This window comes from Meriones unguiculatus (genome assembly GCF_030254825.1).
Source record: "Meriones unguiculatus strain TT.TT164.6M chromosome Y unlocalized genomic scaffold, Bangor_MerUng_6.1 ChrY_unordered_Scaffold_25, whole genome shotgun sequence".
Lineage (NCBI taxonomy): Eukaryota > Metazoa > Chordata > Mammalia > Rodentia > Muridae > Meriones > Meriones unguiculatus.
The window spans coordinates 1,566,611-1,638,699 of NW_026843710.1; the positions used below are offsets into that span (position 1 = coordinate 1,566,611).

The following is a 72,089-nucleotide window of genomic DNA, read 5'->3' on the forward strand; positions in this document are numbered from 1 at the left end:
ATACAACAAATATTGGCAAAGAGCTTGTGAATTTTGGGGGATGTCAACAATAGATGCCCCAAAAGCATCTATTGTTGATATATATATATATATATATATATATATATATATATATATATATATATATATATATATATTGTTGATATATAACTAATTGGATTCTCCCTCATATACTAAAAGGAACTCCAATTTCTGGAGCTCCCACATTTCATATGGATGCCACTAAATGAAAAAGGGCAGGTTATAAGTCAGAAAATCTGAGTAAAGTGGTGGACAGTCCTTATGATTAAGTTCAAAAATCAAAGTTATATGCAATTCTCTTGCTGTTATCAGATTTTCAGGAATCTCTTAATATAGTCACTGACTCTCATTATGCACAAAGAGTTGTTCTGCATATAGAAACTGCTGATATAATTCGGGATAATTCAGACAACTTCACTGCTCCTTCAATTACCACAAGTAATGAAAAATAGAAATAATTTGTTGTATATAACACATGTCAGATCTCATACAGGTTTACCTGGTCCTCTAGCAGAAGGCAATGAGAAAATTGATCAACTATTGAGAGGAAGAATGTTAGAGGCCTCAGAATTTCATAAAATCCACCATGTTGACAGCAAAGGTTTAAAAAGAGAGTTTTCTATCACTTTGCAACAAGCCAAAGAAATTGTGAGAAAATGCCCCACTTGTTTTTCACATAGCCAAACTTTACTACCTGCAGGAAGTAACCCTAAAAGTAACCAAAGAAATGAAATTTGGCAAATGGACGTGCTTTATTTTACAGTTTGGTAAGTTGAATATAGTATGGTGCACATATTTAGGGTTTCATATTCAGTGATTCAATGAGCAACAGCCTTAATCTCTGAAAAGGCTGATTCAGTTATTATGCATTTATTAGAAGTGATGGCGATTATGGGCATACGTGAACAAATTAAGACTGATAATGCTACAGCATATGTCTCTAAAAAAATGGAAGGATTTTTTACATATTATAAGATAAAACATGTAACAGGAATACCTAACAATCCTACGGGTCAAGCAGTCACTGAAAGTTCCAACCGTACTTTAAGGGACATGCTTAACAAACAGAGATGGTTATTAAAAGCCTGCAGAGATAGATTATATAATGCTTTATTGACCTTAAATTTCTTAAATGTTAATGAACAGCAAACAACAGCTATGGAGAGAAACTGGGTTATAAAAATAACTGCTGAGTTTTTTCAGCCTATATATTTTAAAGGTACCCTAACGTCACAAGGGAGAGTGGAGAATGTGTTATGCTGGGGAAGAGGTTTTGCTTATGTTCATTCAGGAGAAGAGTAATTATGGGATCCTTCAAAACTAATAAAATCAAAAATGACAGAAAGGACCACCAGAAGAACTTAGCCACTCAAAAGAAGAGAGAAATTAAGCTCAAACAGGACAGGTAACATAAGTTGATAATCCCTTTACCAGGAAATACCTCTAAAACTGATTGAGACATAAAAAAAAGAAAGTCTCCAGCCAGAACTCCATCAATACTGGCCAAGAAATTCTTGGCTATAATATCCTCAAAATGGATTATGCTAATCTTTAAATTGCATAGATAAAATTGGCTTACAGTTTAGTTTCATCATGCACATCTCTTACATTCATAGTTTTAGAACTGTATAATGCTTGTGTGAAGTTATATGCTTGCAGAACAAAAGAACTAGACAACAGAGATGCTGGATCAAACCTGACAGAATCATTCTTCAGCATGCTGAGACATTGACACGTTTGTTCCATCATCTTGCATGTTCTAGCATTCTGCTTGTTCCAACTTAAACTTTTTGAATTGCTGTTTTCTCTTCAAAGCCTGCTCCCAAAGAACTTTGAAGAAAGCTACTAATCTTTATTAGTTCAGGATTTTACACTGTTCCAAAGAGGACTTTTATTAAGCCTGATATTTCTCAACACTCAAAGACTGGACCAGAAACGTTATTGTTTGCTTAACCATTTTTATTTGGGCCCCATACAGGATTTCTACATGTCCAAAATGTCAGCAAGAAGAAATCCAAGAGAATGGTGTCCAATATTCCTTAAAGGGGGTTGGGTATGTTTTTGGTTGTTTGCTATGGCTATGAAATTTTATTGTCATTGGCAGATGTTTATTATTAATGGTCTTATTCAAAGAAAGCAAGGAATATAGAGGGGTATCTTATAAGAATAGAAAAAAAAGGTAGATTATTGAATCTACTCAACTTAGGGTTTTATTTGGTATTCCCAGATAAGGTTAATTTTAACTCTGGTATAGGATTTTGCATATTGATGTAAAAATAAGTCTATTTTTAATACATTGGTATAAGCTTTACTAAATTGATAGAAAATAAAGGTTAATTCCAATAATTTTAAACAGCTATTAAAAACAGGTTAAGGTATTAGGCAATGTAATTTATTTGCTAGTTATTGAACTCATAGTGATGTCAGACAATAGTCTAATTTATCACAGGAGTATACAACCTACATTTAACAGATAGATATGATTTGTAGCCAGATGGATTACATAAAATTAGGTAGTCTTCAAAAACTTCAGAAACCTACAGATTAAGGCATTTAAAATGTTATTATTTTAAAGGTTCTTTGACAATGAGACAAGTCATTTCCTGGCAGCACCCCACCTACCTGAAACAAGATAATGAGCATCAAAGAACCTCCAGATGAAGATGGCTTCAAATGTGGCAAACAAGCCACTCAGCTAAAGAAAATACCCTTGCTTCCCAACAGACAACTTCTGACAAAAATGGGCAAACTTAAATGTAGGATAAGTCAACTGCCGAACTCTGCCAAGAAAGGGCAAGCAAGTCTAAATAGTCGCTGCTTCACATATGTATCTGTCAAATATTCTGAGCCAAAAGGCTGAAGATGATGCTCCAATGTTACAGAGAATTATGGGTGACTGTACAGGCAGCAAACTCTATCTTTCAATTTTTTATCTTTTGGAAGCTGCTAACATGAACTTTCTATTTACACTAATAACTAATTATATTCCTTCTCAAGTCTCTGATGGGATTGAAGACCAAATAGGTACAGTGCCACAATTAAGGTTGACTTGTTTAGAAGTTAAGAAATCTTTTTATATAGGTAATATTAATGAGTATAAAAGTTGATTTGGGTATAGAAATTTCAATTTATAAAGATATATAGGATAATCAAATACTTTTTCCTAAGTTGCTAAATATACATGGACAGGACATTGCACATGTAAATTTTACCTAACAATTTTCATAATTTCATAATTATTATTGTATTGAAAGCAAAGAATCCTTTTATTGGATTTAAAGGTGGAAATGTTGGTATAATGCTCTTTTGAAATGTATATACCTTACCTGTGCTGATATAAATGCTGATTTCTCTTCCCCCTCCCCACTCTCTGGTTTCAATATGGGTATTGCATTGTGATACCCATTCTAAGCATCCTATCTCAATTTGGTGTAAACTTCCAAATAAAGCAACTAGACACAATGTTGAGTTGGGAGTAGCCAAAGGACAGGAAAGAGGGAAGGGGCTAGAGGACAGGAAATGAGTGGTAGAAGAAGTGGCCAGAGTATAGCTGGGAGACAGAGCTGGAGGAGAGATATTGGAGAACATGGAGCATGAACCAGACATATGATTTCACAAAAACCAAGTATAATGTGGGAAATGTAAATGTTAGGAAACTATGAGGGCATGAAGGTTTTTGATGGAGTAACTACTGCCCAGCATTGTGTTCTAGAATAACTAAATAAATGCATTTTCTGTGTGGTGATTTGGGTATACAGATGTTTAGGAATAACAGCAGCATTACCAGAAGATAAATCAATAATAAATATTAATCTCTGATTACAACAAAAGATAATTGCTCAACATGATGGTAGCAGCTTCATTTGTAAAAGTCAGAAACTGGAAACAACCCAGATGCCCCTCAAATAAAGAATGGATACAGAAGTTGTAATGCATCTACACAATAAAATATTACTCAACAATAAAAAATGGGATATCATGATATTTACAGGGAAATTGTGGAAACTGGAAATTATCATCCTGAGTGAGCTATCCCAGAAGCAGAAAGACACACACAGTATACACTCACTCTTATATATATGTAATATTAAATATAATACTATAATATAATATATAATAAATAAATATAATAAACCTACTAAAATATCTAGAACTAAAGAATCTAATCAAGATGGATGACTCTGGCTAAAAGGCTCAATCGCCATCCTGAAAGACAAAGAGGATGTACATCAGAAGAATGAGAAAACAGGGAACAAGTTAGGAGCCTTCTATAGAGGGCCTCTGAATGTCTCTGCCCTGCAGACTATCAAAACAGATGCTGAGACTTGTTGCCAACTGTTAGGCAGAGTGCATGGAATCTAATGAAAGAAGTGGGGAAAAGGATGATATGGAGAAGACAGAATCTCCACAAGAAGACAAACAGAACCAAAAACTTTGAGATCCATACTCCAATCAAGTACAATACATGGAGATAAACTAGAACCCCTTCGTAGATGTAGCACATGGCAGTTCAGTGGCCAAGTGGGTTCCATAGTAATGGAAACAGGGACTGCCTCTGACATAATGTGATTAGGGAGATCTTTGGTCAGCTACTCCTGAGAGGGGAGCAATCATACAAGGCCACAAAAGATAACAATGCAGCCACGCCAGTTGACATCTGATAGAAGGAATTAGAGGAAGACCTTTATCTGTGGACTTGAGGGACATGCATGGAGATGGGAGAGGGAAGATGGAATTGGGAGGTATTTAGGGGAGGAGACAAAGTGAATAAAGTGTATTTAATAAAATTTAAAATAAAAAAGTAATATGTGTCACTCGTCCTGAGCTAAGTGTCTTGGACACAGAAACTGTCATCTATGGGTTTGTGTTTTGAGCTGACCAGATTGAGGGATGTAGAGTTGCTCAGCCTTTCTTTCAAGCATGCTGTCTTCTTGGGCCTTGAATAACTGGCTTCTGAAACTCTTACAGTCTTCACCTATTTCATGACATCATTCTGCCTTTCAACCAATTAGCACCTGAGAGAATCTTAAGATTTCCATGGAGATGACTTAACAAACTTTCCTCATTTTCCAATATTTTTGATCCTGTGCACGTGACTTTTTCTTGTGAAACACAACAAGAATTTTTCTCATCTCTCTATCCAGATGCTACATCTTTACTCTAGTTTATCAGTGACAATTTCAGGTAGGAAATGAAACTTTTATGTTTCATTAATATTTTCATGTTTAATTAATGATTTAATATTTAGTTGGAAAGCCTCTATGAGGATTCAGGACTGAGAATTTTGCTGGGAATAGTAGCCTGGGATGACATCTGTGTTCTCGTATGGAAGCCTTTCTGGCTTTCAAAGTCTCTGTTGAGAAGTCAGGTGTGATTCTGATGGGTTTGACATTATCTGTTAATTGGGCTTTTTCCCTTGCAGCTTTTAGTATTTTTTTTTTGTTCTATATACTTACATTTTTTTTATTATTATGTGGCAGGAAGATTTTCTTTTCTGGACTAATTTATTGGGCGTTCTGTAGGTCTCCTGTATTCTTATTGGCCTCTCCTTAACTTCTGTGTAATTTTCTTCAATTATTTTGTTGAAAAAACTCTCCGGGTCTTGGAGGAGGGAATCTTCTTTTTCCTCTATTCCTATTATTCTTAGGTTCTGCCTTTTTATGTTGTCTTGAATTTCTTGGATGGTCTGTGTCAGGAAATTTTTAGACTTAACATTTTCTTTGAGATATACATTGATTTATTCCATTGTATCTTCAACATCTGAGATTCTTTCTTTCATCTCTTGAGTTCTATTGTCTATGCTTCACTCTGTAGTTCTTTTTTTCTTCCCTAAGTTCTTTCTCTCCACAATTTCCTGTATTTGTGTTTTCTTTAATTTCTCAAAAAATAAAAATAAAAAAGATGAATTTGTCCCTAATGTGTGTGTCATCCTAATGAGGGGGCCATGCTAATACTCTTTGTATCATTCCAATTTTAGTATATGTGATACCAAAGCAAGCACCATATATTTCTCTCTAGTTGTCATTAATAAAGTCATGTGTCATTGACTTGTGACTTTCACATTATCACAGATTCCATTATTATTTGTTAGAGCATAGATATTCCACAGTCAGTGAATTATTTTTTTGTGAAAATGCTCCCTATCCAAGGCAAATCTTTGAACAAAAAGCATTTCATTGGGACATTGTTAATATTTTTACAGAGACCATCCAGGATACAATGTCAGCAAGCAGTCATCTTAATGTAGTCCACCAAAACTGAGAGCTTTTCACACTGAACCACAAATGGCAAGCAGAGAGAGGGAGACTGAAAGAGTCAGAGAGAGAGAGAGAGAGCTAGAGAGAGTTTCAGATATAGAGAGACCAATACCGACAGAAATAAAGATATAAAGTGACAGAGACCTAGAGACAGAGACACCATTCTCTGTGGTCACTTTAATGGGCTTATTTACCTCAAGGGACAAACTCTTATAATATAAATCAAAATGTAATCATATATTTTTTAATATTTTATTTTAATTTTTATGAATTACACTTTATTCATTTTTTATTCCTCCATAACACCTGTCCACTCCCAATACCACCATCCCTCCCCATTTTCCATGCATGCCCATATCCAAATCCACTGATTTGGACTTCCTCTCCTTGCTTCTGATCCTAGTTTGTCAGATCACATCATGAGTGGTTGCATTGTGTTTCTCTGTGGCCTGGTAAGGCTGCACCCATATCAGGGTGAGAGGTTCTAAGAGCAGGTCAATCAGTTCATGTCAGGGCTAATCCTTGTTCCCATTACTACGGAACCCCCTTGGACACTGAACTGCCAAGGGGTACATCTGTGCAGGGGTTCTAAGTTATCTCAATGCATGATACTTGGTTCTAGTAAGAGTCTCAGGAAAGAAACTTGTACTCATTTTTTTTTTTTTTTGTTCTGTTGCTGCCCTTGTGGAGCTCCTGTTCTCTCCAGATCTTTCTATTTCCCAATTCTTTCATTAGATTCCATGCATTCTGCCCAACAGTTGGCCATAAGTCTCAGCATCTGCTTTGATAATCTGCAGGGCAGTCTTTCAGAGGCCCTCTGTGCAGGCTCCTAACTTGTTCCTGTTTTCTCCTTCTTCTGATGACCATTCTCTATGCCTTTTGGGATTGAGCATTTTAGCCAGAGTCCTTCATCTTGATTACTTTCTTTAGGTATACAGCTTTCAGTATGTTTATCCTATATTAAATGTCTATATGAATGAGTATATACTGGGTCTGTCTTTCTCCTTTTGCGATAGCTCACTCAGGATGACCCTTTCCAGTTCCCACCATTTACCTGCAAATTCCATGATTTCCTTTTTTTTTTTAATAATTATTATTGTTGAGTAATGTTTCATTGTGTAGATTTACCACAATTTCCGTATCCATTTTTCAGTTGTGGGGCATCTAGGTTATTTTTAGGCTATTACAAATAAAGCTGCTACAACATGGTTGAGCAAATATCTTTATGGTGTACTAGAATCTCTTTTGGATACATGTCTAGGAGTAGTATAGCTGGATCTTGAAGAAGCACTCTTACTAGTAGTCTGAGAAGGTGTCAGATTGATTTCCACAGTGGTTGTCCCAGTTTATATTACCACCAGCAGATGAGAAGGGTTCCCCTTTGTCTATAACTTCACCAGAACATGTTGTCACTTGAGGTTTTGATCTCTGCCATGAAATATTGAATAGCAAAGAGACACTTAAAGAAATGTGGAATGTCATTAGCCATCAGGGAAATGCAAATTAAAAGGACCTTGAGATTTCACCTTCACTCATCAAAATGGCTAAAATCAAGAACTCAAATGACAACACATGCTGAAAAAGAACTCATTATGTAGCAGAGAATCCTAGCCATGAACTAGTGGTTACCCAACTACCTCAGATCCTATGAGATAAGGTGGCACCTCTGAGCAAGCAGTATTGGCACTAACACTACACTTAGAGGGATGGTCTGGAGTACCACAGCAAGAAACACAGCTGCTCTTTTGTCCTAGGTGTATAACATGAAAACATCCTGTTTTATAGGATGAACTTTAGAGGTGATGATAAATGTATAGAAAGAGTAACTCAAAATTGCTGGCCCTCAGGTTTGTCAGAGATCTGATAAATATGGCATTTCAACATATGTAAGCTTCTTATGATAGAGTCCAAACTTTTGAGGCACAGAAAAACAAATAATTCAGTTTTTATAGGTGCAAGCTCTAATTTTTCCATTTAAAACAAAAGTTAGCCTAATTGTTGATACTTTAGCAGTATTTACTCATGGTTTATTATCTGGTGTTGATTTCCATGCTTATAAAAGAAAAACAATATTTTTCTCAGTGTCTAACACATCTTCACAAATAGCAGAGTTATATGCAGTATTGGCTGTGTTTCAAATTTTAATAAGCAGTCTTTGAACATTTTTACAGATAGTGCATATATATCTCAGTCTTTGCCTAGGTTAGAGACTTCAGGTCAATTGAGACATCTGCTGCTGGAACTTAAAGTTTTACAAATTCAAACTTTGATACAAAAAAAAACTTTCACTTTCCCTTTTTTATATAACATTTGGGGGCTCATTCTAATTTGCCAGGACCCCTGTCAAAAGGGAATGCATTAGCAGATAAAGTCACCAAAGTTTAAGGTTCACACTTAAAAAGACCACAGGATGCTCATGATATGCATTATCTTAAAAGTCAAACCTTGAGACTGAAATATGGATTGACTAAGGAACAGACCCCTATTATAGTCAAAGCTTGTAGTACTTTTTATTGTTCCTTGTCTACATGCTTTTAATGTTCTAGGAGTTCCTAACCAATTTAAAACTGATAATCAAACAGGACATACTAGAAAATCTTATGAAAGTTTTTTTTTAACAGTTTCAACTTTCTCATATAACTAAAGTACCTTAAAATCTTCAAGAACAAAGACAAGGCATGGTGAAGCATGTCTAATATACAATTAAGATTTATTTGCAAAAAAAAGTGAGAGCTACTCCTCAGAAAAATAAGAATCATCTTGATCATGTTCTTTTCATTCAGAATTTTTAAAATTTGGATAAGCATGGTAAATCTGCAGCACATAGATTTTGGCATACAGAAACCAAGAAAACTTTTGCTAAAGTAAAATGGAGGGATCCTTTAAGGAATCAATGGCATGGACCAAAACATGTACTCATATGGGGATGATGATTGGTCTGTGTTTTTTGCAGGACACTGATGCAGCTTGATAGTTACTGGAATGTCTGGTGCAATAAGTGGATGAGGAGCTTTCTCTTGACAATGATAATGATGTCAAAGTAGATCCCTCTTGTCAAGATGACTGTTTATTGCACGTACATTACTAACCCACATCTAATACATCCATATTCCTGAGATGATGCAGATGTCCTTGTTTATGTCAACAACATTTGGCTGATGAATATTCCTGCTTTTGAAAGAACACAAGTAAAACTGACTCTTAACTTGTCAGGAATAGGAAGAGGTCATCTTCTTTGCTGTAGCAGAGGGAATATTCATCAGGACTGCTTACCAGTCTACTCTCTCCAGGTCATAGGTCAGAATGCATACTTCTCTAAAGTTGGGGTGGTAGCTCATGCCTCCCTTTGCAACCAGGTAAAGTGGAACATTGGAGGGATATTATTTTCTCTTCCTAGGGAGTTAAGAATGACAGTCTTACATCTCTAATGAGCTACCCACCCTGAGAAAAAGGGGATCAATGCACTTATCCTCAACTGATGGTTCCTTGGAAAAGATGCATAGTAGAAACTTCCAACATTTACTCCCGGGACAATGACCCTGCATTTACAGTCATGGAATAGACTGGTCTATTGTTAAGGGTATTAAGAACTTGGCTTCAGGTAAAGGCAGTCAAAATCTCTTTGTTTTAGAAAAAGCAGTTAGTTCTGGACTTTGGAGGACTTCAAATAAAAATTGGCAAAGCTATGTATGGAAATTGAGTGCTTCATTGGGATATATAGGCATTCTCTCTGGGAATTCAAGTAGCTTTGCTATATTCATCAACTATACTTTAGTTTTGCATGGGTTAATCCTCCTTATTTACTGCTATTTGGAAATACTGTATTAAAATATTTTAACAACTATGATACCTATTCAACTGAATGTTTATATTACAATCTTACTAATTGTATTAGTGTTGATAATAATGCCTTTTCAGTATTAGATATTAAGCAACCTGCTTTTTGTTATTCCTGTTAGAGTATCTGATTCTTGGTATGATGAAACAAAATTTAATTGGCTCAGGTTCAGAATCTCCTTGCTGGTATTTGGCCTAGTAAAAATTTCTCATTGGACATGTTAACGATGAGAAATAAGATCCATGACATAGAATCTTCCAAGAAAACTAGGATAGATTTGTCCAATACAGCCTGGCATATATTAATTACCTCAGGAGGCACATTCCAACCTTTGATTCTGTCCTCATCTGGTAGATCAGTGCCATGTTCTTGCAACCACAGAGAGGCTTTCTTCTTCATCAATACGATTACATATGGAGACCCACATTCTGATATTATGCAGAGAGAGAGAGAGACCTTAAAACACCCATCTCTAAATAGTATTTAACTCTAAAATTTTCCCTCCTCTCAGAGGTCTGTGAAGCCTGCAGGAGAGGAGGTAGGAAGAGGTTCATAACTACAAGAAATTGAGAGAACAAAGAGAACTATGTCCTGAGAAACAGGCCATAGAGGGGGAGGATGCAGCCAGCCTTGATGAGACCTGTAAGGTAGGATAGACTAGAAGGGCGAGGAAGATCTCTCCTCTCAGGGAAATAGAGAAAGAGCATATGGGTAGAAGAACGAGGCTGAGTGGGACTGGTAGGAGAAAAAGTAGGGGCAGAGAGGGGATACAAAGTGAACACTTCTTAAAAATAAATATATAAGACAAAAAAGGGTGATCAAGGTAATGAAGTATATAGAGCTCTTGAGGACTGATGGCTTCTTCTTTCGAATGGTACCAGGTTTCAGCAAGGATGAACTCAGTTTGCTTTAAGGGACTTGGCACTGAGACTCTGATCTTGTTCCAATGATTATATGAACAACACATATTTCAATTGATGAATTTTGAAGAAAAAATTAGTTTGATACATATGTAGGAATTTAAACCTTGGAGCAATGGAAAAGGAGTGTATTGTGTATTATATGAAATTCTAAAATAATCAGTAAAAATAAAATGTTGACAAACTTACAATGACTTTTTACAAGGAAAAAAGAATCTGCTAAAGGAGGGCAGAGTTTAACCAAGTAAGGCATGCTTTCCAGAAACTCATTATGTAGCAGATCAACCTAGCCATGAACTAGTGGTTACCCAGCTACTTCAGACCCCATGAGCTCAGGTGACACATCTGAACAAGTGGTTTGAGCTCTAACATAACATTTACAGGGTTTGTCTGGAGTATCACAGCAGCAAACACAGACACTCTTGTGTCCTAGGCCTATAACATGGACCTATTTCACTGTACTGACTGCCTAGTTTTAACTGTAAACACTAGGATGAGAAGGGTTCCTCACTGAACCAAGAATAGGACACAAGAATAGGATAATAGAACCAAGAATAGGACACAGCTGCAAATGTAGCCAGGTCAGCCAATGTAACCTTACTCATAGAGGGTTGGCAACGGATGTGTGTACAGCAGCAGCTGTCAAATAATATCTTGTCTTCTCCTTTTACATGCACAGATCTTTCTCTGTTTCAGCCAAACCAGTCCTAAGAATTGTCTGATTCCTTCTCTTTTCCCTGCTCTTAATGTCTAAATACCCCAGGAAAACTTAGATCATGCTGACCTATTATATTAGTAAGAAAGTGAAGGTACATTAAGTACTTAGGAAGCTGTGCAATTCAATAAACATTAAAGATTCATTTCATACCAAACTTTGTCACAGTGGTGCATAGGAGTAAAGGTGTGGGATCTGGATAAAGGTTTCACAAGAAAAAGTCACATGTGCACAGGATAAGAGATACTGGACATTGAAGAAAGTTTGTTTATTCATCGCCATGGAAACCTCAAAATTTCCTCAGGTGCTGATTGGCTGAGAGGGAGAATGTTGGCATGCAACAAGTGAAAACCAGTAAGAGTGAATTTCAGGTGCAAGTTATTAAAAGAGCCAGTGGACATCCTGTTTGAGAAAAAGACTGAGCAGCCCCACATGCCTCAATCTGGTCAGCTGAAAGCCCTAACCCAGAGATGACAGTTCTTGTGTCCAAGATTCTTAGTTTAGTAAAAGTGTCATATATTTCTTTTAAGTGGTCATTAATAAATTAATATTTCCTTGACATGTGACTTTTACATTATCACAGATTCCATTATTATTTGTTAAATGCACAGATATGTCCTCAGTCAATGAATTACTTACTGGGAAAATGCTCCCTAAGACAATTTGATCTTACTTACATTTTTACAGAGACCATCCCAGATGTCATGTCATCAAGCAGTCATCTTGATGCAGTCTTTCAGCTGATCTGAGAGCTTTTCATACTTGAACACAAGGGGTAGAAAGAGAGAGGGAGACAGGGAGAGCAAGAGATAAAAAAAACTAGAGAGACAGATTGAGAAATTTGAGACTGAGACTGACAGAAACAGAGATATAAATTGACAGAGATCAAGAGACAGAGACTCCTTTCTGTCTTGTCATATTATTGGTATATCAACCTACAAGCACAACCTCCTACAATATAAATCCAAAAGGAACTGTATTTTTTTGATATTTATTTTAATTTTATTAATTATAAGTTATTCACTTCGTGTCTCCCCATAAACTCCTCCCCATTCCACTTTACCTCTCCCTTCTCCATACACTACATGACTCAAGTCCACTGATATGGGAGGGCTTCCTCTCCTTACTTCTAATCTTAGTGTATAAGATATCATCAGGAGTTACTGCACTATATTCCTCTGTGGCCTGGTAAGTCTGCTCCTCCATCAGGCTGCAGTGATCAAAGTGTTGGCCTGTCAGTTCATGTCAGATGCAGTCCCTGTTCTCATAACCATGGAACCGACTTGGACACTGAACTGCCATGGGCTATATCAGTGCAGGGGTACGAGGTTATCTCCATGTGTGGTACTTCATTGGAGTATGAGTCTCAGGAAAAAACCCTGTACTCAGAATTTTTTGTTCTGTTTCTCTATTTGTGGACCTCTGCAGATCTTACTATTTACCACTTTTTTTTTTCATTAGATTCCATGCACTCTGCCCAACATTTGGCCATAGTCTAAGCATCTGCTTTGATAGCCTTGCAGTGCAGAGCCTTTTAGAGGCCCTCTGTGTCAGGCTCCTAACTTGTTCCCTGTTTTCTCCTTCCTCTGATGTCCATCCTCTTTTCCTATTGAAGTGGGATTGGGCACTTTAACAAGAGTCCTCCCTCTTCATTAGTTTCTTTAGGTATACATATTTCAGTAGGTATATCCTATATTACATGTCTATATGAGTGGGTACATACAGTGTGTGTCTTTCCGCTTCTGGGATAGATCACTCAGGGAGCTCCTTACTAGTTCCCATGATTTACCTGCAAATTTCATGATTTCCTCGATTTTTATTGCTGAGTAATATTGAAGACTGAGCAAGCAGTCATCTTCCTGTTTTTCTTCAGCAGAACTGAGAGCTTTTTCATACTGAAAAACAGGTGGCAGGCAAAAAGAGGGAGACAGGGTGAGCCTGAGAGAGAAAGCTAGAGAGACAGATTCAAAGAGAGACCGAGACCTACAGAAACAAAGATATAAAGTGAACCCATTCTGTATGTTCAATTTCATTGTCATATCAACCTCAAAGCATAATATAATATATAGAAATTATATTATTTAACAAGTCCATAACACCTAACCCTTCCCAGGCATTTCCTCTCTGGGGAATGCACATGTAAATAGATGAGCTTAAAGATAACATTGCAATTCAGATCACCAGAAATGGAAGAAAACGGAGGGACTTTGGCTAAAAGAACATAGTTATTCTGATAGATTGTCATTCAATACAATGATTAAAATCCCAGAAATTTCTAAGGACTAAATAACAGAACTGACAATCTCCTTTGAGGAAAATGTGGAATATTTAAATAACAGAGAATAATTTAACTAAGAAAACAACATCATGATATTTTCAGGCAAATGGAAGGAACCAGGAAAAATTATCCTGTTTTAAGTAACTAAAATGTAGAAAGACAAATATGGTATGTTTTCATATATTAGGAGGATTCCTAACAATGGAAGTTAAAGGTCGACTAGGGTATATATTGTGACCAAACCACTCTTCCACTAGGGGTATATGGTGGCAGTTTATTGAGTTTTTGGGCCTGGGCATTCTATAGAAATTTTCAAACAACCCAAGCTGTTGTTATTAAAATATGTTGCTCTCTGACATCAACTGATAGATTAGTGCAATGTCTTTGTTTCCACAGAGATGCTTCCTTCTCCATCAAATAGGCATGCATACAGAGACCCACATTCCGATATTATGCAGAGAGAGACTGTAAAAAAAACATCAAGCTCTAATCAAAATTTCATAAATGTACCTTTCCCATGATAAAAATAACTGTAAAATTCCATTTTTAAATTACTTGCTCATTTAAAAAGGCCTTTCTGTTTCTGGTCTGGGCCACTTCGTTCTCTTACCAAAGGGGACTATAAGTTTGGCCTGGCCCTAAATAAAGATTTTACCATGAAAAAAAAACCACCAAGCTCTAAATGGGTTTTCCTTATGAAATCCGCCCTCTCCTCAGAGCCCTGGGAAGCCCACACAAGAAGAAGCAGAAAGAATGCCACAAGTAGTGTGAATTGTGGACACAAGGAGAACAGTGTCCTGAGAATTAGGCCGCAGAGGAAGATGATTGATGAAGCCAGCCTTGATGACAACTGATTAGCTAGGGTCAGGGGGAGGAGGACTTACCCTCTCTGGGAAATAGAGAAAGAGCCTAATGGTTGGGTAAGGAGGGTGGATGGACTGGGAGAAGAGGCAGAGTGGACAGCAGAGGGGATACAAACTGAAAAAATCGTAAGTAAATACATAAGAAAATATGTGATCAAGCTGATGAAGTCTAGAGCTCTTCAGGACTGATGGCTTCTTCTTAGAGGTGGTACCAAGATGCAGCAATGATGAACTTATTTTTCTTTAAAGTACTTGGCACTGAGACTCTGATCATGTTCCAATGAGTATATGAACAACACATACTTCAACTGACATATTTTAAAGAAAAAAAATAGTGTGACACATGGGTTGGAATTTGAACCTGGGAGCAATGAAAAGGGAGTATAATATGTATTATATAAAATTTACCACATATTCAGTAAAATATTTTGATAACGACTTATACGATGACTGTGAAAATGGAGAAAAAATTCCACTACACAAGAAATCCTGGCACTAACACTACATTTAGAGGGTTTGTCTGGAGAAACACTGAAGGAAACACAGCTGTTCTGTGTCCTAAGCATATAGCAAGGTCCCATTTTTCTGTCCTGAAGGCCCAGTATAACTGTAAACCAAAGGACCAGGAAGGTTCCTCACTGACCACTGTGTTAGACACAGTTTGCATGAGAGAAATGGTGAGCAGCTCTACATGCCTCAGTCTGGACAACTAATAGCACACAACCCAGAGATGACAGTTCCTGTCCAAGACTCTTAATTCAGGAACAGTGTCACATATTTCTTTCAAGAGTTTATTAATAAAATCAACTGGTAGGATAGCAGAATGGAATTTTGATATCACAATGGTATTATGACTAACAATGCTATAATGACATCACAATGCAATAATGACATCACAATAGAGTAATTATCTCAACATGCTATTATGAAATCGCATTGACATTATGATATCACAATGGAATTATAACATCACAATAATAATATAACATAACAATGCAATTTTGACTTCACAATGCTACTATGACATCACATTATTGTTATCATGTCACAATCATATTGTCATCACAACTCTCTTATGACATCATTGTGTTATGACATCACAGTGGAATTTTGATTTCAGAGTGGCATTATTTTCCTCAAAATTCTATTATATCATCAAATTCTTTCATGTCATCACAATGATATCATGATAACACAACAGAAATATGATATCACAAAGATATGATGACCTCCCAAAGTTATTATGACATCACCATGGTATGATGACATAACAATGTTGTCATGATATCCCAATGGTATTATGATGTCCCCATGCAATTATAACATCACAATGATATTACGACATCACAATGCTATTTATCTTCCCAAAGATATGACATTGCAATGATGTTATGACATTACAATGGTAAAAAGGCTTCACAAAATTATGTTGTAGGTGGTGATTATGGTAGGTAATGATTAGTATTTACTATTGGTTTATCTTTTATTAATGCTTGCTGTTAATTCTAAACAGTTGTATAACCAATTCACCACACAGAGACTGGTTTATTTAGTTAACTTAGAACACAATGCTAGTCAATAATTACTCCTTCCTAAAACCTCAAGCCTTCATATTTTCCTAACATTTAGATTTTACCATTATGCTTGCTTTTTGTGAAGTCTCAGGTCTAGTTCATTCTCTCCTCATTGTTCCAATTACTCTACTCCAGCTCTTCTCACCAATCTCTGCTCCCTTACCATCTCTCCTCTCACTCATGTTATAGGTGATTATTAATATTTACTATTGATATATCTTCTGATAATGCTGCTGTTAAACCTAAACAGCTGTATACACAAATTACAACACCGAGACTGGATTTATTAGTTGACCTAGAACAAAATGCTGGGCAATAATTACTCCTTCCTAAAACTACATGACCTCGTAGTTTCTTAACATTTAGATTTCCCACATTATTGTTGCTTTTAGTGAAATCTTAGGTCCAGTCCATGTCTCCACGTAGGTCTACCATTTATCCTCCAGCTCTCTATCCAAGCTCTCCTTCCACCCCTTCTCCTCTCACTCATTTCCTGTCCTCTGGCTCCTCCTAGCTCATCATTGTATCCAGTTGCTTTATTCTGACCTGTTTAAACAAGAGTTGAGACAAGATGCTTAGAATGATTATAACAATGCAATATCCAGATTGAAACCAGAGAATGGTGTGGGGGGAGAAATCAGCATTTGCATGAACAAAGGTAAGCTTATACATTTTAAAAGAACATTATACCAACATTTCTCCATTAAGTCCAATAAAAGGATCCTTTCCTTTCAATACAATAATAATTATGAGATTATGAAAACTGTTAGGGAAAATCTACATGTGCAATGCCCAGTCCATGTGTATTTAGCAACTTAGGAGAAAATATCTGATTATCCTATCTATCTTGACAAGTTAAAAGTTCTGTACTTAAATTAAGTTTTATCCTTATTGGTATTACCTATATGAAAGGATTTTTTAACTTCTAAACAACTCAAGTTTACGTTGTGGCACTATGACTATTTGGTCTTCAATGCCATGAGAGACTTGAGAAGGAATAAAATTAGCTATTAGAGTAAATAGGAAGCGCAAGTTAGCAGATTGCAAAAAATAAAAATAAAATGACAGAAACATTTTGCTGCCTGAATAGTCACTCACAAGTCTCTGTATCTTTGCAGCATCATCTTCAGCCGTCTGGCTCAGAATATTTGACAGAGATACATGTGCAACATGAACTATTTAGGACTTGTTTACCCTGTCTTGGCAAAGTTTGGCAGTAGACTTATCCGTCATTTTAAGCTTGCTCATTTTAGGGAAAATTTGTCTGTCTTGAAGTGAGGGTATTTTCTTTACTGGAGTGGCTTGTTCGACACATTCAAAGCCATCTCCATCTGGAGATTCTTCATTGCTCATTAACTTTTTTTAAGGTAGGTGGGGTGCTGCCAGAAAATGACTTGTCTCATTTTCCATAAAATTTTTAAAATAATAAAAAAAAAAACCTTTTAAATGCCATATTCTGAGGGTCTATGAAGTTTTTGAAGACTATCTATCTTTAATCCATCTGTATACAAAATTATATCTATCTGTTAAACCTAGAATATATACCCTTGTGATAAGTTACACTACTGTCTGACATGACTATGAATTCAATAACTAGCAATTAACTTGCATAACCTAATACCTTAACCTGTTTTTAATAGCTGTTAAAAGTATTGGAAGTAACCTTGAAATTGTATCAATATTCTAAAGCTTATTCCAATGTATCAAAAATAGACTTACTTTTGAATCAATATACAAAATCCTGTACCAGACTTAAAATTAACCTTATTTGGGAATAAATACTTATGTTTAATAGATTCAATAATCTATCTTTTTTCTATTCCTATGAGATATTCCTGTATATTTCTTGTTTCACTTTGAATGAGACCATTAATAAAAAAAAACATCTCCCAATGACAATAAAATTTTGTAGCCATAGCAAACAACCAAAAACATATCCAACCCCCTCTAAGGAAAACTGGATGCCATTCTCATAGATTTCTTCTCGCTGACATTTTGTACATGGAGAAATACTGTAGGGGCCCAAATAAAATTGGGAAAATGGTTAATTAAACAAGCAATAACATTTGTGCTCCAATAACATTTGAATGTTGAGAAATTATAGGCTTAACAAAAGTCCTTTTTGGAACAGTCTAAAAAGCTGGACCAATTAAGATTAGTAGCTTTCTTCAAAGTTCTTTTGGGAGCATGCTTCCATGAGAAACAGGAGTTGAAGAACTTGAGGCAGGAACAAGCAGAATGCTGGAACATGTAAGATGCTGGAACAGATGTGTCAATGTCTAAGCATGCTGAAGAATGATTTTGTCAGGTGTTATCCAGCATCTCTGGTGTCCAGTTCTTTGCTCTGCCAATATATAATTTCTCACAGGCATTATGGATTTCTAAAATTATAAATGTATGAGATGTGCAGGATGAAATTAAACTGTAAGCCAATTTAATGTATATCAATTAAATATTTAACATAATACATTTTGAGGATAATATAGCCAAGAATTTATTGGCCAAGTATTGTTGAAGTTTTGGCTGGAGACACATTTTTATGTATCAGTCAATTTCAGAGTTGTTCCCATGTAAAGGGATTAGCAATATAAGTTATCGTTACTAATATATGTACAATCATTATCATGTTAAAATCAAAACAAGATTGGATAAATTAAAATATCTTTTTGGGCTCTTGCGTGCCTGTTGTATTAGGTCAAGCTGCTTCCTATTTCCCTAGAAAAGCCTCCCATTATAGAGACAAGCTGGTTGCCTTGAGCAATAGGAAATGCATGTTTTAAGTAAACTTTATATAAATTCCTTTTTAATTTAGAATATAAGCATACCGTAGGTATCTTGTACCTTTTTTGAGGTTTTACCATATATATATATACATATATATATATGTATATATATTTATATATATATATGTATATAGTAGCTATTTTTCTTATTCTCTTGTTTATATAGAAGGGGCAGTTATGCCTGTATAGCCAAACTTAATTTAAACTTCCTCTTACATTAGCATTTAAGCATACCCTACAGCATCTTGTTCCTGGGTTTTAGATTGCTTGTGGCTATTTTTTGGTTTGTCCTTTATTTATACAGACTGGGCATTTATGTCATTGTAGCCAAACTTTATACAAACTCTCTCTTACCTTTAGCATTTAGGCATATACCCTAGGCATCTTGTACTGGGGCTTCATATTGATAGAGGCTACTTTTTGACTTGCTGTTTTTTTTATACAGGATGGGCAGTTATGCCTTTATACCCAAACTTTATGTAAACTCATTTAGCATTAGCATATAAACACTCTTATCCTTAGCAATTAATAATATCCTAGGCATCTTGTACCTAGAGTTTTACATTAGATTTTCCATTCTTTCTCTTACCTCCTTTTTAATATGGGAATGATTTTTTTTTTATTTTTTTAAACATATGAATATAATTTTTGAGTTTTTACGACTAAAGTAGGTTGGCATGTACTATGCCATCTTTAAGTCTCTTGTGTCTTTTTCACATCAGGCATGACCAACATTTTCCCCTGTGAAAATGTCTCATGTTTAAAAGGATAAGGCAGTTTCTAGAGCAGTGTAACATTATTTCTCTGTATAAAATGATGTTAATCCAACCTTTAGACCAATAAGGATATAAACTATTGTTAAGAAAAAAGACTTTATGTGGTAATCTTCAAGAAAAATTTGTCATTTTGAATCTTAGAGTATCTGCAAATGGCTAAACAACAGAGGTTACCATCTTGGCTTTTACTATGTAAATAAGCTTGATCCAGAACTCAGAGATCTGCCTGTTTCTTTTTACTTTGTGTTGGGAAGAAAGGCATGTGCCTCCACCATCTTGTTCAGATCTATATCTATATCTATATATCTGAAAAAATATATATATATCTGAAAAAATATATATTTTTTCTCAAATCAGTATCATTGTGACTCAAAGCATTTAAATGAAAATCAAATAAAGAAACAAGAAAATTTTAAGTTTGTGGTCAGTTGTGCCAATTCATGCTGTAACTAACAAAGCCCAGTTGGTTATTTATTTATTTTTCTTTTGGAATTTAGTTGATGTTTCAGTGAATTGGCAGAGCCTTACCAGAAAGAGCTGACAAGTATCTTGCAGCCAGAGAGATTTGACTTTAGCCATTATTAATCTAATTACTAGGAAGAGTGCCCTTTTTCTTGTCTGTAACTTAATATTCCAATCCTTGGTTTTGTCTCCATTTCTCCTTGAACTTTCTAGGAGAAGGCATGGAGAAGAACCATTACCACTAAACATTGCAACCACTTCCATGACTATGACAGCCAAATGAAGCCAAAAGGAATTAAAACACCCTCTGCCATGAGATTTTTTTTTTTAGATGCAGTTTAGGCCACACTCTGTGTAGAGATCTGTTTGCCTCCAGTCCCTGTCTTTCTTGCCATGGCTTTGGAGCTGAGCCAGCCACAGTATAAAGGTGCCATGCTGGTTTACCCTTCAGTTAAACTGTAGCAGTAGTTAGTTTTGTTATGAAAGTTTAAGGTGTGACCACAGGAGGCTGTCTTTTGTTCCTGGGCTGGTTTAAGAGTCTCTCTTAAAGAGACAGTAATTGTGTTGGGATCAGTAAGCAGGCACCTCTACGGCCAGCCCCAAGGGACCTGAAAAACCGGTTATCAGGCATTTGTGAAGACACCCCAAACACCTGCTGACCACCTAGAACTAGCTTCACATGCCTTGGGTCACCCTATAAGAAATCCTCGAGCCCCCTCCACTCTTGTTCTCTCTCTTTCTCTTCTGCCTGGTCTCTCTGCGACCCCTTTCCCCCTTCCCCTAATAAACCTCCCATGTGGAACCGATCTCATGGTGTGATTTGTGAACCTGACTTGTAATCTTCACAGCTGCATGTTTCCTAACAAATTGACCTGGGAGTTTTTAGGTTTTGCATTCAGGTGTATCACTGGGAGTTTATTTCCTCCACCAAATTATATTAAAGTATGATTTAAAGGGTGTGGATAGATTAGTTGGATGCCATTTGTTGTAGGTGACTATTAATATTTACTATTGATATATCTTCTGGTTAATGCTGCTGTTAAACCTAAACAGCTGTATACCCAAATCACCACACAGAGACTTGGTTTATTTAGTTAACCTAGAACACAATGCTGGGCAATAATTACTCCCTCCTAAAACTCCATGACTTCATAGTTTCCTAACAATTAGATTACCCACATTATACTTGCTTTTAGTGATATCTTAGGTCCAGTATATCTATCCACTTCCAAAATCTGTCCTCCAGCTCTCTCTCCAAGCTCTCATCCTGCCCTTTCTCCTCTCACTTATTTCCTGCCCTCTAGCTCTACCCTTCTTTCCTTTCCTTTGGCTCCTCCCAGGTCAACATTGTGTCTAGTTGCTTTATTCTGGCTTTTTTACACAAAGTTGAGACAGGATGCTTAGGATGAGTATCACAATGCAATATCCGGATTAAAACTGAGAGTGGGCAGGGCGGGGGAAGAAATCAGCATTCATGTGAACAAGGGTAACTTGTATACATTAAAAAAAAACTTTATACCAACACACTTGTTTCCTGAAATATGGTTCCTTCCACTTATTTCATGTTCTCTGCCTCCGTAACTCATTTCCTGCCCTCTGGGTCCTCCCATCAATCAACATTGTGGCTAGTTGCTTTATTTGGCTTGTTTACCCAAAGTTGACACAGGATACTTAGGATAAGTATCAGAATGCAATATCTGGATTGACACCAGAGAGTGGGGAGGGGGGTAGAAATAAGCATTTGCATGAACAAGGTTATACATTTCAAACATTATTCTAAAAATGGTATGACAACATCACAATGTTATAATGACATCACAATGTGGTAATGATCATCCACAATATGCTATTATGATATCTCAGTTGAATCATGTCACTACAATTGAGTCATGACATCTTAGTGCTATTATGATATCACCATGGTATGATGATATCTAAAATGGATATGACATCACAATTGTATTATGGCATTACATCTTCATCATGACATCTCAATGCTATCATGTCATCACAATCACATTGGGGTATCACATGATACCCCAATGATATTGTGACATCACAATTCTATTATGACCTCACATTGTCATTATAACATCACAGTGGATTTTTGACAACATAATTTTATTATGACCTCAAAATGCTCTTATGACATCACATTGCTCATATGGCATCACAATGCTATTATGCCATCACAATGATTTAATGACAACACAGTTGTATGATATCACAAAGGTATTATTATCTCACAATGGTATTATGACATTCCAATGCTCAAGTGACATCTCAATGTAATTATGACATCACAATGATATGCTGACATGAAAATGGTATGATATCAAAAGATATAGTTTCATATTGCTATTAAGACATCATAATGGTTTTATGGCTTCACAATGCTATGATGGCATCACAATGTTGTAATGATGTAAAATGCTATTATGATATCACAATAGTATGACATTGAAATGCTACTGTGACATGATTGTGGTAGGATAGCACAATGGCATTATGACCTCAAAATTCTATTATGATGTCACAATAGTAATATTAAATTCCAATGCTATTACAACATTATTGTGGCGTGACATCAAAATGCTATTATAACATCACACTTGTATTATGTCTTCACAATGGTATGACATCCCAATGATATTAGGATTTTACAAAGCTATAATGACATCACAATGCTATTATGATATCCCAATGGTATTTTGACATCACAATGGTTGACATATCTAAGGTATCATAACAACACCATGATATGACAGCACAATACTTTTATGACATCTGAATTACATTATAATATCACAATTTTATTATGACATCACAATGGTGTTATGTCATCTCAATGGTGTTATAATATCTCAGTGCTGTTATGACTTCATAATGCTATTAGGACCTTTGCTATTATGTCATCATATGGTATGATATCACAATGGAATTATGATATCACAGAAATGATATAACAAAACAATGCAATTATGATATCAGAATGATATCCTGATAACAAATGTGTATTTTCATATCACAATGGTATTATGACATCCCAATTCAGTCTTGACATCACAATAGTATTATAACATCACTGTGGTATTATGACATCAAAATGCTATGATGACATCACTTTCATATGTAACCTCAAAGCTGTAATGACATCACACTGGTTTTATGACTAAATAATGATAGAACATCCCAATGCTATTGTGACTTCACAATGGTATTATGACATCACCATCATACTATGACATCACAGTTTTATAGTTACATCACAATGATATGACATCGCAATACTATTATGATATCACAATGCAATTAAAACATGATTGAGGTATGACATCACAATGGAATTTTGACATATCAATGGCATTATGACTTGAAAATGCTATTATGGCATCACAATAGTATTTTGACTTCAGAATGAATTTAAGACATCGCAATGCTAATATGACATGGTATTAGGATATTACAATGATATGATATCCTAATGCTACTATGACTACACACTGACATTATGATGTCACAAAGCTATTATTAAATCACCATGCAATTATGACATCACAATGGTATAATGACATGATTGTGGTATGACAGCACAATAGAATTTTGACATCACAATGATATTAAGATATTACAATGCTATTAGAACATCACAATGCTATTATGACAACACAATAGTGTTATGATTTCACAATGCTATTATGACATTGTAACATTATGATATCATGATGCTATTATGATGCAACAATGGTATTCTGACTTAAAAACTATTAAGAAATCACAATCATATGACACCTCCTCCATTGCTGGTGGGAATGTAAACTGGTACAACCACTTTGGAAGTCAATCTGGCCCTTTCTCAGACAATTAGGAATAGCGCTTCCTAAAGACCCAGATATACCACTGTCAGGCATATACCCAAAATTTGCTCAAGTACACAATAAGGACATTTACTCAACCATGTTTGTAGCAGCTTTATTTGTAATAGCCAGAACCTGGAAACAACCCAGATGTCCATCAACGGAGGAATGGATACAGAAATCGTGGTACTTTTTACACAATGGAATACTACTCAGCAATCAAAAAGGAGGAAATCATGAAATTTGCAGGCAAATGGTGGGATCTAGAAAAGATCATTCTGAGTGAAATATCCCAGAAGGAGAAAGACAAACATGGAATATACTCGCTTATATAGACCTAAAAGATAGGATAAACATAATGAAATCTATACACCTAAAGAAGATAATCAAGAAAGCGGACACGGGTTATGATGATCTACCCTCATTTAGAAAGACAAATAGGATATGCATTGAACATATGACAGGAGTCTACGGCAGAAAGCATCTGAAAGACTCTACCTAGCAGTGCTCCAAAGTAGATACTAAGACTCATAACCAAACCTTCGGCAGAGTGCAGGGAATCATATGAAAGAAGGGGAGTTTGATGTGGAAAGGATAGGAGCTCCACAACGACCAAACATATCTGGGCACAGGGTCTTTTCTGAGATGGACACTCAACCAAAGACCATGAGAGGATAAAACCTAGAACCTCTGCTCGGATGTGACCCATGATAGCTCAGTAATCAATTGGTTTCCCATAGTAAGGGGAACAAGGACTATTTCTAACAGGAACTCAATGACTGGCTCTTTGACCTCCCCATTTCCCAAGGGAGGAGCAGTACTGTTAGGCCACAGAGGAGGACTTTGCAGTCAGTCCTGAAAATATCTGACAAAAGAAAGTCATATGAAAGGGGAGGCGGTCCTCCCCTATCAGTGGACTTTGAAAGGAGCAGGGAGGAGATGAGAGAGGGAGGGTAGGATTGGGGAGGGAATGAGGGGTACAGCTGGGATACAGAATTAACAAAATGTAACTAATGAGAAAAATAAAATAAAAAAAAAAATAACATCACAATGACACTGACATGGCATCACGATGGTATCATGATATCAAAATGCTTTTAAGACTTCACAATATATGATATCTCAATGGTGTCATGACTTCACAATGCCATTATGACCTTACAATTCTATTATAACATCACAATGGTATTATGATATCACCATATTATTATGACATCAAGATGGTATTGCAACATGATTGTGTCATGACATCACAAAGGAATTTTGAAATCACAATGATATTGGGATGTCACAATGCTACTATGACAAGATTTTTGTATGACATCAAAATGGAATTTTGACATCACAATTCTATAACTGCATCACAATAATATTATAAGATAGTTTTATGACATCAAAAGGGAATTATGAAATCACAATGCTATTATGACACAACAATGCAATTATGCCATCACAAAAGTATGACATCAGAGAGTTATTATGACATCACAATTGTTTTAAAATTCACAATGATATTGTGACTCCAAAATATTATTATGACATCATAATGATAATATGACATCACAATGGTATTATGACATAACAATGCTAAAATGAAATCACAATGCTATTATGACCTTACAATGACCTCATAATGGAATTTTGATATCAAAATGGTTTTATGACATCAGAAGTCTATGATGACATCACAAAGATATTTTGACATTATAATGGTGTTATATCATCACAATGGTATTATGATATCCCAATGCTTTTCTAACATCACAGTGCTATCAGGACATCACAATGCTATCAGTAGATCACAATGTTAATATGACATCATAATGCTATTAAGATCTTGCAATGGTATGATAGTTCTATGTTTTTATGACTGACCAATGCTAATATGACAACAGAATGGTGTTATGAGACCACAATGATATGACATTGCAATGCTAGTATATGACTGTGGTGTGACATCACAATGGAGCTTTGAAATTAAAATGGCATCATGATATAAAACATGCTATTATGGCATCAAGTTGCTCAAATGACATCTCAATGCTATTAGGACAGCACAATGGTATTATGACAACACAATGCTTTTATGATATAACAATGATATTATGACATTACAGTGATATAATGGCATCAAATGGTATTATTTCACAATTATATTATGACATCAAAATGCTTATATGACATCTCAATGCTATTATGACCTCACAATGATATAATGACATGACAATGTCATGACATCACAAAGGTATTATTTCACAGTGCTTTTATGACATCACAATGGTAATTTGACTTCACAAAGCTATTATAACTTCACAATGGTATTAGGACATCACAATATGATATCACAATGTTTTCATGAATACACAATGGCATTATGATATCTCCATGCTATTATGATATCACAATGCTATGATGACATCACAGTGGTATCACATCCCAATAATATTATGATTATGCAATGGTGTCATGCCATTTTAGTGTTATTATGAATTCACAATGCTATTATTTCATCATAAAGCTTTTATGACATCACACAGTTATTAAGACATCACAATGATATTTTGACATAATAATGCTATTATGACATCACAATTACATGACATCTCTGTTTTATGTGTTCATTAATATTTACATTTTATACATCTTCTGGTAAAGCTGTTGTTAATCCTATTGAGCTGTATAACTAAATGAAAGAACAGATTCTGGTCATACTTACTTAAAACCTAGAACACAATGATCACCAATGGTTACTCCCTTCTAAACCTCCAAGTTTCCTCATAGTTTCCTAACATTTAGATTTTACCCATTATACTTGCTTTTTTGTGAAATATTAGGTCTTTTTCATTCTCCATGTAGTTCCTAGTTCCCCTCCCAGCTCTTCTTTCCTAGCTCTGCCCTCACCCTTTTTTCCTTCCCCTCATTTCCTGCACTCTGGCGCCTCCCCTCATTCCTGTCCTCTGGATCCTCCCCTCTCCTTTCTCAACATTGTGGCTAGTTGATTTATTTTGGCCTGTTTACACAAAATTGAAACAAGATACATAGAATAAGTATCACAATGCAATATCCGGATTGAAACCAGAGAGTTTCATAAGCATTTGCATGAACAAAGGTAACGTGTATACATTTCAAAAGAACATTTTACCAACATTTCCCCCTTTAAGTCCAATAAAAGGCTCCTTTTATTTCAATACATTAATAATTATGAAATTATGAAAACTATTAGGTAAATTCTACATGTGTACTATCCAGTTCATGTGTATTTAGCAACTTAGGAGAAAGTATCTGATTATCCTATCTATCTTGACAAGTTCAGAGTTTTATACCTAAATTAACTTTTATCTTCATTGGTATTACCTATATGAACACATTTCTTCACTGCCAAACAACTTAAATTTTTTTGTGTCGCTCTAACTATTTGGCCTTCAATACCATAAGAGACTTCACAAGGAATAAAATTAGTTACTAGAGTAAATTTGAAGTGCATGTTAGCAGCTTCCAAAAAAAAAAAAAAAAAAAGTCAGAGACATTTTGCTGCCTGAACAGTCATCTATAACTCTCTGTAATGTTGGAGCATCATCTTCAGCCTTCTACTTCAGAATATTTGATAGATATATATGTGAAGCAGGACCTACTTAGGACTTCCTTACATTGTCTTGGCGGAGTCCAGCAAAGGTATGTCTTCTCTATGCTATAATGACATCCCAATATTATATCACAATGCTATAACAACATCACAATACTATTACAGTAAGATAGTTTCATGACATCACGAGGGAATTATGAAATCACAATGCTATTAGGACACAACAATGCTATTATGTCACAAAGTTATGACATCTCAATGCTATTATTATATGACAGTACTATTACAACATCACAATTGTGTTATGATTTCACAATGCTATGATGACTATAAAATGGCATTATTAACAAAAAGTTCTATTACAACATCACAATGCTATTAGGAAATCACAATTGTTTTACACATCACAATGCTATTGTGACTTCAAAATACTATTATGACATCACAATGATAATATGACATCACAATGGTATTATGACATAGCAATGCTAAATGGACATCAGAATGCTATTATTACCTCACAGTGGCATTATGACATGATTATGGTATGATATCACAATGGAATTATGACGTCACAATGGAATTTTTATATCAAAATGGTATTATGACATTACATGTCTATGATGATGTCATAAAGCTATTATGACATTACAATGGTGTTATATCATCATAATAGTATTATGACATCCCAATACTATTATAAGATCACAGTGCTATCATGAAATCACAATGCTAATATGACATCATAATGCTATTAAGATCTGGCAATGGTATGACAAGCTCAATGACTGCACAATTCTCTCATGATAACAGAATGGTGTTCTGACATCATAATGATATGACATCACAATGATATTAAGACATCACAATGCTGTCATAACATCACAAGTGTATGATGACATCACAATGATATGACAGCACAATGCTATTATGACATGACATCGCAATGGTATGATATCCGAAGGGAATTATGACTTCACAATGCAATTATGACATGATTGTGATATGATATCATAATTGAATTTTGATATCATGATGGTATTTTGACATCACAATGTTATGACATCTTAATATTATTATGATTTCACAATATTATTATGACATCATAGGGCACATATGACATCACAATGACATTATGCTTTCAAAATGGTGTTATGACTTCATAATACTCTTATGACATCAAAATAGTATTATGACATCACAATTGTATTAGGACATCACAATGATATGAGGACATCACAATACTATTATGACATTGAAATAGAATTATGATATCCAATGTTATGACATACTAATCGTATTATTATTTCACAATCTTATTATAACATCACAGTGCTCTTATGACATTACAATGCTATGATGATATCACAAAGATTTTATGACTTTACAATGGTATTATGACATCAGATGCTATTATGATATCCCAATGGTATTATGACATGATCATTTTGTGACATCACAATGGAATTTCAACATTACAATGCTATTAACTTCAGAGAGGTATAACATCACAAATATATTAGGACATCTCAGTGCTAGGACATTAAAATGGCAAGACATCATAGTGACATCCTGACATCAAAATTCATCATGACATCCCAATGCTATTATGACATCACAACTATATTATAAATTCAGAATGATGTCATGATATTGCCAATTTATTATAACATCACAATGATATTATGATATGAATGTGGCATAGCAATGCTATGCTAATAATAATAATGCTAATAATAATAATAATATCACAATAGAATTTTAACATCAAAATGCTATCATGACTTCACAATGGTATTATGACATCACAATGCTTTTATAACATCCCAATGTTATTGTAACATCCAAATGCTGTCAAGACATCACAATGCTATCATGATATCACACTGCTCTTATGATATCAGAATGCTATTACAACTTCAGAACTGGATGACCTCATATGGGTATTAGGATATCAAAATGTTATTAGGACATCAAAATTCTGAAATCACAATGGTATAATGACATCACAGTGCTCAGATAATAACCCAGTGATTTGACATTTCAATTTTATTATGAATTCACAATGGTGTTATGTCACCATGTTATGATGTAGTCACAATGCTATTTTGACATCACAATGCTATTATGAAATGATTATTAGGACATCACAATAATTAGGACATCACAATGTTTTGATGACATAGCAATGCAATCATGATATCATCACAATGCAAGTATGATATCACAATGGGGGTTATAATCTTAATATGTTATTATGACATCACAATGATATTATGACTTCACAAAGATATTAGGATGTGACAATGCTATGATGACATCACAATGGTTTGGTGATATCACAATGCTTTGATGATATCCCAAAGCTATTATCACATCAAAATGTTATTAGGACATCACAATGCTATGATGACATCGAAATGTTGTCAAGACTTCCCAGTGGTATTTTGATATCCCAATAATGCTGTAAACTCACAATGTTATTATCACATCACCATGCTTTTATGACATCTCAAAGCTATGTGTTGATACATCACAATGGAATTATGACATCACAATGCTTTTTTGACATGGCAGTGGTATGATGTACCAATGCTATTATGACATCACAATGATATGAGATCACAATGCCATTATAACATCACAATTCTGTTATGACATCACAATGGTCTCATGACTTCACAAGGCTTTTATGACACCACAATGTTATTTTGACATCACAATGGTATTATCATATCACAATGCTGTTTTGAGATCAAATGATGACATCATATTGCTATGATTACATCACAATGGATATTGATATCATAATGATATGATGATATAACAATGGTATGATGATATCACAATGGCATTATAACCTCAAAATTCATTATGACATCTCAATGCTAGTATGACCTCACAATGTTATGATGACATAAAAATGCTATTATACTATCACAATGGTGCATGAGCTCAGAATGCTATTATGACATTACAATGCTATTATGGCAATACAATGGTATTATGATATCACACTGCAAATTATGACATCACATTAAATGCTATTATGACATCACAATGGTATGTCTTTACAATGACATTAGGACATCCAATGCTATTATGATATCACAATGCTTTTAAGACATCACAATTCTATTATGATATCCCAATGCTGTAATGATATCACAATGGTTTTACATCATCACAATGATTTAAAGACATCACAAAGCTTTATGACATCACAATGGTTTGACATCTAAATGCTATTAAGACATTACTGAGGTAAGTCACCACAATGGAATTTTGACATCAAATGCTATTATGAAGTCAAAAGGATAAGATTTCAAAATGACAGTAGTACATCAAATGCTATGATGACATTACAATGCTGTTATGACATCACAATTACACCATGACATAAAAATTCATCATGGCATCCCAATCCAATTATGACATCACAATGGTTAGGTGCTGATTGGCTGAGTGGGAGAATGATGTCTTGGAATAAATTAAAGCTAGTAAGAGTTTCAGGATCCAATTGTTAAAAAGGCTACCTGTACCTGTATTTGATGTCCTAATAACATTTTGATGTCCTAATACCAATATGCGGTCATCCAGTTCTGAAGTTGTAATAGCATTCTGATATCATAAGAGCAGTGTGATATGATAGCATTGTGATGTCTTGAGGGAAAAGTTGAGCAGCATTACATGATTCAGTCTGGGCAGGTGAAAGAACACAACCCAGAGATGACAGTTCCTATGTCCAACACTCAGTTAAACTGTCACATATTTCTTTCAAGTATTCATTAATAAAATCAGATGACTGTTGCAAGAATCTATTTTACTATGCATTTGTCTTTTAATAAAGGTGCTGTTATTCCTTTTTTGTTTTTTTTTAATTTTTCATCAAATACACTTTATTCATTCTGCATCCCCCCATAAGCCCCTCCCTCCTCCCCTCCCAATCCCACCCTCCCTCCTCCCTCTGCATGCATGCCACTAGCCAAGTCCACTGATAGGGGAGGTTCTCCTTTCCTTTCTGATCTTAGTCTATCAGTTCACATCAAAAGTAGCTGCAATGTCCTCTACTATGGCCTGGTAAGGCTGCTCCCCCCCAAGGGGAGGTGATCAAAGAGCAGGCCAATCAGTTTATGTCAGAGACAGTCCCTCTTCACATTACTATGTAACCCAATTGGACTCTGGACTGCCCTGGGCTACATCTGTGCAGGGGTTCTGGGTTATCACCAAGAATAGACCTTGGTTGGAGTATGAGTCTCTGGGAAGTTCCCTGTGTTCAAATTTTCTGGTTCTGTTGCTCTCCTTGTGGAGACCCTGTCCTCTCCAGCTCTTACTATATCCCACTTCTTACATAAAATTTCCTTCACTCTGCCCAACAGTTGCCCATCAGGCTCAGCATCTGCATTGTTAGTCTGCAGGGCAGAGGCTTTCAGAGGCCCTCTGTGGCAGGATCCTAGGTTGTTTCCTGTTTTCTTCTTCTTCTGATATCCATCCTTTTTGCCTTTCAGGATAGGGATTGTGGGTTGTAGTTAGGGTCCTCTCTTATCTTAGATTGTTTAGATGTACTGATTTTAGTGGGTTTATCCTGTGTGGTATGTATATAAGAGTGAGTATATACTGTGTCTTTTTGCTTCTGGGACAACTCACTCAGGATGATCCTTTCCAGATCCCACTATTTACCTGCAAATTTCATGATTTCCTGATTTTTCATTGCTGAGTATTATTCCATTGTGTAGATGTACCACAATTTCTGCAACGATTCTTCAGTTGAGGGGCATCTGGGTTGTTTCCAGCTTCTGGTAATTACAAATAAAGCAACTACAAACATAGTTGAGCAAATGTCGTTTTTGTGTACTTGAGCCTCTTTTGGATATATGCCCATGAGTGGTATGGCTGGATCTTGAGGAAGCGCTATTCCTAGTTGTCTGAGAAAGTGCCAGATTGATTTCCAGAGTGGTTGTACAAGTTTACATTCCCACCAGCAGTGGAGAAGGGTTCCCCTTTCTCCACAACCTCTCCAGCATGTGTTATCACTTGAGTTTTTGATCTTGGCCATTCTCATGGGTGTAAGGTGAAATCTCAGGGTTGTTTTGATTTGCATTTCCCTAATGGCTAATGAGGTTGAACATTTCTTTAAGTGCTTCTCTGCCATTCGATATTCCTCTACAGAGAATTATCTGTTTAGCTCTGTTCCCCATTTTTTAAATGGTTTACTTGGTTTGCTGCTTTTCAGCTTCTTTAGTTCTTTATATATACTGGATATGAGTCCTCTGTCAGATAAAGGGTTGGTGAAGATTCTTTCCCAATCTATAGGTGGTTGCTTTGTTTTGATGACAGTGTCCTTTGCTTTGCAGAAGCTCTTCAGTTTCATAAGGTCCCATTTATTGATTGTTGCTCTTAGAGCCTGTGCTGTTTGTGTTCTGTTCAGGAAGTTTTCTCCTGTACCAATGAGTTCTAGGGTATTTCTCACTTTTTTTTCAAGCCGATTTAATGTGTCTGGTTTTATGTTGAGGTCTTTGATCCACTTGGACGTCAGTTTTGTGCAGGGTGACAAGTATGGATCTATTTTCATTTTTCTACATGTAGACATCCAGTTGGACCAGCACCATTTGCTGAAGATGCTATCTTTTTTCCATTGAATGGTTTTGGTGTTTCTGTCAAAGATAAGGTGTCTGTAAGTGTGTGGGTTTATTTCTGGGTCCTCTGTTTGGTTCCATTGATCCACAATTCTGTTTTTATGCCAGTACCATGCAGTTTTTAAAACTGTTGCTGTATAGTACAGCTTAAAATCAGGGATGGAGATACCTCCAGAAGATCTTTTATTGTAGAGGATTGTTTTAGCAATTCTGGGTTTCTTGTTATTCCATATGAAGTTGAGAATTTTTCTATCCAGGTCTGTAAACAATTGTGTTGGTAATTTGATGGGCATTGCATTGAATCTGTAGATTGCTTTTGGTAAGATGGCCATTTTTACTATGTTAATCTTGCCAAGCCATAAGCATGGGAGATCTTTCCATCTTCTCATATCTTCTTCTAATTCTTTCTTCAAAGATTTGAATTTTTTTTCATGCAAGTCTTTGACTTCCTTGGTTAGGGTTACTCTGAGGTACCTTATGTCATTTGTGGCTATTTTGAAGGGTGTTGTTTCCTTAATTTCTTTCTCAGCCCTTTTGTCTTTTGTATATAGGAGGGCTGCTGATTTTTTTTTTTTAGTTAATTTTGTACCCGGCCACTTTGCTGAAGGTGTTTATCAGCTGAAGGAGTTCCCTGGTAGATTTTTTGGGGTCACTCATGTATACTATCATGTCATGAGCCATTAGTGTTACTTTGACTTCTTCCTTTCTGATTTGTATCCCCTTGATCTCCTTCAACTGTCTCATTGCTCTAGCAAGGACTTCCAGCACTATGTTGAAGAGAAATGGAGAGAGTGGGCAGCCTTGTCTTGTCACTGATTTCAGTGGGATTGCTTTATGTTTCTCTCCGTTCAGTTTGATGTTTGCTATAGGCTTGCTGTATATCGCCTTTATTATATTTTGATATGTGCCTTGTATCCCTGATCTCTCCAATACTTTAAAAATGAATTGATGTTGGATTTTGTCAAATGCTTTTTCAGCATCTAGTGAGATTATCATGTGGTTTTTATATTTCAGTTTGTTAATATGGTGGATCACATTGATGGATTTCTGTATTTTGAACCACCCCTGCCTACCTGGGATGAAGCCTACTTGGTCATAGTGGATAATATCTTTGATGTGTTCTTGGATTCGGTTTGCAAGTATTTTATTAAGTATTTTTGCATCAATGTTCATAAGGGAGATTGGCCAGAAATTCTCTTTCTTTGTTGAGTCTTTGTGAGGTTTAGGTACCAAGGTGACTGTGGCTTCATAGAATGAGTTTGGTAATGTTCCTTCTATTTCTATTTTGTGGAATAGTTTGAAGAGAATTGGTGTTAGCTCTTCTTTGAAGGTTCTGGTAGAATTCTGCGCTGAAGCCATCTGGTCCTGGGCTTTTTTTGGATGGGAGACTTCTGCTGACCACTTCTATTACTTTGGGGGATATAGGTCTATTTAGTTGATTTACTTGGTCCTGATTCAGCTTTGGTAAGTCAAATTGATCAAGAAAATTGTCCATTTCATTTAGATGGTCAAATGTTGTGGCATATAGACTTTTGAAGTAAGTCCTAATGATTGTTTGGATTTCCTCAGTGTCTGTAGTTATATCCCCCTTTTCATTTCTGATTTTGTTGTTTTGGGTGGTGTCTCTCTGCCTTTTAGTTAGCTTGGCTAAGGGTTTGTCAATCTTGTTGATTTTCTCAAAGAACCAGCTCTTGGTTTCATTGATTCCTTGAATTGTTTTATTTGTTTCCCATTGATTGCTTTCAGCCCTGAGTTTGATTATTTCCAGCCATCTGCTCCTTCTTGGTGTGTCTGCTTCTTCTTTTTCTAGGGTTTTTAAGTCAGCCATTAAGGTGCTTGAATGAGCTGACTCAAATTTCTTCTTGAAGGCACTTAGTGCTATGAACTTTCCTCTTAGCACTGCTTTCATTGTGTCCCACAAGTTTGGGTATGTTGTGTCTTCATTTTCATTGATTTCTAGAAAGACTTTAATTTCTTTCTTTATTTCTTCCCTGACCCAGCTGTCATTTAGTAAGAAGTTGTTCAGTTTCCATGTGTGTGTAGGCTTTTTGTTATTTCTGTTATTGTTGAGGTCCAGCTTTATTCCATGGTGATCAGACAAGATACAAGGGATTATTTCAATCTTCATGTATCTGTTGAGGCTTGCTTTGTGACACACTAGATAGTCTATTTTGGAGAAGGTTCCATGAGGTGCTGAGAAGAAGATAAATTCTTTCTTGTTTGGTATAAAGTTCTGTAAATGTCTGTTAGGTCCATTTAATTCATGACCTCTGTCAGAGACAATGTTTCTTTATTTAATTTCTGTTTTGGTGACCTGTCCTTTGTTGAGAGTGGGGTGTTGAAGTCTCCCACTATTATTGTGTGTTGATCTATATGTGCTTTAAATTTTATCAATGTTTCATTCACAAATATGTATGCCCTTGTATTTGGGGCATAGATTGTGATGTCTTCCTGTTGGAATTTTCACTTGATGAGTATGAAGTGTCCTTCCCCATCTCTTTTGATTAATTTTGGTTGAAAGTCTATTTTATCAGATATTAAAATGGCTACTCCTGCTTGCTTCTTGCGTCTGTTTGCTTGGAAAGTCGTCTTCCAACCCTTTACCCTCAGGTAATGTCTACCTTCATGTCTTAGGTGTGTTTCTTGTATGCAACAGATTGCTGGGTTTTGTTTACGTATCCATTCTGTTAATCTGGTTAATCTGTGTCTTTTTATTGGAGAGTTGAGTCCATTGATGTTGAGAGAGATTAATGACCAGTGGCTGTTAGGTCCCTTGATTTTGATATTGGCTGTGGTCATCATGTTGTGTGCTTGGTTGCTTTTTGTTTTACTGAAGTTAGATTATTTATTTCCTGTGTTTTCTTGAATGTAGCTAGTTTTCCTGGGTTGTATTTTCCCTTCTAGTGTCTTCTGTAATACTGGATTTGTTTGTAGGTGTTGTTGAAATTTGTTTTTGTCATTGAATATCTTGTTTTCTCCATCTATGAGGACTGAGAGTTTTGCGGGGTATTGTAGCCTGGGCTGACATCTGTATTCTCTTAGGGTCTACATGATATCCGTCCAGGCCCTTCTGGCTTTCATAGCCTTTTTGGAAAAGTCAGGTGTGATTCTAATTGTTTTGCCATTACATGTTACTTGGCCTTTTTCCCTTGCAGCTTTTAGTATTTTTTCTTTGTTCTGTATACTTACTGTTTTGATTATTATATGGCGGGAGGATTTTCTTTTCTGGTCAAATTCGTTGGGTGTTCTGTAGGCCTCATGTATTCTAACTGGCCTCTCCTTTAGCTTGGGGAAATTTTCTTCAGTGATTTTGTTGAAAATATTTTCTGGGCCTTGGAGAAGGGAGTCTTCTTTTTCCTCTATACCTATTATTCTTAGGTTTTGTCTTTTCATATTGTCTTGCATTTCTTGGACGGTCTGTGTCAGGAATTTTTCAGATTTAACATTTTCTTTGACAGATACATCAATTTCTTCCATTGTATCTTCTACACCTGAGATTCTTTCTTCGATCTCTTGTAGTCTGTTGGTTATGCCTACTTCTGTAGTTCCTGTTTTCTTCCCTAGATTCTTCCTTTCCATTATTTCTTCCATTTGTGTTTTCTTTAATTTTTCCAATTCTATCTTCAGGTCTTGAGTTGTTTTGTTTACTTCCTTCACCTGTCTGATTGTACTTTCCTGTTTTTCTTTTAGTTCCTTCAACTCTGTTTCTTTCATTTCATTCAGTGCTTTAAGCATTTCCTTTCTAAAGGCCATAAACTGTTTGGCTGCAGCTTCCTCTATTTCTTTATGGATGGCAATATTCTGTTTGAGTTTATCTTCCTCTATGTCTTTATGTATCTTATTTGTTTCCTCAGTTATCATCCTCATGAGCATAGTTGTTAGGTCCTCTTCTTGGATTTCAGTTATGGTGGTGTGTCCAGGGCTACTTGCCCCTTGGTATCTGAGTTCTGGAGATGCCATATTGCTCTGTCTTTTGTTGCTTGAGCTTTTATGCTGGCCTCTACCCATTGTGTTATCTTAGGTATTTGGGGTTATTTTCTGGTGGTTCCTGGGGATCCTGTGGTGGAGAGAGTCCCCTTTGCAGAAAGCTGGTTTTTCCTGAAGGATGTCCTCTCAGCTTTTTGGGTATAGTCCCTGGATCGCTGGTGTTTTTTCAGGAGTTGCTCTCCTCAGGGATATAGACCTGAGTGGTAACTGTGGTCTTTGTTAGTCGAGAGCGTTCTCCTCTCACCCAAGGAAGTCCTGAGGGCAGCTGCCCTGTTTCTGGGTTTCTTGTTGCAAATTTAATGATCATCTGCTGTGACCCAGTTGGAAGTCAGGTGAGCAGCAACTGTTTGTGCCTGTGTCTGGAGCACAGCTGATTGATGGCCCCACTGGTCTGCTAGACTGCTAGACTTTTTCTAGGGAAGGATAGCGTGATTTAAATCAGTATAGTCTCCTTTCTTCCCTCTGGATTCTCTGGAGACACGGACTCCCAGTGTCTTTTTTGCCCTGGTGTACACTGCTCAGTGTCTGCCAGCTGGCTGGCCACAGAAACTGCCTGTGCCTGGAGCACAGTTGAGTGATGGCGGTTCAGTCTCCGCCAGCTGTCTGGTGTGCAGAAACTGCCTGTGTCAGCCTTTTGGGCTTTGGGAGCCTGGGTTTCTTCCTAAGCTGGGTAATTTTCCAGGGATGTTTTCAGGCTGGGGGTGTCAGCTGAGTGCTCTGAAATCAGACCAGTCGTTTCCCTCCCTGTGTGTTTGCACCAGACAGTGAAACTCATTCGCTGGTGCCCTGGTGCCCATAGTTCTATCTCAGGTGGCGAATCAGGCACTCAGGCAGGAAGGGCTCTGTGCTGGAGCCTGGGTCCCTGGCTCTGGCTCCGGGCTGGCTCCTGGGGTGCCCATGGAACTTGAGTCTTTTCAAGGGGATGTCTGGGTGACCTAAGGCTGGTCCCAATCGTTTCCTGTACCCTGGGGTTATCTCTCGACTGAAAATTCCAGTCTCTGATAGTGTGGTGCCCACGGGGTTCAGTCTGGGATCGTGACCAGAGACACTGGCTTGTGGCTCTTGGCTGGGGCTGGGGCTGGCGGCTGGCAGCCAAGCATCTGGCGGAACTGGTATCTCTTCTGCGGTTTAGCTGGGTGAGTTAAAAGCTGATTGAATCCCCCACCGTGGGGTATCCTCTCACCTGGGAAACACAATGACTGTGTTTTATGGCCGCAAGTTCTGATTACTGGTCACTGTTCTGATCCTGCTGCTGCTGTTCAGAATGAGAGTCCTCCCTGCGCCGCCATCTTGCCCCTCCTTGGTGCTGTTATTCCTAAAGAGCTATATAACTAATTCACAACACAGGGATTTGGTTTATTTAGTTAACCTAGAACACAATGCTGGACAATAGTTATTCCATCCTAAACCTCAAAGCCCTCCTTGTTTCCTAACATTTAGATTTCCCACATTATCCTTGCTTTAGTGATATCTTATGTCTAGTTCATGCTCCATGTCCTCCAAGGTCTCTCTTCCAGCTCTGTCCTGAAGCTCTCTTTGTTCATTCTCCTCCCACTCATTTCCTGCCCTCTAGCTCCTCCCCTCTTTCCTGTCCTCTGGCTCTGCCCTTTGCACAACATTATGGGTAGTTGTTTTATTTCAGCCTGTTTACACACAGTTGAGAAAGGATACATACCATAAGTATCACAATGCAATTTCCAGATTGAAAACAGAGAGTGGGGAATAGAAATCAGCATTTGAATGAATAAGGGTAAAGTGTATACAATTCAAAAGAAAATTATACTAACATTTTCTCCTTTACGTCCAAAAAGACTGCTTTTCTTTTAATGCAATAATAATTATCAAATTTTGAAATCTCTTAGTTAAAATCCACATGTGCCATGTCTAGTCCATGTGTATTTAGCAACTTAGGAGAAAGTATGTGATTAGCCTATCTATCTAGACAAGTTAAAAGATCTATACCTAAATTAAACTTTATACTTATTGGTATTACCTATATGAAAGAATTTCTTCTAAACAACTTCTAACAATTAAGCTTCTAAACAACTCAAGCTTAATTTGTGGCACTATGACTATTTGGTCTTTAACCCATCAGAGACTTGAGAAGGCATAACATTAGTTACTTGAGTAAAAAAGAAGTGCATGTCAGCAGCTTTAAATAATAATAATAATAATAAATGTCAGAAATGGTTTGCTGACTGAAGAGTCACCCATAACTTTCTATAAATTTGGAGTATCATCTTCAGCCTTCTGGCCCAGAATATTTGAAAGATATATATTGAAGCAGAAACTATTTAATACTTGTTTAACTTACCCTGTCTTGGCAGATATTGGCAGTCAATTTGTCCTGCATTAGCTTGACCATTTTTGGCAAAATTTGTCTTTCAAGATGTGATGGAATTTTCTTTACCCAAGTGGCTCATTTGCTATATTTGAGGCCATCTCCATATTGAGGTTCTTTGATGCTCATTATCTTTTTTCAGGCAGATTGTGTGCTGCAAGGAGATGACCTGTCTCATTGTCAAAGAATCTTCAAAATACTAAAAATATTTTAACGGCTGTAATATGTAGGTCTCTGAAGATTTTGAAGAGTACATATTTTATATAATAAATAGATCTGTGTTCAAAATTATATCTCTCTTTTAAACCTAGGATATATAATCCTAGGATATATAATCCTGTGATAAAGTAGACTATAGTCTGACATGACTGAGTTCAATAACAAGCAAATAACATGACCTACCTTATACCCTAACAAGTTTTTAATAGTAGTTTAAAAGTATTCAAAGTAACTTTGAAATTGTATCAATATACTAAAGCTTATACCAATGTATCAAAAATAAATGTATTTTTGCATAAATATCTAAAATCCTACACCAGAGATGGAATTAACCTTATTTGAGAATAACAAATAAAATGCTACATTGTGTAGATTCAATATTCTATCATTTTTCTCATCCTATAATATATCCTTTGTTTCACTTTGAATAAGTCCTTTAATAATAAACATCTCCCAATGACAAAAAATTTTGTAGCCATAGCAAACCACCAAAAAATATCCAACCTCCTTGAAGGAAAATTGGATACCATTTTCATGGATTTCTTCTAGATAACATTTCGAACATGTAGAAATCATGTAGGGGTCCAAAAAGAAATTGGGAAAATGGTTAATTAAGCAAGGAATAATTTTTGTGGTCCAGTCTTTGAATGTTGGGAAATTTCAGGCTAAATAAAGTCCTCTTTGGAACAGTCTAAAACGTTGGACCAATTAAAAGTGGTACCTTTTTTCAAAGTTCTTTTGGGAGCAGGCTTTGATGAGAACAGCAATTGAAGCAGTTGAGGCAGGAAAAAACAAAATGCTGGAACATACAAGATGCTGGAACAAATGTGTCAATGTCTCAGCATGCTGAAGAATGATTCTGTCAGGTTTGATCCAGCATCTCTGGTGTCCAGTTCTTTTGTTCTGCAAACATAATTTCTCACAGGCATTATAGAGTTCTAAAGTTATGAATGTAAGAAATGTGACTCCAAAATTGTACCAAGGAACTCCTACAAATGTTAAACACCTTAGGCATAGTGGGTGGATACAAAATAAACTCAAAAAAAAAAATCAGTAGCCCTTCTGTAAACAAAAGACCAAATGGCTGAGAAAGAAATTAGGGAAACAAAAGAAATTATATTATCTAACCAGGCCATACCTCTTAACACTAACCAGACATTTCCTCACTGGGTAATAAACATGAGTTTAAAGGGGATATTGCAATTTAAGTCACCAGGAAATTGAAGAAGATGGAAGGAATTCTAGGCTAAAATAACATAATTATCCTGAAATCTTGTCATTCAATACAATATTTAAAGACCCAATTATTTCGAAGGTCTAAAGAACAGGACTGACGGTCTTCTTTGGAGAAAATGTGGAATATTTCCATAATGGATTATTGTTCAGCTAAGAAAATGACATCATGATATTTTCAGCTGAATGTATGGAACCAGGAACAATCATCCTGGGTGAAGTAACTAAAATGCAGGACAAATATGGTATGTATTCACTTATTAGGAGGTCTCCTAATAGTGGCAGATAAAGTTTGAATAGGCCATCTCTTGTTTCCAAACCAGTGTTCCCTTGGGGGATTGGGTGGCAGTTGAATGAATTGTTGGGCAAGGGCATCTTACAGAAATTTTTAATCAACCCAGGATGTTGTTATTTAAATATGTTGCTCTCTGCCCTCAACTGCCCTCAATATATCAGTGTCATGATCTTGGATCTACAGTGCTACTTCCTTCTGCATCAAATGGGATTGCATATAGAGACCCACAGTCCAATATTATGCACAGAGAGACTTTAAAATACACAGCTCTAAATGGAATTTGCCTATGAAATTCTCCCTCAGGGCTCTAGGAAGCCTGCAGGAAGAGTGTCATAAGAAGAGGAAATTGAGGATAAAAAGAAACAATGCCCTGAGAATCAGTCCAAAGAGTAAGATTATGCAGGGAGACTTGATAAGACCTGATAAACCAGGGTCAGATAGAAGTGGAGAAAGTCCTCCCTAATCAGGGAAATAGAGAAAAGGCATGGGGTAAAGGAAGGAGAGTGGGTGGTACTGGAATTAGAAGAGGGATGGGGCATCAGAGGGGATACAAGTGAATAAATCGTAATAAATAAAAACATAAGAAAAACTTTGATCAAGGTGATGAAGTATAGGGTTTTCAGGACTGATAGCTTCTTTTTGGAGGTGGTACCAGGGTGAGGCTACAATGCACTCACTTTTCTTTAAGATCCTTGGCATGGTGACTGAACATGTTCCAATGTGTATATGAACAACACATAATTAAATTAATGTATTTTAAAGAAAAAAATTGGTGAGACACATGGGAAGCTATTAGTACCTGAGAGCAATGTTATAGGAGTGTAATGTATATTATATTAAATTTCCACAAAAGCAATAAAATATATTGACAGCTTTAATAATGACATTAACATGGAAAAAAGTTTCTGTTAAAAATGACAGAGTTTGGAGGAGGGGCAAGATGGCGGAGCCGGGAGGACTCTCATTCTGAGCAGCAGCACAGCAGGATCAGCACAGTGACCAGCAATCAGAACTCTCGGCCATAAAACACAGTCATTGTGTTTCCCAGGTGAGAGGATACCCCACGGTGGGGGATTCAATCAGCTTTTAACTCACCCAGCTAAACCGCAGAAGAGATACCTGTACCGCCAGACTCTTGGCTGCCGGCCGCCAGCCCCAGCCCCAGCCCCAGCCCAGAGCCACAAGCCAGTGTCTCTGGTCACAGTCCCAGACTGAACCCCGTGGGCACCACACTATCAGAGACTGGAATTTTCAGTCGAGAGATAACCCCAGGGTACAGGAAACGATTGGGACCGGCCTTAGGTCACCCAGACATGCCCTGGAAAAGACTCGGGCGGGTTCCACGGGCACCCCAGAAGCCAGCCCGGAGCCAGAGCCAGGGACCCAGGTTCCAACACAGAGCCCTGCCTACCTGCATGCCTGATTCGCCACCAGAGATAGAAATGGCGGGTCTGATCTCAGAGCACTCAGCTCACCCCCAACCTGAAAAGGTCCCTGGAAAATTACCCAGCTAAGGGAGCCACTCAGGCTCCCAAAAGCCGCAAAGGCAGTCACAGGCAGTTTCTGCACACCAGACAGCTGGCAGAGACTGAGCCGCCATCACACAGCTGTGCTCCAGGCACAGGCAATTTCTGTAGCCAGCCAGCTGGCTGACACTGAGCAGTGTGCACCAGGGCAAAAAAAGACACTGGGAGTCCGTATCTCCAGAGAATCCACAGGGAAGGAAGGAAACTGTACTGATCTAAATCACCCAATCCTTCCCAAGAAAAAGTCTAGCAGTCTAGTGGGGCCAAGGCGCCAGAACTCAGCTGTGCTCCAGACACAAGCACAAACAGTTGAGGCGCGCCTGATGTCCAACTGGGTCACAGCAGCTGATCATTAAATTTGCAACAAGAAACCCAGAAACAGGGCAGCTGCCCTCAGGACTTCCCTGGATGAGAGGAGAACCCTCTCGACTAACAAAGACCACAGTTACCACTCAGGTCTATATCCCTGAGGTGAGCAACTCCTGAAAAAACACCAGCCATCCAGGGACTATACCCAAAAAGCTGAGAAGACATCCTTCAGGAAAAACCAGCTTTCTGCAAAGGGGATTTTCTCCACCACAGGATCCCCAGGAACCACCAGAAAATAACCCCAAACACCTAAGATAACACAATGGGTAGAGGCCAGCGTAAAAGCTCAAGCAACAAAAGACAGAGCAATATAGCATCTCCAGAACCCAGTTACCCAGGGGCAAGTAGCCCTGGACACACCACCATAACTGAAATCCAAGAAGATGACCTAACAAGTATGCTCATGAAGATGATAACAGAGGAAACAAATAAGATTCGTAAAGACATGGCAGAAGATAAACTCAAACAGAATATTGCCATCCATAAAAAAATAGAGGAAGCTACAGCCAAACAGTTTATGGCCTTTAGAAAGGAAATGCTTAAAGCACTGAATGAAATGATAGAAACAGAGTTGAAGGAACTAAAAGAAAAACAGGAAAGTACAATCAGACAGGTGAAGGAAGTAAACAAAACAACTCAAGACCTGAAGATAGAATTGGAAAAATTAAAGAAAACACAAATGGAAGAAATAATGGAAAGGAAGAATCTAGGGAAGAAAACAGGAACTACAGAGGTAGGCATAACCAACAGACTACAAGAGAGGGAAGAAAGAATCTCAGGTGTAGAAGATGCAATGGAAGAAATCAATGTATCTGTCAAAGAAAATGTTAAATCCGAAAACTTCCTGATACAGACTGTCCAAAAAATGCAAGACAATATGAAAAGACAAAACCTAAGAATAATAGGTATAGAGGAAAAAGAAGACTCACTTCTCCGAGACCCAGAAAATATTTTCAACAAAATCATTGAAGAAAATTTCCCCAAGCTAAAGGAGAGGCCAATTAGAATACATGAGGTCTACAGAACACCCAACAAATTTGACCAGAAAAGAAAATCCTCCTGCCACATAATAATCAAAACAGTAAGTATACAGAACAAAGAAAAAATACTAAAAGCTGCAAGGGAAAAAGGCCAAGTAACATATAATGGCAAACCCATTAGAATCACACCTGACTTTTCAACAGAGACTATGAAAGCCAGAAGGGCCTGGACGGATATCATGCAGACCCTAAGAGAACACAGATGTCAGCCCAGGCTACTATACCCAGCAAAACTCTCAGTCCTCATAGATGGAGAAAACAAGATATTCAATGACAAAAACAAATTTCAACAATACCTACAAACAAATCCAGTATTACAGAAGACACTGGAAGGGAAAATACAACCCAAGAAAGCTAGCTACGTTCAAGAAAACACAGGAAATAAATAACCTCACTTCAGTAAAACAAAAAACAACCAAGCACACAACCTGATGACCACAGCCAACATCAAAATCAAGAGATCTAACAGCCACTGGTCATTAATCTCTCTCAACATCAATGGACTCAACTCTCCAATAAAAGGACACAAATTAACAGAATGGATACGTAAACAAAACCCAGCAATCTGTTGCATACAAGAAACACACCAAAGACACAAAGAGAGACATTACCTGAGGGTAAAGGGTTGGAAGACAACTTTCGATGCAAACGGACCCAAGAAGCAAGCAGGAGTAGCCATTCTAATATCTGATAAAATACACTTTCAACCAAAATTAATCAAAAGAGATGGGGAAGGACACTTCATACTCATCAAGTGAAAATTCCACCAGGAAGACATCACAATCCTGAACATCTATGCCCCAAATACAAGGGCACCCACATTTGTGAAAGAAACATTGATAAAATTTAAAGCACATATAGATCCACACACATTAAAAGTGGGAGACTTCAACCCCCCACTCTCAACAAAGGACAGGTCAACCAAACAGAAATTAAACAAAGAAACAATGTCTCTGACAGAGGTCATGAATCAAATGGACCTAACAGACATTTACAGAACTTTACACCCAAACAAAAAGAATTTACCTTCTTCTCAGCACCTCATGGAACCTTCTCCAAAATAGACCACATATTGGGTCACAAAGCGAGCCTCAACAGATACAAGAATTTTGAAATAATCCCATGTATCTTGTCTGATCACCATGCAATAAAGCTGGACCTCAACAATAACAGAAATAACAAAAAGCCTACACACACATGGAAACTGAACAACTTCTTACTAAATGAGCGCTGGGTCAGGAAAGAAATAAAGAAAGAAAGAAAGAAAGAAAGAAAGAAATAAAGAAAGAAATTAAAGTCTTTCTAGAAATCAATGAAAATGAAGACACAACATACCGGAACTTGTGGGACACAATGAAAGCAGTGCTAAGAGGAAAGTTCATAGCACTAAGTGCCTTCAAGAAGAAATTCGAGACAGCTCATTCAAGCACCCTAATGGCTCACTTAAAAACTCTAGAAAAAGAAGAAGCAGACACACCAAGAAGGAGTAGACGGCTGGAAATAGTCAAACTCAAGGCTGAAAGCAATCAATTGGAAACAAATAAAACAATTCAAAGAATCAATGAAACCAAGAGCTGGTTCTTTGAGAAAATCAACAAGATCGACAAACCCTTAGCCAGGCTAAAAGGCAGAGTGACACCACCCAAATCAACAAAATCAGAAATGAAAAGGGGGATATAACTACAGACACTGAGGAAATCCAAACAATCATTAGGACTTACTTCAAAAGTCTATATGCCACAAAATTTGAAAATCTAAATGAAATGGACAATTTTCTTGATCGATTTGACTTACCAAAGCTGAACCAGGAACAGGTAAAACAACTAAATAGACCTATATCCCCCAAAGAAATAGAAGCGGTCATCAAAAGTCTCCCATCCAAAAAAAGCCCAGGACCAGATGGCTTAAGCGCAGAATTCTACCAGACCTTCAAAGAAGAGCTAACACCAATTCTATTCAAACTATTCCACAAAATAGAAACAGAAGGAATATTACCAAATTCATTCTATGAAGTCACAGTCACCTTGGTACCTAAACCTCACAAAGACCCAACCAAAAAAGAGAACTTCAGGCCAATCTCCCTTATGAACATTGATGCAAAAATACTTAATAAAATACTTGCAAACCGAATCCAAGAACACATCAAAGATATTATCCACTATGACCAAGTACGCTTCATCCCAGGTATGCAGGTGTGGTTCAATATACCGAAATCCATCAATGTGATCCACCATATTAACAAACTGACAGAAAAAAACCACATGATAATCTCCCTAGATGCTGAAAAAGCCTTCGACAAAATCCAACATCCATTCATGTTCAAAGTATTGGAGAGATCAGGGATACAAGGCACATATCTAAACATAGTAAAGGCGATATACAGCAAGCCTATAGCCAACATCAAACTGAAAGGAGCGAAACTTAAAGCAATCCCACTGAAATCAGGGACAATACAAGGCTGCCCACTCTCTCCATATCTCTTCAACGTAGTGCTGGAAGTCCTTGCTAGAGCAATAAGACAGTTGAAGGAGATCAAGGGGATACAAATTAGAAAGGAAGAAGTCAAATTATCACTATTTGCAGATGATATGATAGTATACGTGAGTGACCCCAAAATCTCTACCAGGGAACTCCTACAGCTGATAAGCACCTTCAGCAAAGTGGCCGGATACAAAATTAACTCAAAAAAATCAGTAGCCCTCCTGTATACAAAAGACAAAATGGCTGAGAAAGAAATTAAGGAAACAACATCCTTCAAAATAGCCGCAAATGACATAAGGTACCTCAGAGTAACCCTAACCAAGGAAGTCAAAGACTTGTATGAAAAAAAAAATTCAAATCTCTGAAGAAAGAATTAGAAGAAGATATGAGAAGATGGAAAGATCTCCCATGCTCATGGCTTGGTAGGATTAACATAGTAAAAATTGGCCATCTTACCAAAAGCAATCTACAGATTCAATGCAATGCCCATCAAATTACCATCACAATTCTTTACAGACCTGGAAAGAAAAATTCTCAACTTCATATGGAATAACAAGAAACCCTGAATTGCTAAAACAATCCTCTACAATAAAAGATCTTCCGGAGGTATCACCATCCCTGATCTTAAGTTGTACTATAGAGCAACAGTTTTAAAAACTGCATGGTACTGGCATAGAAACAGAATGGTGGATCAATGGATCCGAACAGAGGACCCAGAAATAAACCCACACACTTATGGACACTTGATCTTTGACAAAGACGCCAAAACCATACAATGGAAAAAAGATAGCATCTTCAACAAATGGTGCTGGTCTAACTGGATGTCTACATGTAGAAAAATGAAAATAGATCCATACTTGTCACCCTGCACAAAACTGAAGTCCAAGTGGATCAAAGACGTCAACATAAAACCAGACATATTAAATCAGCTTGAAAAAAAAGTGGGAAATACCCTAGAACTCATTGGTACAGGAGAAAACTTCCTGAACAGAACACCAATAGCACAGGCTCTAAGAGCAACAATCAATAAATGGGACCTCATGAAACTGAAAAGCTTCTGTAAAGCAAAGGACACCGTCATCAAAACAAAGTGACCACCTACAGATTGGGAAAGAATCTTCACCAACCCTTTATCTGACAGAGGACTCATATCCAGTATATATAAAGAACTAAAGAAGCTGAAAAGCAGCAAACCAAGTAAACCACTTAAAAAATGGGGAACAGAGCTAAACAGATAATTCTCTGTAGAGGAATACCGAATGGCAGAGAAGCCCTTAAAGAAATGCTCAGCCTCACTAGCCATTAGGGAAATGCAAATCAAAACAACCCTGAGATTTCACCTTACACCCATGAGAATGGCCAAGATCAAAAACTCAAGTGACAACACATGCTGGAGAGGTTGTGGAGATAGGGGAACCTTTCTCCACTGCTGGTGGGAATGTAAACTTGTACAACCACTCTGGAAATCAATCTGGCGCTTTCTCAGACAACTAGGAATAACGCTTCCTCAAGATCCAGCCATACCACTACTGGGCATATATCCAAAAGAGGCTCAAGTACACAAAAAGGACATTTGCTCAACCATGTTTGTAGCAGCTTTATTCGTAATAGCCAGAAGCTGGAAACAACCCAGATGCCCCTCAACTGAAGAATGGATGCAGAAATTGTGATACATCTACACAATGGAATATTACTCAGCAATGAAAAATAAGGAAATCATGAAATTTTCAGGTAAATGGTGGGATCTGGAAAGGATCATCCTGAGTGAGTTGTCCCAGAAGCAAAAAGACACACATGGTATATACTCACTCATATAGACATACAACATAGGACAAACCCACTAAAACCTGTGCATCTAAAGAAACTAAGCAAGAGAGAGGACCCTAACTAAAATGTCCAATCCCCATCCGGAAAGGCAAAGAGGATGGACATCAGAAGAAGAAGAAAACAGGAAACAACTTGGAACCTACCACAGAGGGCCTCTGAAAGCCTCTGCCCTTCAGACTATCAAAGCAGATGCTGAGCCTGATGGGCAACTGTTGGGCAGGTGAATGGAATTTTAGGTAAGAACTGGGAAATAGTAAGAGCTGGAGAGGACAGGGTCTCCACAAGGAGAGCAACAGAACAAGAAAATTTGAACACAGGGAACTTCCCAGAGACTCATACTCCAACCAAGGACTATTCATGGAGATAACCCAGAACCCCTGCACAGATGTAGCCCAGGGCAGTTCAGAGTCCAATTGGGTTACATAGTAATGTGAAGAGGGACTGCCTCTGACATAATCTCATTGGCCTGCTCTTTGATCACCTCCCTCTGGGGGGGAGCAGCCTTACTAGGCCATAGTAGAGGACAATACAGCCACTTTTGATGTGAACTGACAGACTAAGATCAGAAAGGAGAGGAGAACCTCCCCTATTAGTGGACTTGGAGAGTGGCATGCAAGCAGAGGGAGGAGGGAGGGTGAGATTGGGAGGGGAGGAGGGAGGGGCTTATGGGGGGATGCAGAATGAATAAAGTGTAATTGATGAAAAATTTAAAAAAAAAGGAAAAATAATTTAAGAACCTTAAATGACTTTCAAAATTGGAGGAAAACATGGAGTTAGTCAATTGGCATGGAGCACGTCTCGCCACTGGGGGCAATGGTCTCCTGAACCTATTCAGACCTCGGATACCACCACTGCTAGTTCTAGAACTGACGCAGGATGTTCCAACGAGGGGTTAAGGCTTCTCATAATATTTCCTATAAGCCCACACCTGTTTGTCTATATCCCCCATTTTTATTCATTATTAGCCAGATAGAGCCAAGTAATTGTGGTAATGATACTTGCTTTTTTGCCCAATGCTGGAATGCCAGTAAATTTAGGTATGCCTTGGTTACTCGCATGCCTCACTGGGTGCCTGTGCCCATTGATGCCCCTCACACTATGACTCTCTTCAGACAGAAAAGGGATCTTGGAACTACAGCCACCATTGTTACTACCATCTCATTGGCGGCTGTTGGAGCTACCACTGGGGCATTAGCCATGAGTCACACCTGGGTTGGCTACCCAGAGACTATTTAAGCTGTGGGCTGGCTTTCCCCAGGGTCTGAGGATTGTTCAAGGTTCCTGAATAAACTGCATTGAAAAAATAAAAAAAGAAAGAAAAAAAAAGAATTTTGGACAAAGGAACTCTCATTTCTAAGTTGTGTGCTTTCAGCTTCCCAGAATGAGGCATGTAGGGCTGTTCAACCTTTCTCTCAGGCACACTTTCCACTTAGACATTTTAATAACTGGCTCCTGAAATTCTTACTGGCTTTCATCTCTTTAATGACATCATTCTGCCTCTCAGCCAATCAGCACCTGGGAGAATCTTGAGGTTTCCAAAGAGATTAGCAAACAAACTTTCCTTGTTGTCTACTCTCTCTGATCCTGTGCACAAGTAATTTTTTTTTCTTACAAAACCCAACAAGCCTTTATCTCATCCCTTTATCCAGATCTCACAAGTTTGCTGTTTTTTACCTCTGTGACAATGTCAGTTAGGAAATGAAACTTTAAAGTTTATTGAATTGGAAATCTTCCTAAGTAGGGAAGTTTCAAACTGATTTGGAATTAAGGTTTATGTACTGAATGACAAGGTAGTTTCCTACTGTGGTCTTGGATCTGAAATTTCCTAACTTGTGACTTTTAACTGATCAGTTACTTGCATACTCACTAACTGTACCTTCACATTCTTATGATATAGGAACAACAGTGGAAAGAGACTGAAACCAGACAATTCCTGGGATTTGTTTGGCTGAAACAGTAAAAGATCAATGTGAATGTAAAACGTGAACTGAGGGGAAATTAACTATTTTATAGCTGGTGCCCTTCCACACTTGTAATGCCAACCCTCTTTCACCTGGGTTGCCATGGCTCACTTGGCTGGGTTGGCAGCTGTTTCCTACTCACTGGTCAGTGAGGAACCATCCTTATCCTGGGTTTACAGTTAAAACTGGGCCTTCAGGACAGTGAAATGGGTCCATGCTCTATGCCTAGCAGCTGTGTTTCCTACAGTGGTGCTCCAGAGAAACCCTCTGCATGTAGTGTTAGTGCCAGGGCTGCTTGTTCAGAGGTGCCACCTGAACTCATGTAGTCTGAAGTAGCTATTTAATTGCTAGTTCATGGCTAAGATTCTCTGTTCCATAATGAGTTCCTGGAAAGCATACCTTACAAAGTCAAACTCTTCCCTCCTTAGCAGAATCTTTTCTCCATGTGAAAAGTTATTGTAAAAGTTATCAACATATTTTTATTGAATATGAGGGAAATTCATATAATATATGTTACACTGCTCTTTCATTGCACCCATGTGTCAAACTGAATTCTTTTTTTTTCTTTAAAGTAATCATTTGAAGTATGAGTTGTTCATATACAGATCAGATTCTCAATGCCAAGTCCCTTAAAGAAAACTGAGTTCATCCTTGACACACCCTGGCACCACCCCCAAGAAGAAGCCTTCTGTCCTGAAGATCTCTATACTTCATCACCTTGATCACAGTTTTTCTTCTCTATTTATTTATTGCAATTTGTTCATTTGGAATCTCCTCTTCTTCCCCCTCCCTTTTCTCCTTCCAGTCTCATCCACTCTCTTTTTTCTACCCCTATGGCTTTTAAATACTTAACTGATAGGTGTGGTCCTCCTCCTCCTCCTTCTGTCTGAGCCTAGCTTACCCAGTCTCATCAAGGCTGGCTGTATCATATTCCTCTCAGCCTGATTCTCGGCGCTTTGTTCTCCTTGTGTCCTGAATTCCCTCTACTTGTGTTCTCCTTGTGTCCTGAATTCACTCTTCCTGCCTCCACTCCTGCTGGCTTCCCAGAACTCTCAGGGGAGGGAGAATTTTATAGTGAAATCCTATTTAGAGCTTGGTATTTTAAGGTCTCTATCTGTATAATATCAGACTATGGTTATCTGTATGCAATCCCATGTGATGCAGAAGGAAGCATCTTTTCAGATCCAAGAATATGGCACTAATCTATGAGCTGAGGGTAGAAAACAACATATTTTAATAACAAGGGCCTGACACAACAATTCAATTAAGAGCCACCCAATCCCCCTTGTGGAAGACTATCTGGGTCAAAATAGATGGCCTATTGAAACATTATCCCCCACTATTAGGAGACTTCCTAATAAGTGATCACATACCATATTTGTCTTTCTACATTTTAGTTACTTCACCCAGGATGTTTTTTTTTTTTTCTGGTTCCATCCATTTACCTGAAAATTTCATGTTGTCATTTTCTTAGCTGAAGAATAATCTGTTAGGGAAATATTCCACCTTTTTCCAAAAGGAGATTGTCAATTCTGTTCTTTAGTCCTTGGAAGTTGCTGGGACTTTATTCATTTGTATTGATTACAAAATATGAGGATAAATCTGCTCTTATTGCCTAGAAGTCTCTCCATTTTCTTCTGCTTTCTGGTGATTTGAATTGCAATGTCCCTAGTGATTTAAATTGAAATGTGCACTTGAAGCTCGTCTATTTACATGTTGAGTCACCAGTGATGAAATGTCTGGTATGGGGTAGGAGGTATGGCCTTGTTAGATAATATAATTCCTATTGGAGTTATATTATAGGAGGGTGTGCTTTGAGGTTGATATGCCAATGATAGTAACCAGACATAATTGAGTCTCTGTCTCTCTGTCTCTGTCACTTTATATCTTTGTTTCTGTCAGTCTTGTTCTCTCTATTTCTGAATCTGTCTCTTTAGCTATTACTCACTCTATCATTCTCTGTTCCCTTCTCTCTTCCTGGGGCATGTGATTCAGTATGAAAACCTGTCAGTTCTGCTAAAGGACAACAACATAACTGCTTGCTTACAGGGCTATGGATGGTCTCTGTAAAAATATAATCAAGGCCTTAATTAAATGCTTTTTGTTCAAAGACTTGCCTTGGTCAAGGGGCATTTTCATAGTAAGGAATTCAATGACTGAGGATATATCTGTGCATTTTACAAATAATAATGGAATCTGTGTTGATGTGAAAGCCATGTGATTTTATTAACAACCACTTGTGTCCTGTCCAGAGGGAGTTCAATGGTTCCTAAGGGGGGGTTGAAAATAATAAATAATGGTATGGGACAGAGACCTGAAGAAGAAGGCCAATTCTGTTTGTCTGATCAAAACTTCATTTATTAGAAATTTTTACTCAACTTATATAGGGAGAAGGCATGAAAGGGTGGATGCTAAATTACTTCTGCAGGAGATAGCAAGAGTGTTATCATGGCTTGAATATTGCACCTGTAAGATACCATAAGGATGTTTTAAGATATCTCACAGATGTTCTAAAACTAACAGATAGATGTCCTCACAAATCTATCACCCATGACCTAGGCTCCTAGATAACTCTTTCACTAATTTGCTTTAGTTTTTTACCAAATGACCTTTGCTCACTATTTGTCTTTGGCTTCAGTAAATAGCTTTGGTTGTCAGCACACTGGAAAGAAATATGTGACACTTTTCCTGAACTAAGACTCTTGGACACAGGAACTGCCACATTTGGATTGTGTGCTTTCAGCTACCCAGTTTGAGGCATGTAGGGCTTCTCAGCCTTTTTTTCAAGGAGGCTCTCCACTTTGAGATTTTAATATCTGGCTCCTGAAACACTTACTGGCTTTAACCTGTTCAATGACATTGTTTTCTCTCTCAGCCAATTAGCACCAGAGAGAATCCTGATGTTTCCATGGATATGAATAAGCAAAGTTTGCTTAGTGTTTTTTTTTTCTCTGATCCTGTGAACAGGTGACTTTTTCTTGTGAAACCCAACAAGCCTTTATCTCATTTCTTTATCCAGATCCCACATCTTTACTACTGTGTACCTCTGTGACAGTCTCAGGTAGGCCGTGAAAATTTAATCTTACTTTATTCAATTGGACAGCTTCCTAGTGACAGTCTCAGTTAGGAAATTAAACTGTTATCTTACTTTATTTAATTGGACAGCTTCCTAGTAGAGAATGATGTGGAATTAAGGAGAATTACTGAATGACAAGGTGGTCTCCTTCTGTGGTACTGGATCAGAAATTTCTGACATTGTGACTTTGAACTGAGCTGTTACCCGTGTATTCACAAAATGTATCTTCACATTTTTATTGATTTAATAGGCTGGCAGAATCGAGGTTTCTTTGGGTATTGAGTCTTTAAAAGCAGAGAAAAGAGAAGGAAACCAGATAATTTCTTGGACTGGTTTGGCTGAAACAGGGGAAGATAAGTGTCTGTAAATAGATAACAGAAGGACAAGATATTATATGACAGCTAATGTTATTACACACTAGTGTTATCAACCCTCTATGAGCAGTGCTGCCTTGGCTGACCTGGCTGGATCGGCAGCTGTATCCTACTCTGTGATCACTGAACAAGTTTCCTCGTCCTGGAGTTTACAGTGAAAACGCGGCCATCAGGATAGAGAAATAGAGAAATGGGTTGGTGTTATATACCTAGGATACAAGAGCAGCTGTGGTCCTCCAGAGCAAAATTCTAAATGTAGTGTTAATGTCAGGACTGCTTGTTCAGAGGTTCCACCTGAGTTCATGGGGTTTGACATAGAAGGGTATCCACTTGTTCATGTCAAGGATTCTCTGCTATATAATGAGTTTCTGGAAAGCATGCCTTACAAAGTCAAACTCTGATCTCCTTAATGGGATCTTTTCTTCATATTAAAAGTCATTGTAAATTTTGTCAACATATTGTGAGAGACCAAAAGATTAAAAGTTAGCAGCTATTATTAAGGCCTGAACTAGATGGGTGGAGAAGTCCAGTAATACCCTGAGAAAAAGAGCTTCCTTACTGAATTCTTTCCCCACCCACTAGAGATACAGTTGACATGAAACTGGCCCATCCCTCTAGGGAGAGAGAACAGGTCATTAATGGTCTGGGGACCTCCCTATAGTCAATCAATTAAAAATATATCTTTTTGAGCAACAGTTGCTTGTCAGGCAGGAAGCTCCCCTGCCTTGGGTATGCTGGGATGGACCAGAATATGAAATCACCTGAGCACGGGGCTCTTGGCTCCCACCTCTTCAGCAGTGGGGGTTGTGGGCCCAAGCCACACCTTGTAATTTGTAATAAAATAACCTGGCCTTTTTACAGTGAAGTCTGTTTATTTCTGGTTTCTTGGGGTTCTTGAATTTTGCAGAACACTTTGAGGGCTTGTCTGGGATCCCAAAACTCCAGGAACCTGACCCAGAGGTTTTTCTGCTGGCTGTAAGTGTCTAAATGTCTCTGTGCAATGTCTGTATGTGCAGTACTTTCTGTTCTCTATTCTGAAAATTCCTAGGAAATCGGGGTGTTATTATCTGGGTAGCAAGACACGATCAATGTGGAAGCACAGGTGGTCACAGCTGCTGAAGTTTAGGGGGACACCTCTAGCTTCATAAGTATTTTGGTGGGTAATCTCTCTAGTCTTCTGTGTGTGTGTATATGTGTGTGTGTGTGTGTGTGTGTCTATTGGTGAGTGAAATTGTTAGATCTTTGCCAGACACACTTCCAACATAGCAGAGCTCAGTGACCTTGTCCAACATGGTGGAGCATGGTGACCTTGTACTCCTGGCTCCAGAAAGCTTGGAGCATGGCATAGTCACCCAGACACACTGTAAGCTCCAGAAGGTCTGCTCTCACAGGCCTAGACTGCCTGGTCCCAGTTAACACAGCTTGATGTCTCCCAGGCCACAGCCCACACTCAGTGTCTCCTGAGGCAGCAGGCCCCATGCCTCCCGCACTCACTGAGGTGTAGCAGCTGGAGGAATCAGTATGTTTGGCCTGTCTCAGAAGAGTCAGTTTTGGTCCCAGCAAATTTGGCCAGCTGGTGAGTGTTTTTGTCTCAAGGCATTGTGCAGTATTTGTTTGTGTCTAATTTCTGTTTTCTGTTCTGAAGGCCTCATGGCATTTGTAGGAGTGGTGGGACATGACTGAGTAGACACACTTGAGAGTCACAGCCATGGGGCTTAAGAGGAAAAGTACTTGGGTGTGGGGTGGATGAAGAATTCCACCAACAGTTTTAGATGGAGTAAGAACAGTTTTATCTCTTTAAATGTATATATGGCCATCATATCTGTCTTTGACTAATCTTATGCTTGGTGGGTCATGGTTAATCTGATCAAAAATAATTTGGGTATGTTTAAATAGTAAATTCAAATTTGTTTAAAATATATATGTATGCCTATGTGTTTATGGCAACAACGATGGATGACTCTGCCATCATGAAATCACCTAGTAAAATATAATGAATGTGACCTGCGACCACCATCTTGGTAGTCAAATGATATGGGTTTAAAATAAAATAGGGAAACCTTAGTCAAATAATTTTCATTTCCTTCTAGACTAAAAGGATGAGTTATTTTAAATTAGTATTGGTTTCAAAAATTAAGTTGTTTGCACAGCTTTTAAAATCTGGTTTTGATCTTTAAAACTATGGTTATGCTTTGTGACTTCTCTGCTACAAAGGGGAACTTTAATTTAATATTGTACAAACAGGTTTTGAAAAATGTTTAAGTCTATAAAATATTTAAAGTTTATCAGAAATTTTAGACAATGATCCTGGGTAGTCTAACAAAATGTTTGAAACCGTTTCTCAATTCTTTTGGGAGAAAACAAAAAAACTTTGGTATTTATTTTATTACTTTTACTTAATGAAACCAAGCCATATGGTTTGAGCTAATTGAAAAAAATTGCAGTTTTTTAGAATGTATCTTGTCAAGAGCTGTTTGTTTGTTAAGGTGCTATGTTTATCGGAAAACATGTTTCTGCCATGGTCTTCACCCTGAGACAGAAAAGAGTAAGTTTCACCAAGTTCCTTAAAACTTGTTCTAAGTCCTTAGAGTTTGTTTATGTGAAATTGGACAACCTTGTCTGCTACAGGGAAGTAATTAAAAAAAAAAAAGGATTTGGCAGTTTCAGACCTTCTTTTTGTATTAATATAACTTGTTTTTGCTTTGCCTTTATTAAAAAAAAATCATGGGCTCCAGCAGGATCATGTCAGGATGGAAAGGATTTTGACGAGTTTTTATGTTGACTGAAAAGCAAGGGCAAGAGCAAGAGATATTTAAAAAAATAGCTTGTCTAAAATAAAATGTCTGGTTAAGCCAAAAGAACGAAGCTAGGAACCTGAAGGTATATAAAATGTTGCAAAAGGTTAGTGAATGTATAAAAAGCCAGAGAGTTAATATGATTTGAGAAAAAACTGTATTTAAAAATATGTTGTAATTAATTTAAAAGGCTGGTGATTCTTCATTGCAAAATGTTTTTTTTTTTATGCTCTTTAAGAGAAAAAAATAGGCTGATAGGTTTGGTATAGCTAAAATAATTTGTAGAGTTTAAAATTATTCTGTACTGTTATGTTATGCAGTTGCTTCTAAAATTTATTTGATCACTATGTTAGAACTTTTGGTTATGAAAAAAAATTGTAAATGTTTCACAGAATTTGTTGTATCTTGGGAGGTAATGATGCAATAAGCAACACGTAATGGCTATGTTTGCTATTGAGAGTCACAGCCTGTGCTAACACAGGGATAGAAAGGATGGAGCCATGAGTTTGAAATCATCTTTGTTCTGGTCTCTCAGTTATGTTCAGTCCTCTGATTAGTGCTAAGTGCAAAGCATTTTAGTGTTCAATTATAATGCAAAGTGTTAGGATCAGCAAGATTTGCTAGACTCTATATAAACTGTTTCTGACTAAAAGTTTAATTTTAGTTCAGAAAGAGCAGATTTAAATGCATAACTTTAAATCTGCAGTTGATCCTTACCTACTTTGTTTAGTTTTTTTGTTTTGTTTTGTTTTGTTTTGTTTGTTTTAAGGTTAAGCCTAGGCTACTTAAAATATATTTCTAAAACATGCACCTTAGAAATATGCCAGAATTAAAGATTATAGCTTTCTGTTTTATAGGACACAGTTTAGAGCAGGGGATAAATATAGACAAAGAGTAAATCAGACATGCTGGCCCTCAATCTTGTCAGAGATCTGATGAATATGAATATTCTAAAATGTGTAAGCTTATTGTGACAGAGTCCCAAAATCCTGGCAGTAGCTCCCCCAAGGTCTCCAAGAAGATTTGGGCACGTCAGGTGATGCTGACTCCAGATTGTGGTATGCTAACCACTGGGCAATACTGTCTCAACTGGCCCAATGCTAGGGCACAGCCTAAACTGTAGACAAAGCAATGGACACCTGGAGAGCTATTAGCTATTGTCTCACATTGTGAGAGGCAAGGTGAGCTCAATCTCTCATGTTCCTCTTTGCACAGAAGTAGTCTCTCATCTTCTGTGCCTAGCAGGACAACCTCTGTTCAGGATGCCATGAGACCACAGTAACCAGGGATACTGCCTAGTCATCTCTGTCATTTTGACTGGCATGAATTGGTATATTTATTTAGCTTAGCTTATAATTTATCCTTCTCAGGGCTCTGATCACTTTGACAGCTATGCTAAGCTAATGGTAGCATTGTAAAGAGCAGACAATTAAATCAACTGTTAGCTCATTGATCTGTTCATTAGCTAGGTAGAATTACTAGGTACTAGATCTCTTATTTACAAAGAAAAATAGGTTTGCCTTGCTGACAGGATTCATATTAGTCGCCTGTGTCTTAAGATTTGTAGCTGGATAAAAAGATAATGGAGTTTATGTAGGGTCTGAAAATATGGATGTTTAGATGATAAAAATCTAGAGTGTTATTTGGTCTGGAAAAATGTTTCAGGATTAATAAATGCAAAAGATTGGAGAGTCTAAGTAAATATTTTAAGGTATATAATTATGAGTTATAAAGATACAAAAAATAATTTAAAGCATATTAAAAACGGGAGATACTTTAGATTTATCTCCCCTCTTTGCTACTGTTGTGCTTATCTTATAAAATTTCAGAAGTTCAGAGTTTTGAAATAGAGTTTATCAATAGAGAATAGTTTGTCAATAGAGTTCTGATGAGATGATGGAGCACTGACTGCTTACTATTCAGTCACCAGCTTGATATTTTAATTTCCTTTGGTTTTCTTCTGGAGATAGACTTAAAGATACTTCTTGTTATGTTAAAAGCATCTGTTTAATGTGTATATCTGACCCAAAGCCATAGCCTTTACTATAGTATTCTTAATATCTGCCATTTCTGGTGTAGACTTTCACAAAGGAATATCTTAAACTTATTCCTTCTAGTTACTTTATAAAGAAAAATCCAAGTATCCAGGGTGTAGCATTAAAGCCAGTAATGTATTTCTGCCTAACTTCCAGTGTGAACATGGTGATGGGGGCTAAAAGTAGATGCGGAATGTATGAAAATGGCCAAGCTCCATTTGTGGCTAATTACCAATTGCTATGCCAACAGAAGAAATGTTACCTTTGGACACACTTAAGTTTATAAAGGTTATAAAACAAACAGCTAACTGATACTCATTCAGTAGGATGCAGTTTTACCTGTGACTCTCAGACTGTTGTTGCATTAGATTTGCTGATATGTTACTTTTCTGAGCTTTTTAAATTATATATTTCCTTTTGTATATTAAAAAAAAATTGTATGAGTTTTAGGAAATCCAAAAGTTATGTGACCTGGATCTGGCATAGCTCAAAAGGATAGCAGAAGAGATTTTCCTTGTTCCTTCCCATTTAATAGACAAATTTTGACTTCTGTCTACAGTCTAAATTTGTCTCAGCAGATTTTTCACCTTTTTAACTCTGTTTCGGGATCAGCTATGGACTGCAAACTGAAATCTGTACTTCCTGGAAGCTGACATGATTGCTCCCTGCCTCTTTGGGTGGAACAACTAACCGGATACGTGGGACTGCCTCATTGCCCAGCCCTTGACTGGCCTTTCAGCCTCCCTAGCCCCAGATGCAAATGGTCAAATTGTCAGCACTGAAGAAGCTCCAGAAGATGGTTCTTCACCCAAATCCTACCTAGCAGGCTGAAATGCTAAGTCAAAAGGGGCTGGCTCCCTGGCATTAGCTATTATCTTGGGCATCTGCTTAGCTGAAATGGAAAGTAATATTATAGCACCTGGGCCAAAAGCCAAGACACCAGAGAAAAAGGATAATAGTTCTCTTTGGTTAACTACCCCTATATCCACCATGAAGGGACCCCTTTTGCTTTTTATCTTTGGGACTTGTATTTTAAATTGCTTGATGGCACTCATGAAAAACTGTTTGAGAACAATACACTAATGGTACTCAGATCCCATTACAAAAAGGTAAATCTATAGAATACAAGGTGTCATATCTGGTAGACCCAAGACTGGGTCTTTAAATGATCATGGGAAAGGGGAAAAAGAGAGACCAAAAGATTAAAAATTAGCAGCTATTATTAAGGCCTGAAATAGGTGAATGGAGAAGTAGAGTAATGAACTGAGGGGAAGAACAACCTTACTGCATTCTTTCACCACCCACTAGAGATATAGTTGATAGGAAACTGGCCCATTCCCCTAGGGAGTGACAACAGGTCATTAATGGTTTGGGGACCTTCCTATAGCCAATCAATTCAAAGTGTAGCATTTTGACCAATAGAGGCTTGCCAGGCAGAAATCACCCCTGCCTTGGGCATGCTGGGATGGACCAGAATCTTTAAATCACCCAACTAACCTGAGCATGGGGCTCTTGGCTAACAACTCTTTGGTGGTAGAGGGTATGGGCCCAAGCTGCAGCTTGTAATTTGTAATAAAAAATAACTTATGTACTTACAGAGAAGTCTGTTTATTCCTGGTCTTTTTTTTTGTGAACTTGGCAGAACAATTATTTTTAATGATTATTTCTGAATTTTATATTACATATATTATGCTCCTTTTTCATTGCTCCCATATTTAAATTCCTACCTATGTGTCAAAATATTTTTTCCTTTAAAATACATCAATTAAAGTAAGTATTCTTATAGTCATTGGAACATGATCAGAGTCTCAATGCCAAGTCCCTTGAAGAAAAATGAGCTCATTATTGCTGCACACTGGCACCACCCCCAAAATAAGCCATCAGTCCTGAAGAGCTGTATACTTCATCACCTTGATCACCAGTTATTCTTATGTATTTTTTTATTGTGATTTGGTCACTTTGCATTCCCTCTCCAGCCCCTGCCCTCTTCTCCTTCCAGTTCAACCCTATGCCTTTTTTTTTCTTTTGTTCCCTGATAGCAGAAGTCCTCCTCACAATTCTATCTGACACTAGCTTATCAGGTCCAATTGAGGCTGGCTGCATCATCTTCCTCTATGGCCTGATTCTCAGGGCATTGTTCTTCTTGAGTCCTCAATTCCCTCTACTTATGACTTTCTTCCCACCTCCTCTCCTGCAGGCAAGCAGAGAACCAAGGGAAAGTAAATTTTCATAAAGAAATCGCATGTAGGGCTTTGTGTTCTAAGGTCTCTCTCTGTATAATATTAGACTGTGGGTCTCTGTATGCAATCCCATTTGATGCAGAAGGAGGCATCTCTGAGGATGAGAGGACATGGCACTGATTAGTCAGTTGAGGCAGAGACTAACATATTTTAATAACAAGAGCCTGGATTGCTTGACAATTTGATAGGATGCCCCAGCCCAACAATTCAAATAACTATCATCCAATCACCCTAGTGGAAGACTGGTTTGGTCACAACAGATGGCCTAATGAAACATAATCCCCTACTGTCAGTCAACCTACTAATAAGTGTATACATACCATTTTTGTCTCTCAGCGTTTTAGTTACTTCACCCTGGATGATTTTTTTTGGTTCCATCCATTTGCCTGAAAATATCTTGTTGTCATTTTCGTAGCTGAATAATACTCTGTTATGCATATATTCCACATTTTCCCTGAAGGAGATTGTCAGTCGTATTTTTTAGTCTTTGGAAATTACTGGGACTTTAATCATTGTATTAAATGACAAACTTTCAGAATAACAATGTTCTTTTAGCCTAGAATTTCCTTCATTGTCTTCTTCTTCCTGGTGATTGGAATTGCAAAGTTTGCTGGAAGCCCATGTATTTATATGTGGAGTCACCAGTGAGGAAATGTCTGATTAGGGATAGGTATGTCCTTGTTAGATAATATAATTACTGTTGTTTCCCTAATTTCTTTCACAAACATTTTGTCCTTTGTATACAGAAAGGGTACTGATTTTTTTGAGTTAATTTTGTACTCAGCCTCTTTGCTGAAGGTGCTTATCAGCTATATGATCTCACAATGGAATTATAACATCACAATAATATATAACATCACATGTACTTATTACCTCACAATGATATCTTGACATCACATGAGTATTATCATATCACAGTGGTATTATGACATCACAATGCTGTTTTGACATCACAATTGTATTATAACATCACAGTGGCATTATGACATTAAAATATTAGAATGACATTATATTTGGTATGTCACCTCATTGCTATCATGACATCACCATGGTAGTATAACATCAAAATGCTATGATCTCATCACAATGGAATTTCAACATGATTGTGTTATTCTATTTATTCAAAATAGAATTTTGACATCAAAATGGCATTATGATTGCAAAAGGCTATTATGACATTACAATGGTCTGATATCACAATGCTATTATGATATCATAATGATAGGGCATCACTATGGTGTTATGACATCACAATGGTATAACATCACAAAGACATTAAGACATCAAAATGCTTTTAGGACATCACAATGGTATTATGACATTTCAAGTTTATTATGACATCTCAATGGTTTTATATCATTACAATGGTGTGATAACATCTCATTGCTTTTATTGCATCACAATGGTATTATGAAATAACAACAGTGTCATGGTATCCCAAAGGAATTATCACATAAAAAGTTATTTTGAAATGATTGTGGTATGAAATCATAATGGAAATTTGAAATCACAATTGCAATATCACCTCAAAATGCTATTATGACATCACAATCTTATTAAGATATCATGATGGTTTTATGACTTCACAAGGATATTATGAATTCATAAGGGCATTAGACATTAAAATGCTATTATGACATCAAAATAGTATGAGACGCCAATACAATTATGACATCACAATAGCATTTTGATATCACAATGATATTATGAGATCACAATTATGACATAAAATGTTATATGACATTTCATTGCTATTATGACATCACAATGATAATATACCACAATGGTGTTATGACATCACAATGGTATTATGATATTACAATGGCTTTATGACATTAAAATGCTAATATTATATAAAATGCTGTTATGACATCTCAATGGTATTATGATATCTTACTGATACAATCGCATCACAAGGGTATTATGATCACAACATTATTATGACATCTCAGTGGTACGACATCATCACAAAGGTGTCATCACATAAAAGTGCTTTTAAGATATCACAATTGTTTTATGCATTAAAAACGGTGTCATGAAATCTCAAAGGTATTATGACATCACAGTAATATTATAACATCACAAGAGTATGGCATTCTGATTCTATTATAATATCAAAACGGCATTATGATATCACAGTCCTATTATGACATCTAATGGAATTATTACATGAAAATGGTAAGACATCCCAAAGCAATAATATCCTCAAATGATATAATATCACAAAGGTATTGAAACATCACAATGGTGTTATGACTTCACAATGGTATTATGACATCACAATCCTATTATGTCCTCAAAATGCTATTATATCCTCAAAATGCTATTATGACATTACAAAGGTATAATAACTTCACAATGGTCTTATGACATCACACTTATCTTATGACTTCACAATGGAATTATGACTTCACAATGCTTGATGATGTCACCAAGTTATGGTATCCCAAGGCTGTTATGATATCACAATGGTATGACATCTCAATGCTATAATATCTTCACAATTATATGACATCACAATACTATGTTGACATAACAATGGTGTTATGACTTCACAATGGTATTATCTCATCACAGTAGTATTACAATATGATTGTAGTATGACAAAACAATTGAATTTTGACATCAAAATTCTATTATGACTTCATAACTATATAACTTCACAATTCTATGATGACATAACAATGCTTCTATGCTATTGCAATGGTAGTATGATATCAAAATTTATCATACAATCCCAATGCCATTCTGTCATCACAATGCTATTATGACATGATTGTTTATGACATTACAAAGGAATTTTTATATCACAATGTTTTACGACATCACAATGCTGTTATGACATCACAATGCTATTATGACCTAAAATGCACAATTCTATTATGGCATCACAATGGTATTATGGCATCACAATGGTATTAGGACACCATAATACTATGATAATATTATAATGGTATTATGATATCACAATGGCATTATGACATCTCAATTCTATTATAACATCAAAATATCATTATGACATTAAAAGTCATCATGATATCACAATGATATTATAACATCACAATGCTATTATTCCTTCTGGTGGTATTACATCACAATGTAATTATAACATCACAATGGAATTCTGATATCACCATGGTATATGAACACAATACTATAATGAATTTCCAATGCTATTATGACATTACAATGAAAAAGTTTTATGCCATCACAATAGTATTCTCATATCCCAAATCTATTATAAGATCACAGTGCTATTATGACATCACAATGCTATCATGACATCACAATGCTATCATGACATCACAATGCTATCACTACATCACAGTGCTGTAATTGTATGACATCTCAATATTATGATAGCATGATGCTAATATGACAGCACAATGGTATTGTGATATCACAATGCTATGTTGACATCACAATGGTATTACTACAAAATTGTAATATGACATCACCATGCTATTAATACAGTGGTATTACATCAATATTGTGCTATGACATCACAACAGAATTTTGATATCTAAACACTATCATGACTTCACAATGGTATGGCTTCACAATACTATGACAATAGCACAATGATGTTATGACATCACTATAATTTGATGACATCACAATGCAATTTTTGCTATCACAATGTCATTATGATATCAAAATTCATCATGATATCCCAATCCTATTCTGACATCAAAATGCTATTATGACATGATTGTTCTATATCATCACAAAGGAATTTTGACAATCACCATGATATTATGACATCACAATGCTGTTAAGATATGACAATGCTATTATGAAATCACAATGCAATTATGACAATGCTGTTATGATATTATAATTCTATTATGACTTCAAAATGTTATTATAACATCACAATGATATGATATCACAATTGCATTATGATATCACAATGCTATTATGGCTTCACAATGCTATTATGATGTCTCAAAGCTATTACAACATTACAATGATATTAAATCACAATGATATTATAACATAACAAAGGTATAATGTCATGATAATACCCTTATGAAATCACAATGTTATGACATCCCAATAGTATTATGACATCGAAATGCTATTATGACTTCACAACAGTATGACTTTCCAATGGTATTAAGACATCTCAATGTTATTATGGCATCACAATAAAATGACATGCCAATGGTATTAAGATTTCACAATATTATTTTGACATCACATTGCTATCATGACTTTGTATTTTGAAGTGATTGTGCTACGACATCAAAATAGAATTTTGAAATAAAAAGGTATTATGCTGTCATGAAACAGGTGAAAGCCAGTAATAGTTTCCAGAGCTAGTTATTAAAATGGCCAAGTGGACAGCCTGCTTGAGAGAAAGGCTGAGCAGCCCTACATGCTTCAATCTGGGCAACTGAAAGAAAACAACCCAGAGATGACAGTTCCTGTGTCCAAGACTTTCAGTTCTGTTAATCTGTCACATATTTCATTCAAATGATCATTCTTAAAGTTGGGACTCCTTGACATATAAATATCATATTATCACAGATTCTAATTTTATTTATTAAATGCACAGATATGTCCTCAGTCAGTGAATTACTTTCTGGGAAAACGCTTCTTGACCAAGCAACTTTTTGAACAACAGTTTTTAATTGGGACCTTGCTTATGTTTTTACAGAGACTATCCATGATGTCACATCTGGAAGCAGACAACTTGTTGTAGTCCTTCAGCAGAACTGAGAGCTTTTCATACTGAACCACAAGCAGAAGGCAGAGAGATGGAGACAGAGAGACAGAGAAAGAGCTAGAGAGACAGATTCAGAAATAGAGACCATGAACAACAGAAAAAATAGTTATATAGTGACTGAGAGACAGAGACCCGTTCTGTCTATTTATTTTCATTGGACTATCAACCTCACATCACAATTTCCTACAACATAACTCCAATATGAATTATATTATCTAACAAGGCCATACCTCCTAACACTTTCCAGACATTTTCACTGGGGACTCAACATGTAAATAGATGAACTTCACAGGGACATTGCAATTCAAATCACCAGGAAGTGTAAGAAGATGGAGGAATGTTTTCTTCTGCATCAATTGAGATTGCCTACAGAGACACACAGTCCAATATTATAAACAGAGAGACTTTAAAACACCGAGTTCTAAATGGGATTTCCCTATGAAATTCTCCCACCCATGAGCTCTGGGAAGCCAGCAGGAGAGGAGGCAGGAAGAGTGTCCTAAGTAGAAGGAATTGAGGATACAAGAAGAACAATGCCCTGAGAATAAGACCTTAGAGGAAACTGATGCAGCCAGCCTTGATGAGAAATGACAAACTAGGATCAGGTAGAAGAACAAGGAGTAACTAAAAAAGATCATAGTGGTAGAAGAAAGAGGGTCAGAGGGAGTGCAAGGAGAAGGAGGGGGCAGCAGAGGGGATACAAATTGAACAACATGTAATATATATATATAATTGTGATCAATTTGATGAATTACAGAGCTCTTCAGGACTGATGGCTTTTCTTGGGGTGGTACCAGCTGATGAACTAAGTTTTCTTTAAGGGACTTGACACTGAGACTCTGATTTTGTTTCAATGAGTAGATGAACAACACATACTTCAATTGATGTATTTTAAAGACTAAAAAAAAAAATTAGTGTGACACATAGGTATGGATTTGAACCTGGGAGCAATGGAAAAGTAGCGTAATGTATAGTATATGAATTTCCCACAAAATCAATAAAAATAGCATGTTGACAATTTTAGAATGACTTTTGACCTGGAGAAAAGATTCCACTAAAGGAGGGCAGAATATGACTTTGTAAGGCATGTTTTCCAGGAAGTCATTATATAGCAGAGAATCCTAGCCATGAACTAGTGGTTACCCAGCTACCTCAGACCACATGCACTCAGGTAGCACCTCTCAACAAGCAGTGCTGGCAATAAAATTACATTTGGAGTATTTGCCTGGGGACTACTGCAGGAAAATCTTCTGCTCTTCTGACCTAGGCATATAACTCAGTCATATTTTTCTGTCCTGAGGGACTAGTTTGAACTGTAAACCAAGACAAAGAGAATTGACCACTGAGTAGGACACAGCTCCCAATCCAGAAAGGTCAGCCAAGGAAACCCTAGAGGGTTGGAAACTCTAGTGTGAAGTAGCACCAGCTGTCAAATACTTTATTGCCCCTCAGTTCTCCTTTTAAATTCACAGATATTTCTGTTTCAGCCAAACCAGTCACAGGAGTTATCTTCTTTCCTTTTCTTTTCCCTGCTCTTAAAGAATCAATACCCCAGGTAAACCTAGGCCCAGAATGCCTATTATATCAATAAGAATGTAAAGATACATTTAGTGAGTACACCAGTAGATGCTCAGTTCAAACTCATAACCTAGGAAGTTTCAGATCCAAGACAATAGTAGGAATTCACTTTGTCAATAAATACATTCCTCTTAATTTATTGTATCCCCCAATAAACCACTTCATCTTCCCTCCCAATCCCAACATACATCCCCCTTGTCGATGCGTGCACTTTGAATCACTTTGAAGCTTCACTACTTAGGAAGCTGTCCAATTCAATGAATAATAAATTTTAATTTCCTACATGACATTGTCACAGATGTAAACAGGAGTAAAAGTGTGGGTCTGGATAATGCATGAGATAAAGGCTTGTTGGGTTTCAAAGAAACAGTCACTTGTGCACAGGATCAGATATTCTGGCAGTGAGGAAAGTTTTGTACTCATCTCCATGGAAATATCCAGATTCTCAGGTGATGACTGGCTGAGAGGGAGAATGATGTCATGAAACACGTGAAAGCCAGTAAGAGTTTCATGAGCCAGTTATTAAAAGGGCCAAGAAGACAACTAACATGATAGAAAGGCTGAGCAGCCCTACATGCCTCAATCTTCCCAGCTGAAAGCACACAACGGAGAGATGACAGTTCCTGTGTCCAGTACTCTTATTTCAGGAAAAGAGTCACACATTTATTTCAAGTGGTCTTTAATAAAGTCACTAGTCCTTGACATGTGACTTTCACATTATCACAGATTCCATTATTATTTGTTAAATGCATATGTATGTCCACACTCAGGTAATTAATGACTGTGAAAATGCTCTCTGACCAAAGCAACTCTTTAAAGAAAAAGTGTTTAATTGGGACCTTGCATATAAATTTAGAGACCATGTATGATGTCACACTGGCAAGCAGTCATCTTCTTGTAGTACTCAGAGCGTTTCATACTGAGAGAGGGAGGGTTATAGAGAGAGCAAGAGAGAGAAAAAGCTAGAGAAACAGATTCAGAAATATTAAGACATAGACCAGAAGAAACAAAGATATAAATTGACAGACACCACTAGAGAGAGACTCCATTCTGTCTGGTTACTTTTATTGGCATGTCAACCTCAAAGCACATTCTCCTATAGTATAACACTAAAAGGAACTATATTTTTTGATATTTTTATTTTAAATTTTATTAATTACACTGTATTCACTTTGTATCCCCCAATAAACCACTTCATCTTCCCTCCCAATCCCAACATACATCCCCCTTGTCGATGCGTGCACCTCCCCAAGTCCACTGATGGGGGAGGTCTTCCTCTACTTTCTTCTATCCTTGTCCATTAGGAGTGGCTGCATTGTCTTCCTCTGTGGCCTTTTAAGGCTGCTCTCCAATCAAGTTCTGTTTTTCAAAAAGTTTAATCAGTTCATGTGAAAGGCAGTCTCTGTTCCAATTACTATGAAACTCCCTTGGACACTCTACAGCCAAGGGCTACATCTGTGCAAAGGTTCTATATTATCTCCATGCATGGTACTTTGTTGGAGTTTGAGTTTCAGGAAAGACCCTTGTGCTCAGGTTTTTTGGTTCTGTTGCTCTCCTTGTGGAATACCTGTCCCCTCCAGATTTTACTATTTCCCACTTTTTTTTTCATTAGATTCCATGCAATTTCCCCAACATTTGTCCGTAAGTCTCAGCATCTGTTTTGATAGTCTGCTTTCAAAAGCCTTCTCTGGTAGGCTCCTAAATTGTTCCAAATTTTCTCCTTCTTTGGATATCTATCCTCTTTGCCTTTTGGGATGGGGATTGAGCATTTTAGTCAGAGTCCTCCTTCTTGATTAGTTTCTTTAGTTGTATCATTTTCAGTAGGCTTATTCTATGTGTCTATATGAGTGAATATATACCAACTGTGTCTTTCTGTTTCTGGCATAGCTCACTTCCAGTTCCCACCTTTACCTTCAAATTTCACAATTTCCTTGTTTTTTTTTTTTTTTTTTATTGCTGAGTAATATTACATTGTGTAGATGTTCCACAATTTCTGTATCCATTCTTCAGTTGGAGGAGCATCTGGGTTGTTTCCAGGTTTTTGCTATTACAAATAAAACTGCTACAAACATGGTTGGGCAAATGTTCTTATTGTGTGCTAGAGCCTCTTTTGTATATATGCCTAGGAGTGGTATAACTGGAACTTGAGGAAGCACCAGATTGATTTCCACAGTGGCTGTACGAGTTTATATTTCCACCAGCAGTGAAGAAAGGTTCCCCTTTCTCCATGCCCTCTCCAGCATATGTTGTCACTTTAGGTTTTCCTGTTGGCCAATCTGATAGCTGTAAGTTGAAATCTCAGGATAGTTTTGATTTGCTTTTCCCTGATGGCGAATGACATTGAGCATTTCTTTAAGTGGTTCTCTGCTTTTTGATATTCCTCTATCAATAATTTTGTTTAGCTCTGTTCCACATTTTTAATTGGAATTCTTGGTTTGTTTCTTTTCAACTACTTTAGTTCTTTATGTATACTAGGTTATAGTCCTGTCACATAGAGGCTTGGTGAAGATTCTTTGCCCATCTGTAAGCATTTCTTTAGTTTTGATGATCATTTTATAGAAACTTTAGAAAAAATTCATGAGGTCCCATTTATTGATTGTTGGTGCTCTGTTCAGGAAGTGGTCTCCTGTGCCAATGAGTTCAAGGCTCTTCCCCAATTTTTCTTCTACCCGATTTAATGTGTCAGGTTTTATGGTGAGGTCTTTGATCCACTTGTACTTTACTTTTGTATAGGGTGATAAGTATGATACTAGTTGCATCTTTCTACATGGTGACAGCCAGTTAAAACAACACCATTTGCTGAAGATGGTATCTTGTCTCTATTGTATAGGTTTGGCATCTTTATCAAAATTCAGGTGTCCATAAGTGTGTTAGTTTATTTTTGGGCCTTCTATTCAGGTCCATTGGTCCACCATTCCTTTTCTAGGCCAATACCAATATGTTTTTATTATTCTTACCCTACAGTACAGTTTGAGATCAGGGATGATGATACTTCTAGAAGATCTTTTATTGTAGAGGGTTGTTTTAGCAATTCTGGGTTTCTTGTTTTTCCATATGAAGTTTGGAATTTTTCTTTCATTTTAATTTTTTGTAAAATATTTTGTTGGTAATTTGAAGGGAACTTCATTGAATCTGTAGATTGGTTTTGGTAAGATGGCCATTTTTAGTATGTTAATCCTGTCAAGCCATGAGCATGGGAGATGTTTCCATCTTCTAATATCTTCTACCAATTCTTTCTTTAGAGACTTGAAATTTTTTAGATACAAGTCTTTGACTTGTTTGGTTAAGGTTACACCAAGGTACTTGTTGTCTTTTTTGGCTATTTTGAAGGGTCTTGTTTCCCTATTTCTTTCTCAGGATTTTCTTTTTCTTTCTTTTTCTTTTTTGTATGCAGAAGAGCTACTGACTTTTTTATTTAATTTTGTATCTTGCCACTTTAATGAAAGTGTTAATTATCTGTAAGAGTGCCCTGGTAGAATTTTGGGGGTCACTTGGTTATACTACCATATCATCTGCAAATAGCTATACTTTTACTTTTTTCTTTCCAATTTGTATCCTCTTCATCTCTTCTATTATTATTATTATTATTATTACTATTATTATTTTTGCTATAGCAATTACTTCCAGAACTTTGTTGAAGAGATATGGAGAGAATGGGAAGCCTTGACTTGTTCCTGGATTCAGTGGGCTTGCTTTCAGTTTCTCTCATGAGTTTGATGTTGACAATAGGCTTTCTATATATTGCCTTTACTATATTTAGATAAATGCATTGTATCACTCATCTCTCCAATCCTTTAAACATGAATGGATGTTGAATTTTCTCAAATGCTTTTTCAGCATCAAAGGAGATTATCATTGTGTTTCTTTTTCAGGTTGTTAATATGGTAGATCACATATCCATTCAATTTATGGAAATCTTGGATTTCCATAAATTGAACCACCCCTGCATACCTGGGAAGAAGCCTACTTGGTCACGGGGGATGATATACTTCATTTGTTCTTGTATTTGGTTTGCAAGTATTTTGTTGAGTATTTTTGCATCAATGTTCATAAGAGAGATTAGCCTGAAATCCTCTTTGTTGGATCTTTGTGAGGTTTAGGTACCAAGGTGACTGTGGCTGCCTAGAAAGAGTTTGGTAGTGTTCCTTCTGTTTCTATTTTGTGGAACAGTTTCAAGAGAATTGGAGTTAGCTCTCCTTTGAAGATCTAGTAGCATTCTGTGTTGAAGCCATATGGTCTTGGGCTTTTTTTGGATGGCAGTCTTTCAATGACCGCATATATTTCCTTAGTGGCTATAGGACAATTTAATTGATTTACCTGATCTTGATTCAGCTTTGGTAAGTGAAATAGATCAAGGAAATTTCCCATTTCATTTAGATTTTCAAATTTTGTGGCATATAGACTTTTGAAGGAAAT

At 36.9% G+C, this 72,089-nt stretch overlaps 1 non-coding gene across 1 annotated transcript; it reads right to left on the minus strand.

Moving 5' to 3' along the window:
- Positions 1 to 5,915: 5,915 nt before the first annotated feature.
- LOC132651858 (U6 spliceosomal RNA) lies at positions 5,916 to 6,022 on the minus strand. The gene has a single exon (XR_009589415.1). It is a non-coding gene; the product is annotated as a U6 spliceosomal RNA (small nuclear RNA).
- Positions 6,023 to 72,089: the final 66,067 nt, after the last annotated feature.